This window comes from Oikopleura dioica, chromosome PAR (genome assembly GCF_907165135.1).
Source record: "Oikopleura dioica chromosome PAR, OKI2018_I68_1.0, whole genome shotgun sequence".
In the NCBI taxonomy this organism is placed as follows: domain Eukaryota; kingdom Metazoa; phylum Chordata; class Appendicularia; order Copelata; family Oikopleuridae; genus Oikopleura; species Oikopleura dioica.
In genome coordinates, this window is record NC_137293.1 from 702,592 (window position 1) to 767,534 (window position 64,943).

At 40.6% G+C, this 64,943-nt stretch overlaps 12 protein-coding genes and 1 long non-coding RNA gene across 13 annotated transcripts in view; 4 read left to right on the forward strand and 9 right to left on the reverse strand.

The window, feature by feature from the left end:
- LOC145704182 (uncharacterized) overlaps nucleotides 1–1,327 on the forward strand; it is a 3,453-nt gene extending 2,126 nt beyond the window's left edge. The window contains exon 4 of the mRNA XM_081781621.1: nucleotides 1–1,327. This exon is cut by the window's left edge and continues 361 nt beyond it. Within this exon, the coding sequence (XP_081637747.1) occupies nucleotides 1–1,104 (1,104 nt within the window). The 3' untranslated portion in view covers nucleotides 1,105–1,327.
- Nucleotides 1,328–7,206: 5,879 nt separating this feature from the next.
- LOC145704899 (galactosylceramide sulfotransferase-like) lies at nucleotides 7,207–8,329 on the reverse strand. The gene is made up of 4 exons (XM_081782366.1): nucleotides 8,187–8,329; nucleotides 7,887–8,145; nucleotides 7,509–7,824; nucleotides 7,207–7,469 (listed from the first exon to the last, which is right to left on the reverse strand). The coding sequence occupies exons 1-4, from the start codon at nucleotides 8,234–8,236 to the stop codon at nucleotides 7,207–7,209; spliced, it is 888 nt and encodes a 295-aa protein (XP_081638492.1). The 5' UTR covers nucleotides 8,237–8,329.
- Nucleotides 8,330–8,528: 199 nt separating this feature from the next.
- Nucleotides 8,529–12,314, reverse strand: LOC145703089 (uncharacterized). Its single transcript, XM_081780401.1, has 8 exons — nucleotides 11,906–12,314; nucleotides 10,722–10,956; nucleotides 10,391–10,655; nucleotides 9,736–10,174; nucleotides 9,454–9,636; nucleotides 9,146–9,259; nucleotides 8,812–8,978; nucleotides 8,529–8,735 (listed from the first exon to the last, which is right to left on the reverse strand). Exons 1-8 carry the CDS (start codon nucleotides 12,074–12,076, stop codon nucleotides 8,642–8,644), a joined length of 1,668 nt encoding a protein of 555 aa, XP_081636527.1. The 5' UTR covers nucleotides 12,077–12,314; the 3' UTR covers nucleotides 8,529–8,641.
- A 9,004-nt stretch (nucleotides 12,315–21,318) lies between these two features.
- On the reverse strand, nucleotides 21,319–25,235 carry LOC145703086 (coiled-coil domain-containing protein 39-like). Its single transcript, XM_081780397.1, has 10 exons — nucleotides 25,120–25,235; nucleotides 24,736–24,822; nucleotides 24,254–24,691; nucleotides 23,821–24,208; nucleotides 22,907–23,630; nucleotides 22,541–22,823; nucleotides 22,273–22,496; nucleotides 21,969–22,185; nucleotides 21,544–21,919; nucleotides 21,319–21,504 (listed from the first exon to the last, which is right to left on the reverse strand). Exons 2-10 carry the CDS (start codon nucleotides 24,817–24,819, stop codon nucleotides 21,365–21,367), a joined length of 2,874 nt encoding a protein of 957 aa, XP_081636523.1. The 5' UTR covers nucleotides 24,820–24,822; nucleotides 25,120–25,235; the 3' UTR covers nucleotides 21,319–21,364.
- Nucleotides 25,236–26,167: 932 nt separating this feature from the next.
- LOC145705988 (uncharacterized) lies at nucleotides 26,168–41,471 on the reverse strand. Its single transcript, XM_081783495.1, has 10 exons — nucleotides 41,252–41,471; nucleotides 40,700–41,016; nucleotides 39,869–40,419; nucleotides 38,875–39,793; nucleotides 38,600–38,825; nucleotides 27,513–27,671; nucleotides 26,871–27,467; nucleotides 26,717–26,826; nucleotides 26,487–26,653; nucleotides 26,168–26,413 (listed from the first exon to the last, which is right to left on the reverse strand). Exons 1-10 carry the CDS (start codon nucleotides 41,448–41,450, stop codon nucleotides 26,377–26,379), a joined length of 3,282 nt encoding a protein of 1,093 aa, XP_081639621.1. The 5' UTR covers nucleotides 41,451–41,471; the 3' UTR covers nucleotides 26,168–26,376.
- LOC145702516 (uncharacterized) lies at nucleotides 27,965–29,732 on the reverse strand. The gene is made up of 2 exons (XR_014134318.1): nucleotides 28,434–29,732; nucleotides 27,965–28,163 (listed from the first exon to the last, which is right to left on the reverse strand). It is a non-coding gene; the product is annotated as an uncharacterized LOC145702516 (long non-coding RNA).
- Nucleotides 29,744–33,111, reverse strand: LOC145704901 (uncharacterized). The gene is made up of 7 exons (XM_081782369.1): nucleotides 32,848–33,111; nucleotides 32,314–32,570; nucleotides 32,154–32,272; nucleotides 31,887–32,100; nucleotides 31,608–31,841; nucleotides 30,739–31,333; nucleotides 29,744–30,537 (listed from the first exon to the last, which is right to left on the reverse strand). The coding sequence occupies exons 1-7, from the start codon at nucleotides 33,109–33,111 to the stop codon at nucleotides 30,004–30,006; spliced, it is 2,217 nt and encodes a 738-aa protein (XP_081638495.1). The 3' UTR covers nucleotides 29,744–30,003.
- LOC145705989 (uncharacterized) lies at nucleotides 34,604–38,351 on the reverse strand. Its single transcript, XM_081783496.1, has 6 exons — nucleotides 37,707–38,351; nucleotides 37,175–37,431; nucleotides 36,747–37,133; nucleotides 36,468–36,701; nucleotides 35,599–36,193; nucleotides 34,604–35,397 (listed from the first exon to the last, which is right to left on the reverse strand). The coding sequence occupies exons 1-6, from the start codon at nucleotides 37,968–37,970 to the stop codon at nucleotides 34,864–34,866; spliced, it is 2,271 nt and encodes a 756-aa protein (XP_081639622.1). The 5' UTR covers nucleotides 37,971–38,351; the 3' UTR covers nucleotides 34,604–34,863.
- A 311-nt stretch (nucleotides 41,472–41,782) lies between the features above and the next one.
- LOC145705958 (sialate:O-sulfotransferase 2-like) lies at nucleotides 41,783–42,411 on the forward strand. Its single transcript, XM_081783464.1, has 3 exons — nucleotides 41,783–42,027; nucleotides 42,073–42,333; nucleotides 42,405–42,411. The coding sequence occupies exons 1-3, from the start codon at nucleotides 41,885–41,887 to the stop codon at nucleotides 42,409–42,411; spliced, it is 411 nt and encodes a 136-aa protein (XP_081639590.1). The 5' UTR covers nucleotides 41,783–41,884.
- A 26-nt stretch (nucleotides 42,412–42,437) lies between these two features.
- On the forward strand, nucleotides 42,438–43,603 carry LOC145705991 (sialate:O-sulfotransferase 1-like). The gene is made up of 4 exons (XM_081783499.1): nucleotides 42,438–42,659; nucleotides 42,838–43,035; nucleotides 43,176–43,324; nucleotides 43,369–43,603. Exons 1-4 carry the CDS (start codon nucleotides 42,438–42,440, stop codon nucleotides 43,439–43,441), a joined length of 642 nt encoding a protein of 213 aa, XP_081639625.1. The 3' UTR covers nucleotides 43,442–43,603.
- LOC145705990 (uncharacterized) lies at nucleotides 43,318–45,197 on the reverse strand. Its single transcript, XM_081783498.1, has 5 exons — nucleotides 45,005–45,197; nucleotides 44,500–44,765; nucleotides 44,084–44,400; nucleotides 43,873–44,040; nucleotides 43,318–43,691 (listed from the first exon to the last, which is right to left on the reverse strand). Exons 1-5 carry the CDS (start codon nucleotides 45,112–45,114, stop codon nucleotides 43,599–43,601), a joined length of 954 nt encoding a protein of 317 aa, XP_081639624.1. The 5' UTR covers nucleotides 45,115–45,197; the 3' UTR covers nucleotides 43,318–43,598.
- A 3,868-nt stretch (nucleotides 45,198–49,065) lies between these two features.
- On the forward strand, nucleotides 49,066–50,142 carry LOC145705966 (uncharacterized). Its single transcript, XM_081783470.1, has 2 exons — nucleotides 49,066–49,829; nucleotides 49,871–50,142. Exons 1-2 carry the CDS (start codon nucleotides 49,757–49,759, stop codon nucleotides 50,140–50,142), a joined length of 345 nt encoding a protein of 114 aa, XP_081639596.1. The 5' UTR covers nucleotides 49,066–49,756.
- Nucleotides 50,143–51,013: 871 nt separating this feature from the next.
- LOC145705967 (uncharacterized) lies at nucleotides 51,014–59,818 on the reverse strand. Its single transcript, XM_081783472.1, has 11 exons — nucleotides 59,791–59,818; nucleotides 56,218–56,497; nucleotides 55,749–55,941; nucleotides 54,388–54,672; nucleotides 54,184–54,296; nucleotides 53,894–54,141; nucleotides 53,730–53,755; nucleotides 53,624–53,695; nucleotides 52,878–53,025; nucleotides 52,756–52,832; nucleotides 51,014–51,290 (listed from the first exon to the last, which is right to left on the reverse strand). Exons 1-11 carry the CDS (start codon nucleotides 59,816–59,818, stop codon nucleotides 51,192–51,194), a joined length of 1,569 nt encoding a protein of 522 aa, XP_081639598.1. The 3' UTR covers nucleotides 51,014–51,191.
- Nucleotides 59,819–64,943: the final 5,125 nt, after the last annotated feature.

Genomic DNA, 64,943 nt, shown 5'->3' on the forward strand with positions numbered 1-64,943 from the left:
TCTGATGGACCGGCTACTATTCGACAATCCACTGATCCGGAGAAGCAGAAGCTTCTTCCAGAGAACACCGACGACTTCGTCATTCTTCCACCAGCATCGACCGTCGAAGAGACAACGACAACAACATCAACAACAACAACGACGACAACAACCACAACGACAACATCGACAACAACAACAGAGGAAGAAACAATAACAGATTTCTCAACAACAACGGACTTCACAACAACAACAGAGGGAACATCCACAACAACAGGAACGACCACCACAACTGCTACATCCTCAACTCTAGAACTCGAGCAAACAACGACGTATGGTTCCACTACCTCGATTGGAACGACTACGACAACGATGGAATCAACAACCACGTTGGCATCAACAACCGAAGCAGTGGAAATCACAACAACAGTCAGCACGACAACTGCTTACACAACAACCACGATGACCACAACTGATTTCACCACTCTCGACACCACCACCAAGTATGCCACTGTCGAGCCAGTCAAGGACATCACAACAACCGTGCTTACAACGACAACTACTCTCGCCACAACGACTTCCGCTCAGATCGCGGCGTATTCTCAATGGACAGAATGGTCCGAATGCACGGGCAAATGCCCAAGCGGTGTGCAAACGCGAGCGCGACTCTGCGAAGGAGCACTTTGCAAGTTGCCAATTGAATCGGAACGGCGATCGTGTGACATTCTCGTTTGCGCCCATCAGGATGCTCTGATGAAGGATGCATTGAGCGAGCAGGATTACGAGTACGCAATGAATGCGATCAAGGAAGAGAACCTCAAGCTGCTCCAGATTATTTTGTACAATCACAACTTCGAACTCATGGTCGTCGATTTCATGGCGCCCGGTGAAAAGACCATTCCTCGATTGCTCGATAATTTCTTCAAAATCGAGTCGATCAGAACCACAAGAAAGATGTTGGAAGCTGAGTTAATGGAGCCCCGACAAGTGCGCCTCAAATCCGCTAGCTTCGAGCCAGAAATCGTCGTCGAAGAAAACCAAGCTGAGAGAATCAGAAAAATCGAAGCCGACTACATCATCGGCAAATTGCTGAAGAGCCATTTAGCAAGCAAAGTCAAAAAGTAAAAACGCGCGACCTGTAAATGAAGTAAAGAAGAATTCCTCAATTATTATTTCTTGCCTCAATCTAACACTAAAACCGAATGCAATGCCAACCTTCGCGACAACGAACTTGTGGCGGATCAATAGAATCAGCTATTATTGCAGTGACTGTAAATAAGAAAAACGCACAAATCCTTGATTAACAAAAACTGTACAAAACTTTACTGTAAATAAACATAAATTTAACTCATGAAAATATGTTCTTATTATTTGGATTTCAAATACTTTTGACGCTGAAAATCAAAACGGCGTTGAAGTCTCCGACTGCTATGATGAAAATGCGAAGTGCAAAGAGTAATTGTAATTTTTTGTGACTTCAGATGCTCCTTAGCGGTCGAAAATCTAGTTCGATTCCGATGAACTTTGTCACAAAATGATCAGCATGATCATCTTGCAACTCAGAATTTTTTTCTTTTTAAATTTTAAGTTTAAATAAGGCGATCATAGGGTCGATTTTCTACCATAACACGTAAATATACTGTATTTCAAGAGTGGAGAAAGTAATTTTCAAAAATGACATTTCAAAACGCCAAAAAACGGAACCGGCAACTCAGAATAGTCTCATAAACTTGTTCTGTGCTATTTTTTTCTTCAGAAAAGCACTCTATTATGAGCTAAGAAAGATGATTTTCGAAGACGATGCAGAGAAAAAATCTGCTCGAGCTAATCAACCAAGAGTTATGGTAATCTAGACAAAGACGAATAAAAAAAATCCAATTTCAAGTACAGTGATTGTTCATTATAAGAGCGACTACAAGTATCATGAAGTTTATTTTTCATTTAACAACTGAAAATCTTTTAAAAATTTATGGAAACGAGACTCAAAAGGTGATTTACTTTTAGTGCTTGGATTGTCACTGCAAAGGCGTTCTGAAGCAAAAGGAAGGAAAGGTTTACTTATTTCCTGAAGAGATTTTAAAAACTCGAAGCATTCACACTCGAAAACGTCATTTGAAAAGAAGAAAGTCATGGGTTACGAAGATAACAGCGCAAACAAGTCTTGCTACACATGGTTTTTCAACAAGTCGTCAACAATCAACATACCTGACACTTGGCTCTTTTTTCTGGATAACGGTCATGCTCATAGGTAAAGCCTAATTGAGAGGGGTTATTCTTGAACCATTTCAGCAATCTTGTTTACTAGAATTGGGGCTTATTTTAGGCTCTTTAATTCAGGGCAGGGTTCTAAATGCCTTAGGCATATTTGCCTAAAAGGTAAGCCTAGGCAAGGCTAGGCATACTGCCTAGAATGCCTTGCGAAAAATATTTTTTGGAAAAAAACATGAAAAAGAAAGTTGGAGCACATAAGAGATGAAACTTTCAACTTTGATTTATTTTGATTTTTAGCAAATTATAAATCCTTGGAAAATTTACGTCGTGGAAGTTCAACTTTTTTGACGACAACTTGCCACAGAAACTATAAAGAATGTGTTCAAATCGCCTCAATGGACTACTGCGGGCATTTGATAAAGCAATGTTTTGAAGCAGGAGTGTTCATCCTCCCTGAGCCCATTTCAAAAATCGAAAGCGAGCGAATCGAAGCCATTGAATTTTCTGAAGAAGAAAATATTGTCAACATGCGTCGATGTCAAAAGAAACAGTTTTACGATCAGAAAATCTGCCGCCATATTTGTTCGAAAAGCCTTGTTATGGAAACAACAAGGAGTCAAGGAAAAGACCCTCCCTGCGAGTCTATCTGTTTTGGACTGACGAGATCTTCCGAATCTGGAGGAGAAATTTGTCCTTTGCAGAAGTACTGCGAAAATGGCTGCCCTTGTCTTTTTTATCAATGCGAAAAATTGGCCGAAAATCATCAAAAATTGATCCCGGTGTTTGAAATCGGCAAATCAATAACAATAAGACAAGATGAACAAGACCTGACTAAAAGCAATCAAACGGAGGATAATCAGTCTATTGATTGGATAACAGGGCGTTGGGAAGAGAGAAAAAGAACAATTCAAAAATTTCCATTTATTCTTGTTGATTGGACGGGGATATTTGAAGAAGTTGGATTTAATGCTCCTGACTCATTTTTACCTTATGAAAGTTTTGATTCAATCTCTTTGATTATAAAATTTTTTTGACGTCAAATAAATTATTTGAAATAATTGAGAAATCATGGGCAAAGTCAACTGGTGCAGCTTTTCTTGATGGACAGCACTATCTTGTTGATGCGAAAGGAAATCTGATGCGAATTGATGAAAATCGTGATAATCGAAATTTGATTCCGAATCGACATAGAAACATGTAAGGAATCGGGTCATACGCGGTCAATCTTCGGGGAAAAGAAAAAACCTACTCATAAACTACCCTAAACCTACTCCAAACCCGGGGGCTTCGCCTCCCGGGACCCCCCCCCCCTGATAGAAAATAACACAGTTCCTTATCCTAAGCCCTAACCCGAAGCTCCCTTGGAACCCCCCGAAACCCCCCCTAACAATAACATTTAGCCCGGTTACGTAACTTATCCCGAAGATTGACCGCATATGTCGAAGGAATCGACATTTATAGAAAGATATGTAACATATTTTTCTATCATATGTTTTTATTTGACATTTTTCAGCGGATTCTTTGTTTTTCACTTTGGCTCGTCGATTGGAACCCACCAAATTGAGATTCGACGCAAAGAGGATGATAGAAAATTTTTTTCTGTTGTTGTCATTTGGAAAGGCCAAAATCATCGTAAAGTTCGAGAGTAAAAAGGAAGTGAGTTAATTTTCTTGACCTCTAAAAGTTCACCTACTGGGAGATCGGATAAATGCTATTATTACGCCCCCGATTACAATTTAAATCGATTCGAAGAAGCACAAGGCTTCATTGCGAGTAATCATTTCAATGCCAAACTATCTTCAATCGGCTTCAAAAATGTCTTTTATCTGATGAGCGTCAGGCTTGGTGAAAAATGGATCAAACTCTCGACAACAGTGGCCTTGAACACGATCAGAAAAAGCGAAGAAATGGACAAAGGATGGCGTAAAAATGAGATCGCGTTGCATGCGAAATTGAAAGATTTGGATCCTGTTCATGTTATTCCATTGAAAACGGTTGAAACAATGATATAAAATCGATCATATAAGAAAAAGTTTCAAACGGAAAAAAGATAGATGTCGGCCGAATGATGCTAGTTCTTGTCTCGAGAAGTATCGAGCTATCAAACACGCTGTACTCAGTCTTATTTGAAGCCGAAGGTCAGTATCTAATGCTCGGAAGCGAGTGGATCGGATCCATTGTTAAATACAAAGAGCCTTCGATTTGTTTCTCGAAATTGTTCGCTTCGTCGGACCTTCAATACACGGATCAAAAGGGGATCAATAATGATGAATGCGAGTACTTTGGAAATGCTATCATAAATAACGACAAGATTTTCATACAAAGCTATGTTTTCGAGAGTGCTTTCGAAATCGAGTTTAATTACGGAATGGTTTAAAAAATAAAGCTTGTCAACTGTAAATTACTTTTGACCTAAAAAAGACCTCATCGAGCTCGAATTTGTTCAACAAACGGCGAATAAAAAGATGCACGTGACCAGCAACCCTTATTTTTCTTACCATGATGATATTTTTCCTGCTTTCGCAAAGAATGCTGTTTCTCAGCGACTATTTCCCAGAGCCGAATCGGTTTTCAAAAACATTATCCCGGACAATTTCTTTTCTTCGTTTGAGGAGCAAAAGCATATCTCCACACAGGAGCTTAAATTAGACCAAAAAGAAATGATGCAACTTGAAATTGACTTTCAGGTAGTAATTTTTTAATTGTAGAATTTAATTTACTCTAAAGAAAAATTCGATTGGCCACGGAAATGTAAAAATTTTTGAATGCCGACTTTTCGAAGGACAGAATTTTCTCTCCTTCTGGATTCATAATGACGGATCTCTTTGGTTAACGTCGGATTTTCTCGAAAAGAAGAAACTATTGGATTCTAAAAAATCAGAATTGAAAGCGCTCAAGCTTGACTTTGATTCGAAACACTTGTCAAGAGCAAGTTTAATGATCCTTGAGGAATTGTTTGAATTATTTATTTTCTCAAGACCAATTTCTTTTCATAGAGTGGTCTCTCTTTGCCCAAGTCGCCGTTTGCCCAAGATCTCCGTTTGCCCAACTTGTGGAAACGGCGACTTGGGCAAACGGCGATGTGAATTAATTTAGATTGATTGTCAATCAATGATTGACCATAAAAATGTATTATAATTGATTAAGCCAGCATTGACGTTGGAAAAGTCGAGATTGACGTCGAAGAACCCGGGACTGACATTGCAGAAATCATGATTGAAGTCGGTGAAGCCAGGATTGAGTCAATCCGATCTACGGTGTAGAAACTAGAATTGACGATGAAGAAGCCATGATTGATATAATATAACTAATATTGAAGATGACATTAATAATGTTAGTGAAGCCAGGATTGGCATTGAAGAAGCTAGGATTGACGTTTGAGAAGCAAAATAATGTTTTATGATCAATCAATATAAATTTATTCTCATCGCCGTTTGCCCAAGATCTCCGTTTCCCCAAGTTTGGCAAACGGCGACTTGGGCAAACGGAGATCACTCCTTTTCATATTCAAACCTCTTGAAGAATCAAAAAGAAAATTCTCATGGCAAAATGGCTTTGACTGGACTGGAAAATGTTAAGAACAAAAAAATCAGAATATTTAAATTCGAGAAAATCGCAAGAATCAAAAATTTCGTTTACTCAGATCATACGTTTCAAATTAACGTTATTCTACCGAAAAAGAATGACAAAATTGACAATTACGCTCTTTTTAAAAGTGGATTGATGAATGATTTAACAATAGAAATAGATGGAGGAAAAGATTTCCCGGCCAATGTGGGCTGGGGGCCATCGTGGGGTCCAAATATGTTTGGACCTAATACGATCAATGCGTACGTTTACAGATCACGATACGCACTCGTCAATGCTAAACTACATATTTTCGGGGGCAATGCTTACCCAAAAAGGGTGATTAATTCCATTTCACGACATTGTAAGATAATTGTCTTGTATTTCAGATAAGTCGGCTTGATGGATGCAAGTTATCTCCTCTTGATGTTAAATTGACTGAAATGTATGATTTTGGCGACCATTTTGTTTTGTCGATAAAAACCGGCGATCGAGGTTTATTTTGCAGTTAAAGAGTTTATTGAAATAATTTGAAGCAATGATTTGCTGCTCATTAAGAAAAGCTAAAACTTGTGAGAAATTTGATGGTTCCTCTTCAAGAAAAATGTCTTTTGAGATGAAGAAAAATCATTGTTCGGGCGAGTTAGGCTATTACAATGGGCTACCAACCGCCGTTGGAGGATCTTCCAATGGAGAAACGGAGACATTGACAGATAAAGGGTGGATTTCGTTGGCAAAACATCCAAAGTAAAGTAACTCAAGCAAGCAGATTGATAAAAAAAATCAAGGAATCTTCACAAACTCGATGTTATCGGGCTTCCCTCGGGAAATCTCCTGACTATCGGAGGTCAAAGTCTTCTCAATTCGTTTAGGCAGTTGGTTTTCTCCTTAATTGAGCAATGATAAGTTTTATTTAAATTCATTTTCTTTCCATTTAAAAACCAAAATTGTTTCAAAACAAAGATAACAGATGAAATTTGGCAATTGATGAATAATGACTGGTCTTCAGTCGGAAAATTGAAAAAGGTAGAAATTTGAAAAGACATTTATAAGAGAAATTATCATCAAGGCAGTCGCGGCGTCATCAACGATTCTAGTTGACAACTCAATTTATATTTTTCCTGGGGTGATGGACGGCAGTAATATTCAAATTCAAAAAATAAACCTAGGTGAATGCTGAAAATATATTCGGGAAAATTCGATTTTGGTTCAAATCAGCTTATTTCGAATTCTTTTCTTTCATCAACCCGAAGAACTAAAATAATAAATTTTGAGCATTCTAGATTCTAACAACAAAATTGAATCGATAGAAGTAATTGCAAGCCAACGAGCAAGAACTGAAAAACCGATTCTGTTTGCGACTCCTATTAATTTCTGCAAACCAATTTCATCTTAATTAAACAGGGCTGCAAAATGTGATTCAATTAATGTCGCCTAGTTTTATTATTTCTAGCTATCGGCAGCATTTTTATTCCAAATAAAATTCGTAAAATCGTGTTCAGAGAAACCAAGTAATTTACATTTTTGCGATTGTGTATCTTTCTCGGTCGAGCATTTTTCTTGTGCGTCTTGTCGTTTGACTCGTAGCGTTTCGATTTCGTTCTTCATTCTATTTTCTCCAAAGTATTCTATAGCAACTTCAAAATTTTGGAGTGCTCGCGAATAAAGAGTCGAATCAGCAAGATTCCAGGATTTGATCTTTTTCTCGAGTTCTAAGTTTAAAATCATAGCTGAAGAAAATAGATTTTTACCTCGAGAAATTGTTAAATTATTCTTCGAGCCAACATTTTTCGAAAACACAAGAACATCTTCCCAATCCCAGCAAAATTTCTCCTTCACCAAAATCAAGCTCTCGTCAAATCTGTCAGAGATCATGATGAAGTCAAAGTACTCGATCGTCTTCTCCACTTTTTCGCGAATTTCAGATTCATTCGAAATGTCATTCGAAAAACCAAGGTCGAAGAAGTTGGAGTTTTTCGCCATCCATTGCCCCCAAGATTTTCTAGCGAAGTATTTTCGCGGTGACTTGAAGAATTCTTCAAGGCCTGAAATGCTTTCTTCGAGGTCCTTTTGCAGGCTTTCGATTTTGAAATAAAGCTTGATTCGCTAGAAAATTAGTCAAGCCGGGCCTTGAATGGGGCAATTTTATGAAAGAAGAAAAAGTTGCTGACAAATTGCTCTACTGGGTTTCTTAGAATCGTTATTCTCGTCGCATTTGGCAAAACTTCGTTTATATCTTCGGAGAATCGAACATGGCTGGCGATAAGTTGTACTGGAGTCGGAGTTTTTTGAAGCATATTTTTATTGAAGAAATGTGGGTACCCGAGGAGATGGTGCTGGCGACCACTTTTTGGAACGCCGATTGTGAGGTTGTGTCGGAGTCCATAGCTTTAAATGGCTTGTTTATGAAAAAAACAAGCAGGTTATACCGAAAAAGAAGATTTTGAACGGTAGATGACGCTGTTTTGTGAGTTTTCATGAAAAAAATCGACCTCGGTTGATTCTTGCAGATTTTATCTTCCTCTTTTATTGGTTTTTTTTTGATAGAATTCTCTAAAATATTGTCTGTATAAATTTTAAAAACAATCAAGGCCACTACAAGAATTTGGGCAAAAATTAATTTAATTCTAGATATCATTTCTTTTTTCAACCTCTATGGAAATTTCAACGCGCTCTAGCGGAAAATAGCCCCAAGGCTTGTTCAGCGTATCTTTTTTCAACCCTAACTGGATTATCGATTGCCGAAATGAGAACTTTTATTTTGCTGGTATAGTTTTATTCCACTGAACAGTTTGCATTGGTTTGAGCTTGAAGTCACAGTTACATTTGTACAAAATATGATTATGGCAAGAATGAAAATTTTGAAAATATAAAAATTTCGATTTTATCCATTTGTTGAATAAGAATCGCTGAGGTTTTCGCCGGTAGAATCGGGTTTCTTTCGCTCTGGGCCAAGAAGTCTCTTTGCTTTTTGTCGCCTAAAGATTTTGTATAGCGAATTTTCTCAAAAGTTCTCTTCCTTGATATCAAGAAGATTTTTTGCCGAGAATTTACCTGTTACAGAACCAAACTCTAACGACTTCTTTTTCGAGCTGAAGTTGCTCAGCGACGTTGGTGATTTCTGCTGCTGATGGTTTTGGTTGCTTGACGAATTCCATTTCAAGGGCATTTTTGGTGGAGAGCTCGATTGATGTTCGCTTCTTTCTTTTTCGGCCTTGGAACTAAAAGGAATTTGGATAATGGGGAAGTCAAACGAAAAATTTTTCGGCTATTAGAGTTGTTATTTTTTTGTCTCTTAAATGAAGGCTGATTAATCTATATTTCCACTTAAAGTTTTGATTTTATAGTTTTTCAATTCTCAGCTCTAGAATTCCAAGACAATCATTACCTGTTGATTTAGTTTATCCCCTCCAATCGAAGGCATTCCACCAGTCGCCGAATCCGCCTCATCGAGCCACCTGCTCAGCAATGGCTTCAACTTGCACATATTCTTGAACGACAGCTAAAACGAAAAGTTGAAAAGAGTTAGAGAAAATGTTCTGGGAAAGAAATCAAGAGGGTGAAATTAGCATTTATAATGTTCTCTCTCAAAACCACGTGAGACACTGCGGACTTCACCCTGCGGTGATGATCACACCCTTGGCAAAAGCTAATTTCCATAAGCTTTTGTAGAAAGAGAAAAAGCGATAACTTTACCTGGAGAGCTTCAAATCGGCAGATTGTCGTTTGGGAGAAGACGTTTCCGTAGAGCGTGCCCAAAGCGAGTCCGACATCGGCTTGGGTGTAGCCGAGCTTGATTCTTTTTTGCTTGAAGTCACGTGCGAACCGTTCTAGATCGTCAGTACTGGGCTGTTGGTCGTCGCCGAGACTGAAGAGATTCTAAAAAATGGGTTAAAAATGATCGTAGATGATCTTTTCTCTGAATTGAATACTTTGAATTCATAAAAAAATCCGCCTTGATTAAGTATTATCAAGTACCTGTGCAGCAAAAGAGTCATGGAGTCCGGCGCCGAGGCCACTTCCGGTGTAGGGATTGGCGTAGTGCGAATAAGGATGGGCGGCAGCGGCGGACATTTGACTCGCATACCACGAGTCGCCGCCTAGACCGGAGGCGGAAGCTGCTGCTGCTGGCCACGGAGAGGCCGAAGAGGGCCACGCGCCAGACGGGTTTGAGTTGCCCAATGAGACTCCGGCTGAAGCAGCCGCCGCTTTCATCGAAGGATCGAGGCCGAGACCGGAGTGGCTGAGCGAAGAGACTGGCACTTGAGGGTAGAGGGACGAGAGAGATGAAGTTTGAGGCAGCGCCGAGGAGCTGGGCTCGGTCTTGGCAGACAAAAAGGCGGTCGAGTAGCCAGTTGGCGACCCCTCGTTGGCCGTGGAATGTGACGAGGTCGGAGAGTGCTGCGGAAGAGCGCTGCTAAAAGGGGAAATTTTAAAGTATTTCCATGTGAATCAGTGCTTTTCACACAAAATGATAATTTCGGAATTTGGTGTCATGGAAAAATTTTTCCTCAGAAAAGGTCTCATATTTCTACTCAGTCATAAATGATTTTCATTCCGTCATTTTTCCACTGGGAAAAATTACGATGGCATAGAAGAATCATTTTATTGCTTTATCATATTTTTCCCTTACCTCATGCTCAAAATCGGCGTTCGGGGAGAAGCACAATCCGGCGCGGCTTGATTTTGCGACCAATTCGAGAAGAGGCCATGATTCTGGGAGGGAATCGTGGATGACGCTTCATTATTATTATTTGCAACCGGGGTCTCGTTTGGTACCAAACCATCCTCAAGACGATCCGAATTTATTCCGGCGGCATCTGCGCCTGGCACATTTGTCGATCTTGGCGTGTGGCCGGGCAGCACCTCGGCAGGCGTGGCTTCGGGGGAGACGATTCCTAAATAAGGGGGTAAAGATGACAGAATAATACGAGGCTTTATTGCAACGAGTTTCTAGTTCTTACTTGGCTGAGTTTGAATCGAACTGGGAATCATGGAGGTATTCGTCGGAGTACTACAATTTGGCGGTGCCGTTTCCATCGTTGGTGGAGGAGTCGTCGAGTTTGGCAAATGATGCGAAGCGGATAAAGATGAAACCACCGGAGCAGCCGTAGCCGCGCTTCCAAGCGAAAGCCCCATATGGGGGGATGAAGAAGATCCAAAAGAAGGCGTGAATAAATTTGGCGAAGAAACGCCATTCTGAAATCACAAGTCAATGGGATTGTTTGGCCTATTGATCGGGTACAGGTTGAGGGAAATTGATTGCGAACCGCTTTGTAAAAAAATGCCTGTTCTGATGTACAGTGTATTGTTCAGGACACTTGGGCACGGCAGGTGAAATTCCAGAGAGAGGAATTTCGAGGAGCTCCTTGTTCGCGAAAATATCAGTAGACTGCATTCCTTAAATTTCTAGAGCTACAGGGAGCCAAAAAATAGCTCTAAAGCTACGTGTCTACTTTCAAGACCAAAATTAAGGGTTTCAACACCATAAAATACTTTTTGGGATAATTTTGCAGCAGAAATTATTTCAAAATCCTGATGTAAATTTTCATAATTTTCGATAAGAAAAATAGACCCACGTTAAAAAGCGGTATTTTTTTCTGCCTCTTTCCGCACTTGTCCTAAATTGTGGTCTAAATGTCCTCGTTGGTGGTGCAAAAAGCGGAAGGAGCTTGCGGCCGGCACTTTCGCTCTCTTTCGGTGTTGGAAAACGTTTTTGTTTACACTTCCGCCCCGTTAGTTGCTCACTCTGTTGATAAACAGAAACAACTACAAATCCTATCAGACCTGTCAAAACTCCAACGAGGATCATCTGAAACAAGGTTTTTTTTCTCAATCTTTGATGCCGACATTGCCAAGTTTCTTTTGAAAAATAACGGAAAAAATTTCAAAAAATTAAAAATCAAATGAAAAATTAATTAAATAAATGTCGCAAGAATGACGCGAAATACAGTCAAATATCAATCACTGATCGTCCAGCCTTCTATATTTCATTTCATCATGGACCATGATTCATGGTGATCAAAAATTTCCTTTCGAAAGAGATTGAAAATCAATTTCTACGCGCACTCAATTCTGGTCCCCCAGAAATTTCAATCAAATTCATTCTCTAAAATTTCCAATGCTCCAAATTTTGATCTATCTGTACCTGATAATGATAGTTCCACTGATCAGCCAGGCTTCCATTAGTCGCTGCTGCAGGACCGCTGAGGCCATAAGGGTATCCAGCTCCGTAACCGAAGCTCGTAGTATTCGCACCGTAGCCGTAAAAATCCGGTGTTTTTATCAGCCCATCGTTGGGCTCCGTCTTGAGCGACATCTGTTTGTTTCCGCCTGTAGAATTTGTATTCTCTCTCCCTGTTTGTCTCTGTATGTAGCAGAAGCGTCTCTCGTTTGATGTTAATTTACAATTTGCACTAGACTTGGAGGCAAATTTATGGAAATGTTTTCTGTTCTTCCGATATGCTAATCGAAGGAAATTTGAATTTGATTCAAAAATTGAAATTCAAGAGTTGTTAATTTATTCCTCGATTATGAAAAATCAAAAATTGGAGCGAGGACTTTTAACAGAGAGATCCGCTAGCGTTCTACAACTCCATCAGTCCTTGGTCTCCAGCGAGGGCGCACGCGAGCCCGGCCAATGAGAGCCCGCGACGGGGCGGATCGGTAGGTGGCGCGCTTGGGCAGAAAGGGGAAATGGAAGAACTGGTACTGAAAAATGAAGGGAACTTGGTTTAGTGTCAAGATACTGATCAATATCAGATTGAGGGGGAAATATTTAGCAAGTTATCATCTTGGCTTAAGTTAACAAGTGTTTTTGGAGGTTTTTTTCTGTTAATTTTTGATTTTTTATCGAAAAAATTTTATTTGAGATCAAAAATTACAAATTGAAGATTCTTAATTGCATAAAATTCAATCAAAAACAGTCTTCTTTTACTGAAAATACAGTTAAAACCTGGATAACCGTCCTGAAAGCGAGAAAAAATGTCTCCTTTCTCAAATTTTTGATCATTTTTTCTAGCTTTTTTGGCAAAATTATCAATCAAAAGAGCTCCGAAGCATGTTGAAGTGAAAATTTATAATCCTCGGCTGCTCCCTGTGAATAATAATCCTTCGCCAAGTTCACAAAAAACGTCGCTCGTGAATACTAATTAGTCGCTTGCTTTTTTTTTCCTTCACGTCATACGATTCATTTCCATAATTTCTCGTCTCTCTATTTCTTCCCTTATTACGCGAGGCTTTCCTCGAGAGCATTTGATTGAGCATTTGCTGTCTAATATATTGATGAATTCTATCTCTGTGGTCAGGGGTTGATTGTAAAATTTGATTTTGTTTTGAGCGCTTTTACCGCGCGAGACGGCAGTTATGAATATCATTACAAGAACTTGGAGGGGAATTTATATAAGAAAGCCAATTTATGGGTTCCGAAAGGTGGTTAAAAGTCGTCCTGGAAATTAAAAACGCGGCTTTGAGTCTAAATAAAAAAGTTATTAGCCGCGTTTAACGCGGCTTTTTCGATCTTTTTGCTCGAAGCCGCGAGCGGCTTTTCGACTCGAATGTGTTTTTCTTTCTGTGCAGTCAAAAATGATATTTTTATGAGACAATTTTCCTCAGAGATAAAGTTAAGGGGATTGGAAATATATATGGCTTCTTAAAAATTGATCCTTTGGGACCCCTGATCCCTTCCGATGGTGATAAAGAATCGACACTTTTTGGACGGGCCCCTGCTGGGTAATAATAAGCTCCACTGGGGTTCCGAAAACGCAAATCCTGGAATCCACGTGCAACTTTGAGTCTAAATCGATACTGCTCCAAACTTTACTGACTCCCTGCTCAACTCCCTGTCGATTTGCTCCGAGATCTTGATGGCAGGAGAAGCAATGGGATAATGTTTCCGAAAGGTGTCTAAGGAAACGGGTTGAACTTGAAAATTCAAACAATGCGTTCACTTTTGAATCTCCTTTTCATATCATTTGCATCTTGAGCAGGCGCAACGTGCCTCGCCGCTGAACGATTACGTCGTGTAGCGCATTTTTGATTTTTTAAAACTCATCTTCGAAGCTTTAAATTTTTCCTGAGATTTTCTTTTCTTAATGAAACTTTCGCCTGAAGAATCTTAATCTACCTAAGAGATGCAGATGAACTTTTTCGTAAGCTAGAAAGTTAAGATTATGCTTTGCTTGTCAATTCAAAGATTTTATAAAGAGATACCCTTATTCGAAAGCAATAACCCAAAAAAGATATCAGTAGCAGTTTAAACTTGAATATGACGAGTAAAAATAAGGGTGTCACTTTAATAAATCTCGTAAAAATCCTCTTAGACTTTCAGACCCGATTTACCGTAGTGATACCCTTATTTCACTACACCAAATTCAAGTTTAAACCGATATTGATTTCTTTATTATATTATATCTTCCAAATAAGAGTATCTCTCAAGAAAATTTATGCTTCAAAAAGTGATCTTAATCTCTTTACCAAATCTGACAGAATTGTCTTTATTAGGGAAAACAATCTGCCAGAAGTAAGAACCTTCTTTTCTAGCGATAAGCGGATCTCAATTAAGGTGATACCCGTTGTTTTTTGTTTAATTGTTTATTTGGAAAAGTTCTCTTCGTTCGTTCCAGGGGTCGCCTCGTCCGTGAAATCTGGAGCAAAACCAATATGCTTCAAAATGATGCTCATTATTCATGGCGTGCTGCCTAAAGTAGCGGAGGTATTAAGCGTCTTACGTCCTAAGCGCTTTCACCAGTGTCTCTTTTTCTGAGATTGAGCTATTTAGTTCTAGAGCCCTAAGATGAAGCAGTGATACTGTCATCTCAAAAGAAACCCGGCAGAAGAAGAAAACCCCCCACTCGGACAGAGAGAGCACTTTGTTAGATTGGCGAAAAGTGTCAAAAGCTTGGGTGGAGTACAACTTTCTAGCACCAAAACGCGTATGTCGCAGAAGTGCACGAGCTTGTTACACATGGCCACCGCCAAATTATTATTCAAGGAGTCGAGAAAATGATCCTTTAGATCCTCTGGGAGATGATCAGGATAATTGGCAATAAAAATCAGAATCAATTTTGTTTTTCTCGGCATTTTCTTGGATTTTGTAATGACGGTTATGATAATTTTGATGATCGTAATAAATACAAAAGCTCGTAGACGGCGAAAAATACGTCAAGATCAAGATGTTCATCGAATAATTTCAACTGATTATGAAAAAGGGCACTCTGAACACTGGCTCTAGAAAAAATCCCAAATGATGAAAGAAGCTCTAAAGAAGATATTTAGACGCAAACAACACGGTGCCGTGGTCACGTGCGCAACTTTTCAAGAGTTTTTGAAAAAACTCGAGGGCGGCGTCTCTCAGAGCCGGCCCAAGTGGCACTTTTCAGACGCAAATCTGAAACAGGAAATCACATGTTCCGTGCAATTTCCGCTTGGGAACCAGTCGAAGGGAAAGACTTTTTTCTTGAGTGAGAGGGATGTTTTGATCACTTGTAGGGTTTCCAGCTTTGATTTCTTGGAAAAAGAAGGCTCCGAACTGATTCATTGAGACGAGAAGCCGCTTGCGGCTTCGAATCAAAAAGAATTTTAGCCGCGCAAAGCGCGGCTTTTCCGTTTTTTTTTTTTGCGCGGCTAAAATTCTTTTTGACTCGAAGCCGCAAGCGGCTTCTCGATTCTTAGCAATTCTTCGGACTAAAAATTGATTGAATTTGACTTTGAACGAAAAACAACAATCAAAAACGATGTACAGTAGTACTGAGAATAGTTGTTGGCGTCGAATTTGGTGTAATCTCGGTGTTCTAGCAGGTGCGGCGCGTCCGGGCCCGGGCAAGAGCAGTGGAGGTGCGAATCTGATCATGTCACTGAAGTGACAAACACCAAGCGCGACTTTCCCTGTTGACAAAAATATAAACAACGTCAACAGATAAACGTAAATACCCGTTAACTCCGATCGCTATCGCCTGTACCAAGTATTCCCCTTTTTCTACTTCTGAAAAAACAGAAAAGGAAAAAGCGCTCATTAGCGCGTAAAATTCAAATCGATTTCCCTTCATTAGCACCAAGTCGATGTAATCAGATTAGCTCGCAGCAGAAGCTTCCGACATTTCAAATCCGAAATCCACCCGGAATCGAATACACACATTCAAGATTTGTGTATATGTTACACACACTTCCGAAAACAGATTGATAAAAACTTTCTTTCTCGAATCGTCATATCAAAGAATTTTTGGTGCCACCATAATGCTACATTTTCTAATTAAATTTGGGTATTTTTTTCTATTTGAATAATGACTACCAAAACTCACAAAATAACGCTGTTTCCTAAATGTTCTGAAGAAGAAAGGTTCTTTATTTTTTCAAAAATCTTTAGCAAAAAATTGAGAACAATCACTATCTCAACCCTTTTAGCATATCAATGATTCTACCGACCGCACTTTCGCCTCGATAGCGTAGTCTCAGGTCACCAAATTAGCATTAACTTTTCCTCCTGGGATCACGGAATTTCCCCTCCTTGTCGTTCTCCACCTATCTTCGCCACCTTATCTCTTCCTAGAGAGAGGGAAAGAAATGATCCAATTAAGAAAATCATCCAAAAAAAGAGAGTCGGGATCAATGAGTTGTTGATTGTTTGAATTAGTAGATTTGCATTTTTATCTAAGAATTTGGAATAGCGTGAAATAGGCTCGGCTTTGAACCGCCGAAATGGTAAATCATGTTTTGAATAATAATGGACCTGTCAGAAGAAACGAGCGGAAAAGTCCAGTACCACGCGTTCTTCTTTCCTTTTTGGGAGCGTTAAATTTCCCCGGTCACTCTTTTTAGTGGTGCGTGGTCCATTTGGATGACGTTTGGCGGTGGCTGCTGGTGCCGATTCTAAATTCGATCAGGCATCCGCCACCACCACCAAGGAACCGCCTGTCAGTGTCCGGTCACCGGAGCAATTAGTCGCACTGACAAGGCACCACTTCTGCGCGCGGGCGAAAGAACAAATCTAGTTTTCAACCAAAATCTCAATTCTAGAGCCCGGTACTGGCATACCCTTCCATTTCCCAACAAAAAAGCGTGGAAGCCGACATTAGCATTCTTGATTTTATCACTCGAGTGTCAGAAAGAGTGAGCTCAACCGGGCGGGTGAGGTTTTGTGCTGTCGGTTTTTCTCCTAATCCCGTGCTGCTGATCAAAGAGACGCCGCCGCCCCCGCAGAAGCACCAAACACGATTATTTTTTCTTTGTCAAGTGGACTTGTGCAAGACTCAATCAGCTGGAGAACGGGAGGGGGCTGAGGAGGATGATTAGGTCAACACTTGGAACTTCTATCAGATCACGTGACCTCAAGGTTGAACAGTTATTGTTGGTAATAAACATTAACACCGGGCTAGTGATTAAATTGTTACTGTAACAGCTCATAATAGATAAATTTTTTCACTTTTCTGGAAAATCTGAAATTATATATATCAAAAAATTTTTGAAATTTTATGGTTTATCCAAAATCTCAAATTTTTCCGGAAATCCTGAAAATTTCTTCAATTATTTTTTATCGGAAGTAAACAATTATATCCGTTCAGATTAGTGCTCTTCTCCCGTGGCGCTGGCTGGATCACGTGGCTGAATCCGGGGGCTGAGAAAGTTTACCTTGCTAATCAATTGCATAATGAGCCAAATACGGTCGAAAGTTGCCAGTTTTCACAAATTGGGCAGCGCGGCGGGGTGGCTACTTCCGACTCTCACGCCTTTTTTTCCTTCTTCCAGATTCAATAAATAAACTTAGCCCAAAAAGGGATGCTTCGAATGATACACATTTTGGGACGAAAATCTTGGAGACATTCCATTTGACTATCTTGGATAACCTTGGAGATTGGATGGGCCCTCGATCTTTACGATTTTTCGAGGTCGCGGAATTTGAAAAAGCGAAGTGGGTTTTAGCAGCGCGCTTCCTGCGCCGCTCAAATTCCAAAAAATGCACTTCCGCTACGCCCTGGCTCATGTCATGACATTAAACAACTCATTCCCCGGCGCCTTCTGTCTCAGGATTGTTTTATCGTTTATTAAAGGAATTTTCACAAAAATATTCGCGGTTAATAAATCTTTCAAATTGCTCCTTTCTCAGTTTTCTACGCACAGAGTTTCCCGCCTTCAATGTTTTTCGTTAATATCCTTAAATTTCGAAGAACTTACATAAAACCATTTTCGTTCAACGAAACCAGTTCCCCATGAACTCCGATTTCGAGCTCCTCATTTATGGCTGCTTCTGTGTGAATTTTCCAAGCAAGTCCTTAATAAAATCCTTATCATGATAAATGTGGGAGCAGTACCATGTTTTTCTGAGTTGCAAAGCTTAATGGGCTCTTCTTCAGTTTCCAACGATTCCCTGTAGCTTTTGATCGTCCAGCCTGGCAAAAACTCTACTCTAGGGTATTTGCCATATTGTTCAAACCAAATTTCTTTTAGATTTTCTAAATAAATTGAACCTACATGCGAAACTAAGCGTTAATCTAACCTGGAAAGTTTCCTTTTAGATCAGGTCTAAATCCCCATTCAAACTCAACGTCGTTCATAATGATATAATCCTCAACGTAACCCTTTGAAACATTCAATATTTCACACCGAATATCTTCTTGTCTCTCCACCCATTGTATTTTCGCGACTTCTGGGTCGCCGAAAATCGAGTCGTTTGCACAAATATAACTGTATGTTTTGCCAATTGGATCCGCGAGCACTGTTTGAGGTTTTACGGTGGAAGAAAGATCGGGAAGATAAAGGCAGCTATCTAATAAATAAGCCAAGGTATGTTGCCCGACCTTCATCAGAACGTACTGACGATCGTCGTCAAAGACCTTCTTCCTCTCAGCCTAAATTGTTGAGAAAAATTATGCTCAAGAAGTGGGACCTAACCTCAAGAAAGCTAAGAATCGCAGCACTGCCATTCACTCCATTTTGATCAAAAGAAGCGTCGAGAAAAAATGTCGGCGGTTGGTCATCATCCTGATCAGAAGTCTTCATACCTGACCCCTGTGCTGTTGAGCGAGCACCTGAATCTCCTAAGTAAGGGGTTGGGCCCTCAGGATAAGGATGCGAAATAATGTCCTTCCAAGTAATATTGGGTGTTAAAATTTTGAATATATTCCTCGGAAAGGTCAGTTTTTTCTTCATTCTTTTTGAGAGCAAATCGCATTGTTCTCTAGCATCCTCTTTAGTCATCGTCTTATTTGAAACATATGCAATTCTTGTTGAATTCTTGATGAAAATTTCCACCCTTGTCCATTTATTTCCATTCGTTCGTTCGAAGATATCAAAAATTCCAAAAAGATCATCCATCCAAATCTCGCCATCATCAGTGGTTCCTTCTATTCCACTTTGTTCTGCTTTCATCCAGAAGAAAATGGTCACGCCGATAATGGCGCAGGCAGCAATGGCGAAAAAGGTTGATAAAAAAAGAAATATGCGTTTCATTTTTTTTCTCAAATGAAAGATTCATTTCATTTTTCTTCACATAGGCAACGAAGTGTGTTTTATTTGACTGGTCAACACCTTGATAATAAAACAATAAATAATAAAATATAATTATATGATTATTTAATTTTACCGACAAGTAGCCATTGCTAAAGGTTTTGAAGATTTTTTAGGGTTCCATTATTTTGGACAACATAGCTCGAAGCTCAGCAATCTGAGTTGAAAACCTGAGTCAGGTTCTGAGTCAGACAAAGCGGGTTCGGAGCATTACCATTCAGAACCTGGCTCAGGTTTTTAACAAAGGTTGCCGAGCCCAGACATTCTTTTTCTAGCGCTGCGGTAAATGGGATTCCGGGGAGCTACGAGAATCGCTACCGGACAATAAAACACACTTGAAAGTTGACCAAATTACTTACTCCCTAAAGTGACGCGCTTCTTTTGATCCTGGACGCGCCGATTTGTCTGGATTTATTAAAGTGACACTTGGAAAAGAAATGTTCGCCTTGAAACTGACGAAGTTGGATCAGTTAGGTTTATGGCACTTGGGGAGGTATTCGATTGTGTACAGATATTTTTGGCTTTTCGCGAATTTCGCGGTTTACGCCCAGCGCTGTCCTCGATGCAAATGAGAGTGAGCCAGCTGGGCGAGAATCAAGCACCGCCGTACACACTCTAGCCACCCTCAGCGCGCGTATACCCGGCGATGTTCTACTACCAAAAATTTCGCACCTGCTGGACAATAGAGAGCGAACAAGGAGAGAGCTGATTGCTTTTTCGAGAAGTTTGGAAAAAAATCGTTGTTTTTGTGTACTCACGTGGAAAGAAATGAAACAAAATATGAAGGAAATAAAATTTAAGGACCCCCCGTCAGCTTTTTCCTTCGAAAAATTAAAATTTTCAAAAACACCATATTTTTGGTTCTTTATGCGTCTTCAGGTTAAACTTCCTTCAAAGACTTGATAAGAGGCATTTTTGACCTAGAAAATCAATATTTTTGCCAAAATTTTTAAATGCAATTTCGGGGTAAAGGAGTCGAGATATACCCCCGAAAATGATGCCTGAAAATCGTTTTTGACCTATAGAAAGCATTTCCGGGGTCATAATTATGAAAAGCCGATTTTTCATTTTTCAAAAATTGTTGATGTGGGGGGGTTCCTTAAATGATAAGAAAAAAAACGAATTCGAAAGAAAAAAAATGCCTAAAAGGGCAAAACAAATCTCATTTCGGAAGTGTCCTTTGACAACTGTCATCAAGTGTCACCGCGAAAAACCCGATAATGTCCGGCTGATCTTGTCCCACCCCGAAAATTTTTTGCTAGAAAAAATCTTCTCAAAAGTAAAAATTTGCAAGAAATCAAATTGGCGCGCAGTCAAAGTATCGTAGCTCGAACGAAAGAGGGTGGTGGAAACAACAGTGTATGCAAATGTTCTACTTATGATTTTAATTGGCTTCCTGAGCACGGGAATGAATTGGGATACTCAAGGAAACCACTTGAGCAGATTGAGCTCGAGATCCTCCGCCGAACGGATTCCACTTTTCCGAAAACAAATGTTACAAGCGCGCACTTTTCTGCAATTCACAAATTGACAGCTGCAGTTGAACCTTTTTTTTCTAGCGACATTGATTTTGATAAACAGTCAGTTTAGCCGAGAAACTCTTCGAAAAACTCATCGGAATCGCCATGATCAGAATTTTCTTGAAACATTTGTCTCGAATTGCTCATGCATTTGCGATAGCACTCTTCGCCTGAAAATTGAAAGGTGCAATTTTCCCTACTTTTCGAAACTTACTGGTTCTGGAAAAAACTTGAGCGACGAGAAGCGAAAAAAGGATGAAGTTCATCAGGAATTGAAAAGTCTTATAAGGAAACTGTATGGTTCAGCGACTGTAGAGCTGTTTAAGTAGGCAAGAAATTACTGTAATATTCATTAAACATGACATTGACGACTGCCATTTTTGCCGATACACTTGTTTTACTTGCTATGACAGCTGAACTTAGTTCTGATGCAAAATGACCACGCGAAAAAGTAGACTTTGTGCAAAATCTTTGACTTTCAAAATGATTTCGCTTTCATTTTTTATAAAAATAATCTTATTTATTAAAATAGTAGTAGTGACACTCGTCATTTGATGAGTATAAAATACAGACATGTGTGTTTTTTTCTACAGTTTGTCAAGAGTCTTGTTCTTGCTTTTGGTCGAGCTGGTGTTTGATCGAGTTGAGCGAACAGATCTAGCGGTTCCGGCGCGGCTGGATTCAGCAGAGTTTGGCGGAGCGCTTACTTGAGACAGGCCGAGTTGAACTAATGAAATTGAATCGAAAGAAAGAGTTTGTTCTTTACCTGTGGAAGTGGCGATTGCTGCAGAGCCCTGAGAACTCCTCGATCCTCTGGAAACGATCGAACTTCGACTGGTCGACAATCTAGCAGAACTGGCGGGAGAAGAGATACTCGAAGGCGTCGGAATTCTCAGTCCACCAGCAGCCAAAGAGTCCTCAAGCTCGAGGCCTAATTCTGGATGTCGATCGCGAATCTTTCCGATGCTCTTGAGCGTTTCTTTCGACAGCTCTCGGAGGGCCTTGATTCGGGCATCAGCTTGGACGAAGTCGGAGGAGTATTGAAGTCCGTCGGCGTTCTTTTTGATGTCTTTTTCTAGCTTTGAGAGTCGCTCGGAGACGCGTTTTACTCGTTCATCGCTTTTTTCGACCTCTTTTTGGAGCTAAAATATCGTTATCAAAATGGGTAAAAATGAAGACACCAAGACTCACTGTAAGCCTCTTGCTATTCTGTTCATCAATGATCGCCTGCGTTCTGAGCAGCATCTCATTATGCGCGATAAGGGTCTGCTCCTTGAGATGGAGATCGTCTTCAAGTTCATTAACAATTCTGTTCTTGTGTCGCAGCGTTTCCGACACTGTGCGTCGATTGCGCTCCAAATTTTGCATCTCTTCGTGTTCTGCTGAGTTTTCATCTGCATGTCGTAGGCTAGAAATTAATGATAAGAACGCCAGTTGATAATTGGGAGACATAAAAGAGAACCTAGACAGTCTAGGCTAGATTCTGGGGGCTTACTTGTGTCTGAGTCTTTCATTTCCGCCATTGATGATGACGAGCGTGTTTTCAAGCCCCTCGAGTTCAGTTTCAGCCTTTTTAATCTGCGCGTGAAGAATGTCTCCTCGTCGTTTGAGCGCTTCTTTTTCTTGAGCAGCTTGGATCACGTGGAATGCCTGCGACTTGTTTTCCTCGCCCTCTGGAGCTTTCAGCTGCATGTTAATGATTTCAAAGCGATTTCGAAGCTAGAAAAATCGTCAAAAAGAGATATTTTAAAGTATTATCGTACCATAGTAACTTTCGTTCTGCATTCATGAATCTTTTTCTGAATCGTCAGTCGCATCGCCTCATACGATTGAACATTGATCCTCGCCAGCGTTTCGTGCTGCTCAATTTCGATGCGTCGCTCCTTCAGGGACGATTCCAGCCGGGTCCGGTGCATTTCAAGATCGATAATGCCGCGCACGTGAGCGTCAGCCATTTCTTCGACCTTTTTGACTTTGAGCTTGAGGATAGCGTTTTCGACCATGAGATCTTGTTTTTCGCGGATCAGGTTTTCGTGTGCGCGTTTGCTAGTAAAAAAAGTCATTTACTTTATAAACAAGAAAACAAGTTAAAAAACAGGAGCCATCGCAAGTGGCATATTTTTTCTTACCTAGAATCATCATAAAGCTCAAACTCCTCAATTTTGCTGGAAACGTAGTTGTACTCCTTGGTGCATTTCTCCAGCAAAAGAGTAACCCTGCGACTGTTTTCGCTGAGTTTCCTCATTTGCGCGTCGATCATATTCTTTCGTTCTTGCTTCTTTTCGACCAGCGCCAGGAGTTTGTCGCGTTTTTCGATGATCGCTTGTTTCTCTTCGCTGTTTACTTCTCCAAGGACGCGGGCGATTCGACGCTCGAGGTTGGCGATTGTAAAGTCTTGATTGTAAATGATCTCTTGTGTTTTGATACTTTCATGGTCGAGCTTCACCAGCGCGTTTTTCAGATTTCTAAGCCCGGCTTTCGCCCCATGATGCTCCAAATCAAGCTGTTTCTGTTCCCCGATCGCGTCTTGTAGCTCTTGGTGTTTCCTGAACGCGACTTTTCGGCATCTCGAGCTCATCGCTTCTTTTTCCTTCAACTTGGCCTCGTTTTCCAAGGTTATCTTCTCCGCTTCCTTGGCGGCTTCGGCGGCGGAGAGGAGACCCTTGCGAGCGCTCTCGGTCTTTTCTTCAATGTCGCGCATTTCGCCCTGCATCGTTGATAGCTTGCCTTCCATTTGCTTGAATTGGCTCTTGAGCGAGTCGACCATCACGATTCGGGAGTCGTTTTCTTTGCGGGATCGGTCGCTCTTGTACTGCAGCGTTTTTACGTCGTCTTCGAGCTGGCGAGTTCGCTCTAGAATTGGGATTAATTACATGTTACACAGTCTTATAAAATGCCAAAAGCTGGGGCGGGAACCTTTGCTAAAACCTGAGTAAGGGTACTAAAGTATTTTCTGCGACAGATCATAGTCTCAAAAACAGGAATAAGGACCCTGACTCAGGCTCTTAAATAGGCATTCAAGCCCGAGCATTTCTTGTCTTACCTTTGATATATAATTTCTGCTCGCGAAGCTTGGAGTTCTGTCGTTCCTTGATGTCGATCTTCTTCTCCAGCTCCTTGTTATTCTCCGACTCAGTCTGCATAAACGCCCGTTTCTCCTTGATCATCAGCTCTCGAGCGGTGATTTCTTCCCGAATCGCTTCGACTCTGTCCTCCTCGGATTTGATATCCGCATCTCTCTGCTTCATCGAGTTCAAGCTCGACTCCCACTGAGAGATCAGGTCTTGTCGGGCGGTGTGAGCGGTGCGGAACTCCTCGGCGATCTTTTCTAGCTCGAGTTGGGCGGTCAACGTCTCGGTGGTTTCCACTTCGAGTTTTCGGCGGGCGGCGTTGCGCTCTTCGGTCATTGTTTCGATGGATAATTGAAGCTCCTAAAGACAGTTATTGAGAAATCAAAGATTGACGATCGGAATTACCTTTATTTTCGAATCATCCTGCTTTCGATACTTCTGAAAGAGCAGCGCATCTTCGTCCCGTCTAGCTGACTCCTCCAACCAAGCTTCAAGAGCGTGCTGGTCCCATTGCATCTGATTCTTGAGCTGCTCAACCTTGCTGTTCGTCTGGTAGATCTTGTTCTCAAAGACATTTCGCTGTTCCCGAAGCGACTCGAGTTGCTTTTCAAGCGATCGGATGAGCTGCGAAAGGCGCGAGTTCTCGTGCTCGCTGACGACGGTAAAGTGCTTCTCAGTGTCGAGCTCTTTTTTGCGCGTATTTCGCATTTGAAGCGTATTCTGAAGCTCCTCCCGAACCGTCTTGAGGTGAGATTCTAAGTTCTTGATTTTGACTTTGAGATTCTCACTCTCTCCGCTTTTTTGGTCGTAATTGCGGCGAAGCTCTTGGAGTTTGGCGGTGAGCTAAAAGTTCAAAATCAAGAGTCGTCTACGCTATCAATTCATACCTTCTTGTTCTCCGAATTTGCGACCGGGATTTCCAACCCATCATCCCAGCCAATATCTTCAGCGATTCTTGCAGATGAAGACATTTCCTAAAAAGAGATTAATTTTTCAGAAAATTTGCCTTCTCAAAACCGGTTAAAAATAGAACTGAAGCTAGAATTTTAATTTTCAACAACAAAAATGTCGTTCTAGAAAAAAAATATTCAAAAAATCTAAGAATCTAAGCATAAGATCGGGAATCTGTTTAAAAAGTAGAGAATTCGATGAAAAGTCGCTCGGTAGCTTTGCCAGAGTAACAAAAAATTCTTGAGATTGGTCCTTGAGTCAGGTTTCTAACAGATCTATACAGATTGCCGAGACTGGTCCGGAATAAATCAACTTCTTACCTGGAATGGTTCCGTTCAAACTGATTTTCTCTTCACCGAAAACTGAAAACAAGGAAGCGTTCTAGAGAATCTTCTACTCGAAGTTTGCGCAAGGGATGATAACAATTCAAAATGTCTAAGGAGACTAGTTCTATCGATTTTTGTCCCGCAATGCGCCAACCAAAAATTTCCATCGAGCGTCTCCATGACAACTGGAAGAAAAAAAATAACTATTTTCGAAAATCAGCGAAAGTCTACGGTAAAATCAAACGGAAAATAACAAGTCTGAAGAAGAAACCGAAACCGAGGATAACATATCTCGATGGAAAGACGACCTGAGCGTGGATTGACTGCGCGGCTCGATGATTGCGCATCATTAACTTGAGAACTCCGATTTCCTACGGAGTTGACCGGAGTCCACTCACTTTTTTGATGATCTAATGGATGAGTTGGTTTGAGAAGGAGTGTATTTAGCTAAACTTTCTTAAAAAACTTATACAGAGGCTCTATATCCTGTGTTAAGGGATCCTAAATCAGGGTCACGGACAGTAATAGAACAAGCAACTCGGACAAGTTATTCCGAAATTTCACTCGGAAACAGGGCCTGATTCAGAGTTTAAGACGGGGCATTTTGCGGTAGAAAAACTGGCTTTTGGCCTAAGTTAGGCCGCCTAAACCTTTTGAAACGGAATCCGTTTAACGGAATATTTTTATTAGACACACCTTGAAGATAGTAAGTTCATTTTCCACCGATTTTACCGTTCCGTAATTCACGCAGAGTAAAAATACCCCAACGAAAGTTTACAGTCGCTTGAAAATCGGCTGAAAAACAGTGATTCAGAAGCCGGCTGTGTTTTGGGTTTCTTCTCAATAGGCTGGAAAAGTGGGCAGATATACGATCTAATGATTGTTGCGCAGAAATAGAAAATCGCCTGTAATTGCCCGATGAACTTTAAATGTGGAAACAACTAGCTATTTTTAAAACTCATGTTTCCGAGATATTTCTATTTCTATCATTCTCTTCGATATTCCAAAACAAAATATGACCAAATTTCTTTCAATAAAATAATATTAGTTTATTGTTTAGCTCAGTGACTGTAAATTGTAAATGTATCCGTAGCAGTGGCAGCATGAAACAAAAGAAACATGTAGCAAAAATTCGAATTTGGGCTAAATGATTGAGCTAGAAACTGATTGAAGTGAAAGGCACATGAGGTGAGTGGACAGGAAGTGAGTGAGTGCCAGGAGAAAATGAGTGAGGAGCGAAGTTTTCGTTGCTCAGGATTCGGAGTTGTTCGACTCGGACGGATAGGCTCTTTTGAAGGGTTTTCGAAATTGAAATCATAGAAGATTTGAACGAAAATTAAAATTCAAATTGAAAACCATGCCTGGGGGTAGAGTCGGATGGAAGCGGCCCGTACAACGCGATGTACTTGTTCAGCTCAGCTTTGTATCCTTCGGCCTCTTTTTCGTATTTCTTCGACTTTTCCAGGGCTATCGCAAGCTCGCTCTCGAGGAGCGCGATCTGCTTCATTTTGTAGGGCATCAGGCTCGCCTTAAGAATTATTAGACTTATGCTGCATAATCATAAGTTATGCATCAAAAACGGTTAACTTACCGGAATAGAATCACAGGCACTAGCTGATTTGATGGAGATGTTAGACAACGTTATCTCCGACGGCGCCTGGGAAGATCCTGCCAACGATTGGCAAGAGCCTATTGTGCTTCCTAAAAATCATATTTGAAAGAGTCCCTATTTCAAGAATTCCTACCAGAAGTTGATCTCGCATCAAGTGAAAACCGCGGGGAAGCGTCTTGCACAGGTTCCTCACTCACTGGCGGCACTTCTTCTTTCTCTTCGTTCACTTGGTCGGTCTGCTGTCGATCTACTCGAGACTGAGCCAACTTTCTTGCCTCAAAGTGGCCTCGTCTTCGTCGGTGCCAGATGCGAGAAGTTTGCTGAGTGACAGGAGCAACTGGTTCAGGAGCTTGATCTTCGATGGGAGCTTCTTTCACTGTACTTTCTTCTGCAGCAGCTTCTTCAACTACAGCCTCTTCTTGGTCGACTTCACTCACAGGAGCGTCCTCGACGGGAGCATCTCTCTCTTCATCATCATTATCTGGCTCGCCTCTGTTCATTTCAGAAGCCATTAGCTGCGAAGATTCTTGCATTTCAGAGGAACCAGCTGTAGAATTGAGTAATTTGTCGACTTCCTGATCGCAAGCCGCTTCTTCCTCTGCATCGAATCGATAGCTTGCTCGGACATCATGGACAGGAGCTGCAGCTGCAGCAGGAGCATCAGGTGAAGAGCTGTTCACAACGGGATCTTGTGTAGCTTGTTCTGGATCGCTGGCGGCTTGTTCGTTCTCTATAAAGTTATATTTTAAACTAAATAAAGCAGTTAACTTTTAACCTTTCTTTTCGCACTCAGAAACAGCTGCATCAATGACTTCTCGAATGATGTTTTCGCAAAGTTCTCTCGCGAGTTCATTGAGCTCCCGGTCTTCTTTCTCCTTTTCTTCTTTGACGGCATTCTCGACAATCTTCTCGACATTTTTCTCATCCTCGTTTGCTAAATATACCAGGGTGTCAAATCGCGGGGGATCGAGAAGGGATCGCGCGCCACCGCCCACGCTCGATCCCAAGTCTGAAGGGATCGCTCGCGCGCTTTTTGAACGGAAAGGGATCGCGGTGAAAATAGCAGAGCAAACGCGCGGGCTAGCGCCAGGCTTCATGCGTGGAATTTTCTCCGATCAAGCTCGCGCCGCTTTTCAAAAACTCAGAACTCTTCGTTATTGTCTCAAATTTTATGAATTTTTCAGATCTAGTGTAGTTTTTCTCCTCTTTTTCTGATTAAAATTAAACTCATGTTCAAATTAAGTTTAATAAGTTTGTCTGATTATATTATTTAAAAAAAGAAAGAAATTACATCATTGTCTGTCGACAAAAGGGACAGCGGAAATGAGGAGGAAGGCTTCTTTTGTGACACGCCAAGCACATTGGTGGACACTTTTCGCATTGAGCAGCAGCAAATACTTTTTGACAGTCATCTCGACCAATGGGACTAAATAATATGTTAAAATGTGAATATTGATACTCTTCCCCTTAAATTTACCACCTAGGGTCGGACCCCTTACTTAGGTTTCCTTAGTTACTAAGGGTAAGGGTTTTGAAATTGATGAATCTGATGATCTCTGAAAACTCAGAAAGGAACTATGGAAAGGATTTTTTTCCGCCGAAACCCGAAAAAGGGTAAGTAAAGCATCCTTACCTTACTAAGGAAAGGACCCTTAGAAAGCAAAAAATTAAGGAAGGAAGTCCGACCCTAGCTTACCACTCCATTGGATCAGCGGGAATAAGAAGAACGGGAGGATCAATTTGGAGAGGATCATCTCCATATATTTGTAAGACAAATATATTCAATAAACGAAGTCGAAAATGATTTCGAGATGCCGCGGCACGCTTTCGAGTCGTGAAGACGTGTTTTTTAAGCATCTTTTTATCATTTTTTGCTTTTTAGAGAGTTTTGAATTTGATAAACCTACCGATATAAGAAACATTGGCAGGAAGCGTTGATATGCGATTATTCACCAAATGGTTGATCAAAAACAGCAACGGCTCTTTTCACGCGTTTCATTGTGAAAAGTAACTTCTCTTTGAATATTTTTTTTATTATGAAACTCTTGCTTTAGACTTTAAGATTGAATTAACTTCAATCAAGCGAGACTTAGATCTATTCATATTATCCACGAATGTTGCTCGAATCTTCGATCTACCCGGGTCGTTCTCATCAATTTCAAGAGATCTTTTATTTGTTTGATAATTTCTGTGCATGGAATAACGAGAGTGCTAGGGTTTCGCAAAAAAGCGAATTGGCACTGCGAATTTAGACCCCTGTTCAAACATTTTCCTGAGAAAAGTTATTTTTTCTGATGAAATAACGCACTTGGTTACATAATTGACTCGATCAGATGGTCGTATTTCCGCATGGTAATGAGAAAAGTGCCAGTCTAATGTTTGTGGCTTCACAGATTTCAAACAAATCGTGCACGCCATGGGGAACTTCCAAGCCTTTCTTGTCATACTTCTAAACTGATTTTTTTCGTTTTTTTCCAAACGTAAGAATAATAATTCTAGAGAATTTTCAAAAATAACATATTCTTGGTTCTGAATGCTTAACGGCTCAAAGACTCTCAAAAAATGAAGCCTCAAAATCGTTTTTGATACGTAGATTTTTGATTGGCTGATAGACAGTTTCGAGCGTTTTGATTGGCTGATAGACATTTCGAGAGTTTTGATTGGCTAATAGACATTTTCGAGCGTTTCGATTGGCTAAGGGGCATTTTCAAGCGTTTTGATTGGCTGATTGACATTTTCGAGCGTTTTGATTGGCTGATAGACATTTTCGAGCGTTTTGATTGGCTAATAGACATTTTTGAGCGTTTTGATTGGCTAATAGACATTTTCGAGCGTTTTGATTGGCTAAGGGGCATTTTCGAGCGTTTTGATTGGCTGATAGACATTTTCGAGCGTTTTGATTGGTTAAGAGCCATTTTAGATCGGTTTGATTGGCTAAGGGCCATTTAAGGGCGTTTTAATCGACTTAAAGCCTGATTTATCCGATTTTGGTCAATTTTTGCGCGACTAAGGTTAATTTTTCTTGAAAATGGTTAATATTTGCATGACCTCGGTCAATTAATGCTTAGAATGGGTTAATTATTGCATGATCAAGGTTAATTTTCTCATGAATTCGGTTTATATTTACATGACCTCGGTCAATTTATACTTAAAAAAGGGATATTTTAGCATGATCAAGGTTAATTTTTTCATGAATTTGGTTAATTTTTGCATGCAAAAGGTTTATAAATGCATGATTTCGACGGGAAATTTTCAGCAAAAAACATTTATTCAAATAGATTCTGTACATTTGGATAAGAAGACACTTGTAGAATGAGTTCAACAGTACTGGTGTTCAAGCAGTTTCGTTTTGAAGACATGATATCGTTCGCTTTCGAGAAGAGACGTTCGATGCTGCCGCTTGAGCCAGGAGTTGAGCGTATGAGTTGTGCGATTCTGGCGAATGTCGGGTAAGTTCCAGCGTGATGCGTGAAATACATCAAGCTCCGTTCGGCCGTACTGGCGGAGGTCTTGAACATGGGATCGAGCTGGTTCAACCATTGCTTGTATCTTTTGACGCTTTCTTTGCGCTCCATCTTGCTCTCCTTCTTGAACCATGCAGAGAACTCATCAGTTGATGATTTTTCGCATTCATCCTCGTCGCTCGAATATTGCTCCATTTCTTCCTCGAAAGTCGACTTTGCTTGAGAAGATGGAGGTGTCGGCGGAGCGCGCTCCTGTGAGTTTGGAGGAGTCAACGTCTTTGGCTGTGATGAAGGAGCTGCTGATGGTGTCTTCTGTTGCTGGTTTTCAACAGGAACCTAAAATAAAGTTAATTATTAATGCTGTTTTATGTAAAAATTGATCGCGTCTGAGTAAAAATGGACCTTTCCTATGAAAAATTCATCCGATTTCGGGTAAAAATTTACCGCTTAATGCAAAAATTAATCGAAACTTGGTAGAAATTAACCTTTTTTGGGAAAAAATTAACCAGCTCCGGGTAAAAATTAACCTTTACTTACAAGAATGAAGATTTCCTCAATTGGTTTGGTTTGCTCAGCTAGGTCAAAGAAGGTCTTGCGCATTGTCTCCTTCCAGACAGGAACTGCAGTATCGAAGCAATTGATGAGGGTGTCGTATGTAGACTTGGTGATGAACGAATCCTTCTCAAAGGCGTCGTCAAGTCGGTTACGGATCAAGGTGAATTCGAAGTGACGGCTAAAGAAGTCAAGGGAGAGCCCGATCAAAGCAGCTGGATTTGCTCTCGATTTGATGTAGGATCCTCTCGATGGCTTCCGTCCAGTGATGTTAGCACCGAAAATGTAGTCTGCTACGGTCAGAATCAGCTCCTGGTGGATTTCCTTGAAGTCAGCCGGATCAATTTGAAGCAAGAATTTCAGCAAGTCGAACAGTTTTGTTAGAGTGTCACCAACCGAGAAGTGATCCGAATCGGTGGACGCCAGAGCAGGCTCGAAGACTTGGGAGACTGAGTGGAGGTAATGAACGAGCTTCCAGTCGATTTCGTGTAAGATCGACTTTGAGTCAGTCAGGTACTTCTGGTGGCGACGAAGAAGAGGTTCGTTTGCCATGAGCTGCTTGTAGGTCGTGATGAAAGATCTGAAAGATAAAGTTAATAATTACATATTTTCGATTAGTTTAAACATGACCTCGGTTAATTTTATCGTGAAACGGTAAATTTTTACATGAAAAGGGTCAATTTTTACATTGAAAGGGTTAATTTTTACATAAAGGGGTTAATTTTTACATTAAAACGGTCAATATTTACATGAAAAGGGTCAAATTTTTCACGAAAAGGGTCAATTTTTACATGGAATGGGTCAATTTTTACATGGAAAAGGTCAATTGTTACAAGCAATGATGAAGAACAAACCTGAATCTGATGTAATAGATCCTGTCGATCGTAACGAATTTGTCGTAATTCGGGTAGAATTGCCTGATGTGCTTGAGCTCGTCTTCAGTTGGAGTGTAGCTTTTCACCAGATCATTGAAGGATTTCTCGGAGCAGTCGTCTCGTTCAGCTCGATGATTGCATGCTGAGACCGCTTTCTCGATCTCGACACAGCTATCGCCGACGATTGCATCGCTCTGGACAAGGGTAATATATCTAAAGTGAAGACGTTATTTGATGAAATAAGAATGATGTATTTACCTTTTTAACTGATTCGAAATCGTGTGGCTTGCACAGACAACGGCGAAGTAGTCGGAGAAGGCCTGAGCCATTGGCGCATCTCCAACAACTGGAAGTCGTTTTGCGTGAAAAAACTCGAGGATATTCCAATCCGAGAGGACGTTTTCTAGTTGTCGACGTACATTCGCATCAGTTGCTTTGAAGATGACCCCGTAATGAAGAAGAAAAATCGTGTCTTTCGCAGGTTCGAATCGTAAAAGCCGATGAAGACCCCAAGGTATTTGCTACTTCTTTCTTTCGTTAGCCGAGGGCAGTCGAATCCATCAAGGACCAAGCAACATCTGTTTTCCTGGATGAGACCAGGCAGCTTGGACTTGACGATACCATTCGAAACGGTACTTTTGCGCCTTGAAAATTTATATATCCAAATATAATGGTTAATTTTTACCTGAGAATCTTCACAATTTTGTGACTGCTTATTCCATTCGCTATTGCCTGATGAGCCCTTGCGCAAAATTTCTTCATTGTTTCGGTTTCAAAAGCACAAATTGAAAGACCATCGTTCGCAACAACTTCTGCGGCGATTTCCTCAAGCTCTTCGGCGTCGGTTGTAATTGAACGATGGTGTTCTTGGATGTGCCGTTTCACGTAGTAGTCAGTCGCATGGCTCGCTTTCGCCAAATTGCCTCGAATGCCAAAGAAAACCTATAAAAGAGTTAATTTTACTTGACTGGTCGTTTTTTAACATTAAAACGGCTAATTTTTTTCTCACGACCGATCAATTTTTACATGAAAGGGTCAATTTTTACATGAAAAAGGTCAAATTTTACATGAAAAAGGTCAAATTTTACATAAAAAGGGTCAATTTTTCCATGAAATGCGTCAAATTTTACATGAAAAAGGTCAATTTTTACATGGAAAAGGGTCAATTTTTACATGAAAAAGGTTAATTTTAACTCAAATCTGGTCAATTTTTTCTTACCTTATGTTTGTATTCAGCATTAGTGCAGAAGGGGCTCCGGCAAATGAGATATGGCGTCGGCGTCTGGTCTGACTTCGTGATTTTCTCTAGTTTGAAATCTGCTGTGTAATTGTGATGGATCTCTGAAGTGCAAACGAGCTTCTCATCTTCTTCTAGAATCTCTACAATTTTCTTGAACTCATCTTTGGTTTTTTTCTTTTTCTCAAATGGAGTAGATGGCGGAGAAAGCAAAGGACCTTCATCAAATGGCCGTTTTTGACTCATATTTACGAAAAAATTTCATTTTTGACGGACTTTATATTGACAGTACATCTGGAAAGATGGCGTCCTTCTGCAGATGGACTGATTTCCGATCATTAGTAAAGTATCTGAGTAATACCCCGCTGCGAGAATCAGATATGAAGGGTTTATTTCCAAGCAGCTGAAGATAAAATCACAGAAAAGACGTGAAAAGACTCGAGGTACCAAACAGCTGTGATGAAGTCAGAATCATGGTGAATTTTTACATGAATAATATTATTTTTTTAATTGAATAAACCAAAGTCGGATTAATTATGGCATAATTTTTCTTAGTATTTTCGTTAAAAAAGTAAGGATTATTATATGTTGATCTTTTTTTGCATTAAAAATTGATTGTTATTGAATTTTTACAAGGTCGCTCGTTTTCGGAATTTTAAGATCCCTTGCGCGAAGGGATATCCCACGCGCGAAGGGATCGGCGCGATCCCTTTGTTTATGTGAGCGCTCCCTTCTCGTTGCCTCTCGCTGCGAGGCGATCCCTTACACCGTGGGATCGAAACGGCGCTGTGGCGCGCGATCCCTTCAAAATCCCCCGCGATTTGACACCCTGGATCTATTCATATTATCCACGAATGTTGCTCGAATCTTCGATCTACCCGGGTCGTTCTCATCAATTTCAAGAGATCTTTTATTTGTTTGATAATTTCTGTGCATGGAATAACGAGAGTGCTAGGGTTTCGCAAAAAGCGAATTGGCACTGCGAATTTAGACCCCTGTTCAAACATTTTCCTGAGAAAAGTTATTTTTCTGATGAAATAACGCACTTGGTTACATAATTGACTCGATCAGATGGTCGTATTTCCGCATGGTAATGAGAAAAGTGCCAGTCTAATGTTTGTGGCTTCACAGATTTCAAACAAATCGTGCACGCCATGGGGAACTTCCAAGCCTTTCTTGTCATACTTCTAAACTGATTTTTTCGTTTTCCAAACGTAAGAATAATAATTCTAGAGAATTTTCAAAAATAACATATTCTTGGTTCTGAATGCTTAACGGCTCAAAGACTCTCAAAAATGAAGCCTCAAAATCGTTTTTGATACGTAGATTTTGATTGGCTGATAGACAGTTTCGAGCGTTTTGATTGGCTGATAGACATTTCGAGAGTTTTGATTGGCTAATAGACATTTTCGAGCGTTTCGATTGGCTAAGGGGCATTTTCAAGCGTTTTGATTGGCTGATTGACATTTTCGAGCGTTTTGATTGGCTGATAGACATTTTCGAGCGTTTTGATTGGCTAATAGACATTTTTGAGCGTTTTGATTGGCTAATAGACATTTTCGAGCGTTTTGATTGGCTAAGGGGCATTTTCGAGCGTTTTGATTGGCTGATAGACATTTTCGAGCGTTTTGATTGGTTAAGAGCCATTTTAGATCGGTTTGATTGGCTAAGGGCCATTTAAGGGCGTTTTAATCGACTTAAAGCCTGATTTATCCGATTTTGGTCAATTTTTGCGCGACTAAGGTTAATTTTTCTTGAAAATGGTTAATATTTGCATGACCTCGGTCAATTAATGCTTAGAATGGGTTAATTATTGCATGATCAAGGTTAATTTTCTCATGAATTCGGTTTATATTTACATGACCTCGGTCAATTTATACTTAAAAAAGGGATATTTTAGCATGATCAAGGTTAATTTTTTCATGAATTTGGTTAATTTTTGCATGCAAAAGGTTTATAAATGCATGATTTCGACGGGAAATTTTCAGCAAAAAACATTTATTCAAATAGATTCTGTACATTTGGATAAGAAGACACTTGTAGAATGAGTTCAACAGTACTGGTGTTCAAGCAGTTTCGTTTTGAAGACATGATATCGTTCGCTTTCGAGAAGAGACGTTCGATGCTGCCGCTTGAGCCAGGAGTTGAGCGTATGAGTTGTGCGATTCTGGCGAATGTCGGGTAAGTTCCAGCGTGATGCGTGAAATACATCAAGCTCCGTTCGGCCGTACTGGCGGAGGTCTTGAACATGGGATCGAGCTGGTTCAACCATTGCTTGTATCTTTTGACGCTTTCTTTGCGCTCCATCTTGCTCTCCTTCTTGAACCATGCAGAGAACTCATCAGTTGATGATTTTTCGCATTCATCCTCGTCGCTCGAATATTGCTCCATTTCTTCCTCGAAAGTCGACTTTGCTTGAGAAGATGGAGGTGTCGGCGGAGCGCGCTCCTGTGAGTTTGGAGGAGTCAACGTCTTTGGCTGTGATGAAGGAGCTGCTGATGGTGTCTTCTGTTGCTGGTTTTCAACAGGAACCTAAAATAAAGTTAATTATTAATGCTGTTTTATGTAAAAATTGATCGCGTCTGAGTAAAAATGGACCTTTCCTATGAAAAATTCATCCGATTTCGGGTAAAAATTTACCGCTTAATGCAAAAATTAATCGAAACTTGGTAGAAATTAACCTTTTTTGGGAAAAAATTAACCAGCTCCGGGTAAAAATTAACCTTTACTTACAAGAATGAAGATTTCCTCAATTGGTTTGGTTTGCTCAGCTAGGTCAAAGAAGGTCTTGCGCATTGTCTCCTTCCAGACAGGAACTGCAGTATCGAAGCAATTGATGAGGGTGTCGTATGTAGACTTGGTGATGAACGAATCCTTCTCAAAGGCGTCGTCAAGTCGGTTACGGATCAAGGTGAATTCGAAGTGACGGCTAAAGAAGTCAAGGGAGAGCCCGATCAAAGCAGCTGGATTTGCTCTCGATTTGATGTAGGATCCTCTCGATGGCTTCCGTCCAGTGATGTTAGCACCGAAAATGTAGTCTGCTACGGTCAGAATCAGCTCCTGGTGGATTTCCTTGAAGTCAGCCGGATCAATTTGAAGCAAGAATTTCAGCAAGTCGAACAGTTTTGTTAGAGTGTCACCAACCGAGAAGTGATCCGAATCGGTGGACGCCAGAGCAGGCTCGAAGACTTGGGAGACTGAGTGGAGGTAATGAACGAGCTTCCAGTCGATTTCGTGTAAGATCGACTTTGAGTCAGTCAGGTACTTCTGGTGGCGACGAAGAAGAGGTTCGTTTGCCATGAGCTGCTTGTAGGTCGTGATGAAAGATCTGAAAGATAAAGTTAATAATTACATATTTTCGATTAGTTTAAACATGACCTCGGTTAATTTTATCGTGAAACGGTAAATTTTTACATGAAAAGGGTCAATTTTTACATTGAAAGGGTTAATTTTTACATAAAGGGGTTAATTTTTACATTAAAACGGTCAATATTTACATGAAAAGGGTCAAATTTTTCACGAAAAGGGTCAATTTTTACATGGAATGGGTCAATTTTTACATGGAAAAGGTCAATTGTTACAAGCAATGATGAAGAACAAACCTGAATCTGATGTAATAGATCCTGTCGATCGTAACGAATTTGTCGTAATTCGGGTAGAATTGCCTGATGTGCTTGAGCTCGTCTTCAGTTGGAGTGTAGCTTTTCACCAGATCATTGAAGGATTTCTCGGAGCAGTCGTCTCGTTCAGCTCGATGATTGCATGCTGAGACCGCTTTCTCGATCTCGACACAGCTATCGCCGACGATTGCATCGCTCTGGACAAGGGTAATATATCTAAAGTGAAGACGTTATTTGATGAAATAAGAATGATGTATTTACCTTTTTAACTGATTCGAAATCGTGTGGCTTGCACAGACAACGGCGAAGTAGTCGGAGAAGGCCTGAGCCATTGGCGCATCTCCAACAACTGGAAGTCGTTTTGCGTGAAAAAACTCGAGGATATTCCAATCCGAGAGGACGTTTTCTAGTTGTCGACGTACATTCGCATCAGTTGCTTTGAAGATGACCCCGTAATGAAGAAGAAAAAATCGTGTCTTTCGCAGGTTCGAATCGTAAAAGCCGATGAAGACCCCAAGGTATTTGCTACTTCTTTCTTTCGTTAGCCGAGGGCAGTCGAATCCATCAAGGACCAAGCAACATCTGTTTTCCTGGATGAGACCAGGCAGCTTGGACTTGACGATACCATTCGAAACGGTACTTTTGCGCCTTGAAAATTTATATATCCAAATATAATGGTTAATTTTTACCTGAGAATCTTCACAATTTTGTGACTGCTTATTCCATTCGCTATTGCCTTATGAGCCCTTGCGCAAAATTTCTTCATTGTTTCGGTTTCGAAAGCACCAATTGAAAGACCATCGTTCGCAACAGCTTCCGCGGCGATTTCCTCAAGCTCTTCGGCGTCGGTTGTAATTGAACGATGGTGTTCTTGGATGTGCCGTTTCACGTAGTAGTCAGTCGCATGGCTCGCTTTCGCCAAATTGCCTCGAATGCCAAAGAAAACCTATAAAAGAGTTAATCTTACTTGACTGGTCGTTTTTAACATTAAAACGGCTAATTTTTTCTCACGACCGATCAATTTTTACATGAAAGGGTCAATTTTTACATGAAAAAGGTCAAATTTTACATGAAAAAGGTCAAATTTTACATAAAAAGGGTCAATTTTTCCATGAAATGCGTCAAATTTTACATGAAAAAGGTCAATTTTTACATGGAAAAGGGTCAATTTTTACATGAAAAAGGTTAATTTTAACTCAAATCTGGTCAATTTTTTCTTACCTTATGTTTGTATTCAGCATTAGTGCAGAAGGGGCTCCGGCAAATGAGATATGGCGTCGGCGTCTGGTCTGACTTCGTGATTTTCTCTAGTTTGAAATCTGCTGTGTAATTGTGATGGATCTCTGAAGTGCAAACGAGCTTCTCATCTTCTTCTAGAATCTCTACAATTTTCTTGAACTCATCTTTGGTTTTTTTCTTTTTCTCAAATGGAGTAGATGGCGGAGAAAGCAAAGGACCTTCATCAAATGGCCGTTTTTGACTCATATTTACGAAAAAATTTCATTTTTGACGGACTTTATATTGACAGTACATCTGGAAAGATGGCGTCCTTCTGCAGATGGACTGATTTCCGATCATTAGTAAAGTATCTGAGTAATACCCCGCTGCGAGAATCAGATATGAAGGGTTTATTTCCAAGCAGCTGAAGATAAAATCACAGAAAAGACGTGAAAAGACTCGAGGTACCAAACAGCTGTGATGAAGTCAGAATCATGGTGAATTTTTACATGAATAATATTATTTTTTTAATTGAATAACCCAAAGTCGGATTAATTATGGCATAATTTTTCTTAGTATTTTCGTTAAAAAAGTAAGGATTATTATATGTTGATCTTTTTTTGCATTAAAAATTGATTGTTATTGAATTTTTACAAGGTCGCTCGTTTTCGGAATTTTAAGATCCCTTGCGCGAAGGGATATCCCACGCGCGAAGGGATCGGCGCGATCCCTTTGTTTATGTGAGCGCTCCCTTCTCGTTGCCTCTCGCTGCGAGGCGATCCCTTACACCGTGGGATCGAAACGGCGCTGTGGCGCGCGATCCCTTCAAAATCCCCCGCGATTTGACACCCTGAAATATACTAGTTTAAAAATCAGATTTTCTGTCTTGAAACTACCTGTATCTCCCTTCTCATCTGGCCGAGGAAAGCTGGGAGCAAGAGAGACAGAAGAAGTCTTTCGACCTCGGGCAGCAGCTTCCTTCTCAATTTTCGCTTTCAGAGATGCTTTCGCTCGTTCCTCGACTTGTTTCCATTCGTTTTGCGTCATATTTACTTTGCCATCAGCGATCATGATGTCCACGAGCTCCTGACACTGCCGATTATGGAAAAGATCTTCCGGCTTCTGAAAATATAATATTAAGATTGAGCTGGCTCTAACCAGGGCAAATTACCTTTCCGTCATTGTTGAGAATGTTTCTCAGCTCTGGATTCTTCAGGAAAAGGGCAGCAACAAATTTGGAGCGGCCAGCACTGCAGGCATGATGTGCCGGAGTCCAACCATCGTGATTTTTCTTCTTCAAGCTTTCATCGTCGAAGAAGTCTAATGCAAGAACATCGCCGGCTTTGCTGAAGAAATGGACGGGCAGGTTTCCCGACGATGTTGCAGGGTGACGGTTGATGTCGTAGCCATTGTCGATCAGGAATCTTATTCGCTCGAGTTCAATGTTCGAGAATTTATCGAACTTTCTTGGCTGATGTATGCTACCATAGCCTTCCCGGCGCGATTTTGTGCGGAAGAAATAGGCAGTGAGCCAGTTTTCCTCGTGCTCTCCTTGTTCGTTCTTTCTTCTGACGATCGGAGTGTTCAGCAAATCGCCTTCCACTTTCTTCATCGCAAAGACGATTTTGTCGAAGAACTCGTCGAAATCGCCTTCTCGCATCATAAGCGCATTGTTCATAATGAAGTAGTTCTTTCCATTAGTGCCGATTGTCGCAGAAAGATCAACTTCGCCGGTCTCCAGTAAGTTCTCTGCAAACTTTCGCTTTTCTGAAACGAACTTCGGATCGTCCCCTGGGTTGACAAAATCGCGCGCAAACTTTCCAAACACATCCGTCATCAAACGCTTCTCAATTGGGTACTCGCCGCTTTCAAATTTGACCAGAAACGCAGGAAGGAAGTCCACTAGTCGAGGGCATTGCAATACAAAGCTGATGTTGTTCAAGGATGTATTCCAATCTGCGGTGACGATCGAAGAGATTATCCGTCGTGCATTTTCTCGCTGTTCTGGGTCGGTTAGTCCCATGTATCCGTTGAGAAGATTCTCCGTCTTGCAGATTTCTTTGCGCTGGATTTGAACGTTGATCTCAGAACTTAAAATAAAGAATGAGTAAATAGACAACTGACACTTGAATTTGACTTCGTATTCGCTACGAGTCGTCACTTACCGATGAGCATCAAGAATTTCCACCAACGCATCGATCGTTTCGTTGGCCTCTTTGATCAAACTCTCGAGCTTCTCCCAGATTTTCCAAATATCCTCCTTCCTCAATCGGAACTCCTTCTTCAACAGAAACTGCACTGTCTCAAGAAACTCTTTCGCCTTTCTATTATTCTTGTCCCTGGTCGTGTATTTGAAGAAGACATAGCCGAGGAGGTCGTCGCGAATCGCTCCTTTTTCCTTCGCACCGTTGTCAAGAAGGATCTTGCCGATGGAGACATCGAGGCCAGCAAAGGCTCTTGTCGCTGGTAACTCGTAACTATTCCTCCCTCTGAGAGTAAGGTCAAGAGCAGGCTGCATGGAGAGAATCAGCGCACAGTTGAATGCGTTGTAGTGGATCGCGCATTCCAGAAGGGTGAAGGGTTTTTTCTCAGAAGAATTTCTTTTCTTTACTGCTGGAAGAATGTAGTTGCAATCAAGCTCGCCTGAATTGAGACGATCGAGGAAGGCTTTGGAGTTGTCTTGCTTGATGTCCAGGAAGATTCCTGTATCTTCGTTCTCTTTCTTTGTCGGGTTTGAATATGGGCTTAGGACGGTTAAGAAATCGGTGGACGGAACCCAAGAACGATCTCCTCTGTTTCTACTGCAAGAACGAGCTCTAGAATTTCGTCTACGCGTTGGAGTTAACATTATAATCTCTGCAAAGAAGCAAGTGAAATTTCGTCAACAATATCAACGAATTTTCGAGATGAAATCATCTAGAATGATTTAAGAAAGAAGAAAATTTTTCTTCTAGAGATAAATATTAATAGATTCTTTACCAAATCAATTTTCAAACCCTTTCCTTCTCTAAAGTCTGCTGATTCTGTTCAGAATTAGCGCGATTCGGATTCTCTTTCAGCGGCGAGCTGTGAGCACGTGACATCGTCCTGTCGTTAAAATTTCTCTCTGGACCAGAAAAAGGGCCCGGCGGGAAGTACTTGTTCAGTCGGATAGCGTGTTGCGTGTTCTGGCAGTCCTCTTTGTAGCGAAGCTGCCGTTTCTCTTCTTCACTTTTCGGCTCTGGCTCGGGCGGCGGCGGCTGCCAATCAACTGGTGCAGATCCGTCTCGTGGATAACGCTTGGCAAGGAAATCTCGAAGAATCGGATTTCCCGCTAAACAAAAGAGTTCTTTTCTCTCTAGATTTCAATTTCGAAAAAGGCCACCAAAAAGCTGAGAATGCTTCTAGAAATCACTTTTCGAAAGAGATTCTAGAAGGAATTTTTTAAAGCAATTTTGGTCTTTTTAGACAATTTTTTCGTCCTTTTTAGTCAATTTTGAAGTATAAAAAATCAAATTTTAGTCATTTTTAGCTTAGTTTTGGCCATTTTTGATACATTTGTTTCTCACCGAAATCTGCTAGAATTCGCAGCTCCTTGATCTTGAACCCTTTCGGCGGATTCCCAGCGTAAGCCTCCACAGCACTTGGGATATCAGCTGGCTTCAGAACTCCTTCCAACCAATTCACGACTTCTTCTTTTGTCGGCTTGAAATTTTCGTAACCGCCCCTGCTCTTTCTCCCACTTCTGCGTCCGAAATTCCGGCTCATCTGAAAATCGAAAATTTTCCCCTTTTTGAATTGAAAATGAAGAATGAAGCTGCGAAACCGCAGTTTAAATAGGTAGATACAGCGGAAAAATCATGATGAAGCTTCTTATGACGCGAATGAGGGTGATTATAAAGCAGTTGTTTTGAAGAAAGAGGATTTTTGATGATCAAGGGTGATTTTTAGAGTCTCTTCAAGTTCTCGGAGATTTCTTTTAGCAAAATATCTGCTTGAAAGCCGCATTTGCATCTGAAAACACAAAAATTGACCTCGCTAAGGTCAAGACAAGAAGCATTCCGGCAGTGAAATGGCCCGCGGCAGGGCTCGTTCCATTGATAAGACTAGGACAACCCATTTTTGAAAATTTGCGCTAGAATCGTGTAATTACCCATCAAACCGCATAAAAAGAGAAAAGAAGTTGGAGAGAAGATGGATAAATGAGTTTTTCAACGATCATGGGAGCTTTTACGAATTATATTTTGATTTTTCTTTTGACGCTTCTTGGAACCTACATTTTTAACACAGAAGAACTTGAAAATCCAAAGTTTCAATATGCAGTCAGTCATGTTCACGATTCAAGGTAAAATTCGAAAGGGATTTATCCTTTTTGAAAGCTGAATTTTAGCTGTAACCGAAAAGTCGCCTTGGGTGACTTCGGCCAATTTCCCGTGGTATTTTTGAGCTCGTTTCCTGGTTCGGGCAACACGTGGGCCCGTCAGGTTCTCGAGGATACGACTGGCTTCTACACTGGCTCAGTTTACTACGAAATGGAAATGACGCGCAATGGACTCAAAGGCGAGATGGAACACACCAGGAGTGGACGAACTATTGCGGTGAAGAATCACGGACAGAAAGAGTACGAAAGTGCAGAAGGAAAGGGGCGAAAGTTAATCAATTCTATTTTGCTCGAAAGCCGCGAGCGGCTTCTTTCGACGTTTTCATCGATTTTTACCCGAGAGAATAACCCTTACCCCTTGAAAAGGCATCATCATGGTCCTGCGAAATCCCTACGACGCGACTCTTGCTGATTATAAACGCCAAATGTCGGGCTCGCATACTGGCAATTTGGAAAAGAAAGATTTCGAAAACGAGATTTGGCGAAAATTCATCGACCAGCACATGCATCGCTGGTTCGGAAGCGCTGTTTGGTTTCCGATGTTTGCTGAAAAGGCGAAAATTCCGATGCTGATCATTTACTACGAGGATATGAAGGTAGAATTGAATAGAAAAATGAACTTTTGAGAGAAAGATCGCTTTAAAGCCGCTTGCGGCTTTTTCTACTCCCTCAAAGTAACCAAAAATGTATTTAATAGCCGCACGCGGCTCTTTTACGCTTTTATTTGACTTAACATTTTCGGGCAATAACATAAGAATAAGAATAATTGTTAAGGAAAATCTTGTGAAAGAAATGCGGAAAGTCGTCGACTGGTACCGCGAGCATTTCAAAATTCCACTTGACGACGCGGAGCATCGTCTCGATTGCCTTCTGAAGCAGGAAGTGAAATTCCACAGAAAGAAAACTGATCTCGGCGATATTTGGCCGGCCGACAAGATTCCTGGACTCGACAAGGGAATCAGAGAGATGCAGGTAATACTGATGAATTTGGGCTTGAAATGATCTATATTCTCGAGGGAAAAGCCGCTTGCGGCTTTTTCGAAGTTATTCAAATGTGAAACGCAGTTTTTATATTTTACCATCTATTATTGCACCCCCTTAAGAATTTTAAGGCTTTTTACGAGCATCACCAGCTGCCAGAAATGCCAGATTCGTATCTAAAAGACCCGGAAAAGTCGAAAAAACTTCCGTCTGAGCATTTACAGATGACTGTAGTTACTTCCCACGCGATCAAAAAGGTCGATGAAACAGTCAAAAAGAGGTACCGTCATCATTTTAAATTACTTTCTAGCGTTTTTTTTTCAGAGAACTCTTCATGAAAAACGGCCAGCAATATGTTTTCACGACTGCCGATCAATTCCGAGTAAAAGCCGACTAGAAAATCGACTCTAGAATCGTTTTTGTTACATAACTAAATATGCCGCTGCCTTCAACCCTTTCTTTTTCATATTTTTTAGAATTTCCAATTTTGCAAGCTTGAAAAGTACAGTGATTTTTAACGCGTTTCGTATTTTCTGTGAATAAATAATATTTATCTATATTTGTTTGAGAACATCCTGGGTAGTAAATTTTATGTCTTCGAAGGAACAGCGATCGGCAAGAGCAGCGGTAGAACATGATCGGATTTCCTGAAAGAAAAACATAGAAAATTTGTGAATTTTGGCTTTCAACTGGGAGGACATTGGCTTATATTCGAAAAAAGCCCCGTGCGGCTTTCCTGTCGTCTTATTTGATTGAAAAGCCGCAAGCGGCTTCTTCAAAAGTTCTATGAGCAAATCAAAGAGGGAAGAGATACGGTATCTCAGATACCTTTAGTTCGTCAAAGAAGTCGAGCTCTTCTCCGATATTGGACAGTCCGGTCAAAATCCAGTTTCCAAAGCCGCATGTATGCAAAGCCGCGTTTTTCGTGCAAAGATTTTGCTGGCAGCGATTCTCGAACTCGTCGCAGGATTGATGGATTTTGTAAAACAACGAGTTCTTTACAAGAAATTTAGCAAAAAAGGGACGTGATTGAGCTTACTTTTGAATGATAATCGCTGCTGGAAACGCAATCGCTGTGTTTTTCGCATTTCCTTTGCTCGAATTCTTCTTGCAACGAGTCCAAATCGACCAGATGCGCTTGGTAGTTCTCGTTCAACACGAAATTCGAGCCAGAAATGTCGTCAATGTACAGATTGTTGTCTTCAAGTTGGAGAAAGAGCTCGGCAAAGGACTGGATCGAGCGCCAGATGTTGCGTTCTACCTCGTCGTCGTGGACTTTGACCTCCGAAACGAGCGCTTCTTGTAGCTCTTCGAGGCGGAAACACTCGTCGTTGGTTCCGAATTCGTCGCTGCAGACTGAAAAGATGAATTATTTCGGCCTTTCTCTCCAATCGAAAGCCGCTTGCAGCTTTCTTGAAGACATTTCTCCCTTCTACATTTTTCCCCTACTCTTACCTGGATCTCCACCGACATCGGATAAAACATAAAGAAGTTCTTCTCCCTTGAAACAAGTATTTAGCACCTCTGGTTGTCCATACAAGATCTGTTTCTCCAATATCTCCAGCTCTCTTTTTAATTTCTCTCGTTTTAGCGGATCTGGGCGTGAAGAAAAGGAAGATTTGACAATGAAGGTTTCTCCGTTGACGAATATTCGATTCACTGTCTTGCCATTATCGTGGGAAAGGTCTTGGATAATCGGCTGAAGATGGATGTTTCCACAGCTAAAAAGCTGTAAGGGTTTGGTTGATTTTGAAGGGATTTTGATAAAAATCAGGACTCGATCGCCTGTGTAGAAACCTGACTCAGGGTCCTCAAACAGATTTAACGAAAAACCGCGACCCTATTTGCGGCTTTTTTGCTCATTCTGCGGCTATTTATCCGAGCTTTTCCAAAACCCTGACTCAGGTTTCTACGCAGGTTTCTGAAACCTGCGTAGGCCTAAGGATGCCCAATTTTTTACCTCAATTTACAAGCAGTAGAGTCACAAGCAACTTCATAATAAAGATACGAATATCCAATAAACACAAAAATCACGAATCCGCAAAATGCTATCAATTTAGGATCTCTCATTTTCCACTTCTTCTTTTCACTCTTTTTGATAGCTTTACTTTTTGTTTACCATCGTTCAAAATTCAAATTGACAATTGTAAAAAACGCCTTGTTTGCCTAGAAAACAATAAATTCTACTCAATTACTATTGCCACAGATTTTTACGGTAAAAATGCATCATAAATTTTTCAATGATCTTTTCTTTTGTAAAGCCGTAAAAAAATCTTCTTTTCAAAAAGTCTGAAAATTCGAGCTTGAGAGACCTTTCCTAAAAACACCTTTTTCTCATTGCTTTTCCGTCTTCTTGGTTTATCCATTCGATAATTTCTCTTTTCCGATCATAAAAGAGCGCAATTTTTATCTTTGAAATTTACTCTATCTTTTTCGTGGCCACCCACGCGAATTTATCTTCGCGCGCCACGATTCTCGAAAGGAGTCAGATTTGGCAGCGGCTGTCAAAGCGATTCGATTCGAATTTGACGGTTTTGTACTGTTAGAACCGGTCGGTTCAAAGGTAAAATCGAAAGGGGCGATCGTTCTTCAGATTCTCTTTAGATTCTTTAAATTCTTCCCGTCTTAAAATTAGTTGAAGCGTCATCGAATTCAAAAATGAACTATCGGAAACGATATTTTAATGATCGACTACTGGTATCGTTTGGCACGCTGGAGACGGATGTTTTTATGTATCGATGAACGGAGGTACAGTATTACTGAACGTCACCATGGGTTCTCTCGGAGATTCAAATCTATCCACGAATTTTGAGAAGGAGCAGTAACTACGGTAGATCTTTCGTACAATCTTGGTTTGAACTACAGGAACTGTAGGAGCTGAAATAGAGCGTGAAAGTCGAGTGCACCTGCTCGTTATCTGCCCCAGTTCTGATTGACTGGTCGATCGTTACAGTCACTTCCTCCGCTTGGTGGCCTTGAACATGATAAAACTCACTTCGATTCCAGAGAGGTCATCAAATCATATTCTCCTCTTCTTCATCAACCAACTTTTCAATAAGAGAATACTAAGAAAACAACCAAAGCTTCCAAGATGAAGATCTTCAGTCTCTTCTTTACCTTTTCCTTCGCAATTGAGGACTTCCTCCTCTTCAGCCTCCTCAATGGCAATTCTGGTTCCCAATCCCAGACATCCCAGATGAACACTCTCCTTCCCCTCCTCCTTCTCAGCGACAACAACAGTACAAGTGACAACACTGATCTCCTCATGCTGACAATGATGTCCGGCGGAACAAACGACATGAATCAGCTCCTCCCGCTTTTGCTCCTCTCCGACGATTCTGGCGATACCGACATGCTCTCTACTTTTCTGCTTCTTTCAACAATGCAAGGCGACTGCAATGTCAACACCAACGACGCCATGACCAATCTCCTTCCGCTGCTTCTCTTCGCTGATGATGGCAGCTCGCTTGGATCAAGCTCTGATTCGCTCATGACAATGCTTCTTTTCTCCACCATGAGCGGCGGCGAGGGATTCAGCTTCGAGACTCTTCTGATGCTCGATTTGTTCTCCGACGGCTCCAGCCGAAAGCGACGATCGACTGATGACGGCCTCGACGATGTTCTGATGATGGTTCTTCTTAGCTCCATGTCCGGCGGCATGAACACCCAGAGCGGCTTCGACAACTCCTTCAACTTGCTCCTCCCCCTTCTTCTCATGAACGACACTTCTAGCGATAGCGACAGCAGCTCCCTTCTTGTGTTGATGATGGCAATGCAGAGCGCCGCCCCCGGAACTGGAATGGGCAGCAACATGCTTCTTCCTTTGATGCTAATGGACGACAGTGGAGACAACGAGAGCCTCATTTTCTACATGATGATGTTCGGAGCTGGCAACAACGGTGGATGCAACGCGGCTACTGTCACCCTCCCGGAACAGATTGTCCAGCCAGCTCACCCAGAACAGCCAGTGGTTATCTATCAACAACCAAACTACCGAACTGCCGGAAATTACGCCTACTTCGGATGAAAAACTTCTATTATTTATGAAGAGTTACTGTTACTCATTTTATTTCTGTCACTTATTACCTGTTTTTTATGCTTTGAAAATCAATAAAAGAATTCAACAAAAATTCTTTCTTTCAATAAGCAACGTGGCAAAGGGAAGCTGATTCTTACTGTAACCTGATGTAATTTTCCATCGTTTACCATTTGATCCCCTCGTACGGCTGACTGCTCGACCCGTCGTTTTTCATGTGCGCTTATTGACGTCTATTTTAGCGTCGACTCATGTCTCTTTTCCATCTCCCTCCTAATTCTACGATCCAGCTCAATTTACGACAAAGACAAAGCATCAGTATTCTCTGGTTCATAATTCAGTGGATTCGTGAGGTCACGAAGAAAATTCGAAAATTGGTGGAGTTAATTGGCTCGCTCGGTGAAGTCACTGGCGATTATTGTATATCTTCACAATCAAAAGGTCTTATTTCAGTCTTTCATCATCCTTTTGGAATGCGTGAGAAAAGCTTAAAAATCTATAATTCATGATTGACAACGATTTATAGTTCAATTTATTATTGCTTTACAAATAACAGTAAAAATAAATCGCATTTGTAGAATATTCTTTGTATCCAGATTAAAGGCTACTGACATATCTTCTATCTCAACCAGGCTCCATTGTGGTAGTCGCGTCCGTAAAAAGGATGTGGGTCATGGTTAATGGGTCGGCGCCAGTCAGCGGCATCTTCTTCCTCAATCTTTTCGCCGTGCTTTTTGCCAAAATAGACAGCTGCGGCATCACCTCTCAAGATATCTTTAGCAAGACTGTCCAAGTTTTCCTGCTGCAAGAAGTTCTGCTGGCTTTCATCGAGATTTCCGTTGAATTCGTGAAGATCGTTGAAAATTTCTCCAAGCCTCTCTTGTTGTTCAGGACGGAGGTTTTCGATAAAAGCTTTCAAAGCTGTCATTTTTAGACTCTGGAGATGGACGTCCGTTGCTTGATTATATGCGTTTTCAGGCGGAAATGAATTTTTATGCGGCTATTTTTTTGCTTCCTGTCTATTTTTATCATTGACTTTATAATCGTTATTATAAAGTTTATTTTTTAAGACAAGAAACTCAAACTTTTGCCACCTCAATTTTGGTTTTCAAAGTAAACTGGCGGTAGATAATTTTCAACTGAAATCAGCTTTGAATAATATTCGACCCCGAAGTGAACTTATGAGTGTGTTATCGAGAATTCACGCTGCCACCCGTTTCCGAGTTTGTAATCCAAACTGGAAGCGAACTCTCATTTCATCTTCCATGAAATCCTCTCTCTATCGCCCTCACTCGACAAGTTACTATAAAACAAGTCGCTTTCTAAAGTTCAAACGACACATCTCCAGTCCCAAGAAACGACAAACACTCTCCCTATTTAAAAAAAAATAATTAAAAAGAAGATGCTCGGAAAAGTGCTTATGCTCCTCTTCATCTTCTCTTCATCCGTCCAAGCCTGGCGTCGCGAGTTTGACGGACACTCGCAAATCAGAAAAGAGCTTCAACGACGGGTCAACAACAGAGCTTCCAGACGCTCAGTTCTTTCATTCGATGCAGAAAAATACCAACGACGAGTCACAAGAAGACGATTGACGAGCAATATTCGGGAGCTCATTCGATACAGACGCCCCTGAATGAATCTCTGACTGTATTTCTCCTTATGTGCTATGATTTTTCTCCTATTTATTTAATAAACCTTATTTAAAAATACTTTCTTGCGTATTAATTTCAAAAAACTTGCATAAAAATCGACACAAAAAACTCAATTTGAATTGATGACGCAAAATCCCTATAAAAAGACACCACAAGAACACGTTTTTTCTTCATAAAAATGCAAATTCAACCTTTTTCTAAAAGCTCACCCCATGGCAATCCGCCGCGCCACTTGACAGCTATGAAATTTTCCATAATTTTTTCGCCTCCTTCAGAAATTCGAATTTATTCAATCATCAAGAAAAAAAGTGGACAATGATTCATTGTCAATGAAGCTTTTTGAAATATTTTTTCTAAGCGCAAGTGTTTCCGGGATCAACTGGCCTGGTGGGAGAAAACTGACCTGGAGAGAGCTTCAAGAGATCATTTATCGACCAGAAACGACTGATTTACAAGCCAGATCGCAGTTTAAAAAATCCTGGGGAGCTCCGGTCGGCGGTAAATTTTTGCCGCACCAGAAATGCCCAGCTCTTCCGGAATTCAAAGACTCGACCGGTTACGAATGCGATGGGGCCTCCTGCGCCATCAAGTGTCGCCCGGGATTTCAGCCAATCGGAGAAGCGAGGACGAACTGCATCAGCTCTAGAAAATCAAAGCCAATTTGGACCAATACTATTCGCGGCTGTGGAAGTTGCGTGCCGCCAGTTTTCAGCGACTTCAATCTTCGGGACTTCTGCTTCGTCGAGAAAGACAAGAACCAGCGCGTTTGTAAGGTGAGATGTACCGACGGAGCTGATGCGCTGAAGGGACTGAAGAAGGGAGAGTTGAGATGTGTTTGTACGAAGAAACTTGGCTGCAGATGGTTCAGTGGGAAGAGGAAGAATAAACCGCTGAGATTGACCAAAGCTTGGTTTCCTTTGTTTGAAAATCAATTTGGCGGAAATCTTATTTTCTTTCTTATGATTTTTTTTGTGAAAATCACAAATTTGAAACCAAAAAAGTCCAGTGCAAAGCCCGTGAAGAAATGCGAATTCTAGAGGAGCCGCTTACTTGTGACCAAAAGCCACCAGGGTGCTTTGATATTTGGAACAATATCGGTCAGTAACACAAGCGAGGAAACTCTCATCTTTTTTTTCAGAGATCTACAGAACCTGGAGCTGTGATACTTGCTACATGATTGAGGCAGATCTCGTCCCGCCAAGTTCCTTCGACTCTTCGGACTTCTTCGAGCTTGGTCTGTCGACTCCAATCAAAGAAGCGATCCAATGGTCTTTCCCGGTGAAGTCCGTGAATCACACTGAAATCAACAACGAGAACATTGTCAAAATCGATTTTACAAACGGAGATTTGGCGTCGATTGAAAAAACTGGCTTCTGGAAAGTGAAATTTCAAATCGAAATCAAGGAATAGTTCAATTTTTTTTTATTTCTGGCTTATCAGTCATTAAATATGAACAAATTTCGAACTTAAAAGGCTGAGAAAAAGCCAAAGCTTGAATATGCCAAAGGATGCTTTTGCTCGGAAGAACCTCAAGTTGATATCGACTTATAAAAAATTGCACTTTTTATACCAAAAATTTTGTAATAAATTGCTTCTTATTGTTTTTTCTCGAAAAATTTGTTTGATTCTTTTTCCCGAAACCCCTGACGATCTTAGTGCTGCTTCTCTCCTCCCCGCTTCGATCCAGGTTAAAATATTTGATCTTGAGTCAGGTTTATTCTTTGAATTATTCTTCAAATAAGTCCTCATACGCTGGTGGCGCTTCGTTTTCAAATTTTTCCTCGTTTATTATTTCGAGATGCGTTGGAGCAGACGGACCCATAGACGAAAATGGTTGCTCTGTGATTACTTCTGAGTGATTCGGTGTTTCATCATCTGTTTCAACTTTACAGGAATCTTCACAGCAGAAAAACGGCGATAGTAAAAATAGACCTTCCTTAAAGATGATAACGCAGTCGTTTAAACAATCAAATGGTGAGTAGCAATCGTCGCACAGCCAAGTGCAGCAAAATAAATTTTTCGCAATGAGAAGAAAAAGTGGTTGTAGAATTGCGTAGACTGTCAAACAAGCGATCCATGGAGGCGTTATAATAAAACACGCTAAATAATCGAGAAATGCCGAACATAGACCTCTCTTGCAGGCCATTTTTAGATAGAAAAGGGTCAAACTTTCACGGTAAAAGGGTAGAGATCGTTGTGTGTTGCATATTATTCTCGCTTTTTTGTGGACATTTTATTTACTTTAACAAAGAAGTGAAACGCCTTGTGAACCATATACACGAAAATTTATTGTTGAAGAATCTTTACACTTAATATTTTTATGCACAGAATAAGATAAAAAAAGAGGATGAAAATCAGATATCAAGAAAGAAATTTGTGTTGTGAGAATAAGACTTGCCAGAATAAAGCAGATTTTACATTAGAGAAGGAGTTATTTTTAAGAGTAGGGATCTTCGCTTTTAGTAATCTTCCTCTTCGGCTCCTCCGTAGTAATCACCGACGATGCACTGTGGCTGGTCTGCCACGGGACGCTTGCCATACTCGGGCTCATCTAGACTCTGGTTAGGGTAGAGAGAGGGTGAAATTAGACGCGCTACTCCCCAATACATTAAAAAATATTGACTCTAACGCTAATTTTTCTTAAAATTTTTTTTTTAAATTAAAAAATTATTGGGTCATATTTTCAATAAGGGGATCCCTTTGTTAGCTATCAATTTTTTATTTTCAAAAATAAGATTTTCGGATGTGAATACCCTTAAAAATGGTAAGTTATCGCTTCACGGCGAGTCTGGAGTAGGAAGGTGGAGCAAACTAAACCAAATCCGAAATTCAGGATTATACAGCAGTTGCCACCCCGGCTCGCAGAGAATTGACACCGAGCGGATGTTTTGGCTGAATCCGCGCGCAGATAATTCAAAACCATTAAGAGTGTCAAGGTTGAGCACACCCTGCGAGCAGGTGCACCCAGCCTCATCCCCTTAACTCGTGAAAATTTGTTTTGAATATCGTTCTAAGGGTATCTTCTACATGAAGTAGGACACTAACTCTCTGAAGCCCTTAGAGTCTACAACGCCTGCTCTGAATTCACGAGTCGCAGCTCTAGCGGCGGACAATGTTGACATGTTGTCACAAACTTGTTGGAAAAATGTAACAAGGGATGCGACAAGAGCGAAATTCAGCACCATCAGAAACGATTAAGGACCTCCCTGACCGAAATTTAAACAAGTGATCTTCTATCAATAAGATATTTATGACAACAAGGAATTTAAAAAATACGCGCTTTGACGAATCAAAATCAACTCTAGAATTAGGTTAGAAGTACAAATAAATTTTTTATAAACGACTTAGGGTTTCCTTTAGTCGATGCTCTAGAATTCGATGTCGTGAGGGACAGTCTCTTCGGGGCTGATAAATAGCAAAACAAGATGCTCAGGAATTTACTGTGCGGGATGCCCTTATCACCAATCTCTGCGCACTCTCCTGGGCTCTTGAATATTTCGGAAAGGTTGGAATAAGATGGAATTCCCGCAAAGGAAACCAATCCCACTTGGACCATAAATTTTTCTGTCCCTCTTTTTCTCGTCATCTTTCCTAGTGATTACTTCACAAGAAGAAGTGAGTACAACTTTTATTCAATCAATCAGGCCTTATCGAAATTCGCGAAAAATCTCACCAGCGAGGACTCGCGTGCATTCTGGGCGCACCGTAATTCAGGCTTATGCAGCAGCCCCACTCACTCAATTTGAGAAAAAGCGCCACTTCTCGCAGAAAAAAGTTCTGCCCGGCAAAAAAGAGAACAATGGCCAAATTCAGAAATTTAATTAAAAATCCGAGTCTTGCTTCAAAATTCCCTATTTCTAATTTCAGAGAGCGAAAATCAAGGGTTCAAAATAAAAAAGAGTCTTTTAACCTTTTTCAACAAAATAGCCAATTATTTGGTTAAAAGCTTAAAATCTACTCTTCATTAAAAAAAGCGAATACCCCGCCTAGAGCGCTACTAAGGAGTCTTTCAACTCCTCTTACCTCGTGACTCGGTCTCTTCTTTCGCTTTCTTCCAGTGTTTGCGGCCTTTTCTAGCGCCGAGAAGCCATTCGATTGATCTAATGAAGCGTCAAAAACTGCCTTGGAAAACGGTAACTCACTACCTTTGACAGCGAACTGAAGCCACTTCTGCAGGAGAGGTTTTAGTTTGCACATGTTCTTGAAGGAAAGTTGGAGGGCTTCGAATCGGCAAATGGTTGTTTGGGAGAAGACATTTCCGTAGAGGGTTCCAAGGGCAAGTCCAACATCAGCCTAGAACAATAAATAAGACAGCGGCCAAAAAAAAAACAGTAAAAAGATAATGATTCGAAGACCATAATAGGAAGGGCAGGTGTAAAATTGTGGATTAAATTTTTAAGTATCACTCGAAAGCTTATTTACTCCTTTATCACTCGATTCATCTAGCTTGAACATTTTACGTTTTTCTGTACAAAAATGCAAGGCCACAATAAAAACCGCCTCTTTCAACTCTGACCACTCGGTTCGGCAGGGCTCGGTCGGGATTTTCCTTTATTGCGCTCAGCCGCAGCGCGATTCCGCATTATACTCCAGAGGTGGTCGCCCCCACCGACCCGATCTTTTTTGTGCTTTCTCAAATCTTATCGTCTGGATATTCGAAGCTCCGATATTCAAAATCCTCCGGTATTGTTTTTTGGAGTCCAAAAGAAAAAGTCCCAACCGAGTTAAAAAAAGAAGGATGTTTTAAAGAGCGCGGAGAGCGGAATTTGCATTTTGACATTTTAGTGAGTAAACAAAATGATTGCTCGCTGAATTTTTGATAAAATCGCCCCATAAACACACGAAAGGTCTTTTTACTTATTATGATCAATTGGTTTTTATGATGGTTTACCTGAGTGTAGCCAAGCTTGATTCGGCGCTGCTTGAAATCGCGGGCAAAGCCCTCGAGGTCGTCACTTGTCTTCTTTTAGCGATCAACAATGAGCTAAGGGTATCACTTTCTTATGGTAAAGACATAAGAAAACTTCAAAAAAGGCTCAAAAAACTTTTGGTATTGAAAGTTAAGGGTGTCGCTATGATAATTTTTCAGAAAAAAGTCGACTTAAATTTGTTGTTAACAATATCTACCCCCTTAATTTTTTAATAAAAGATTGTTGATCACTTTCCGGATTCGTCATATGATCTTCTGGGTGAACTCCATACTGGGCATATTGATCTGCATACTGATACGCATGCTGCTGGTAATACGGTAGGACGGATGGATGGGTACCCGGATGGCCAGGGCCAAAGGGATGAAGGGAAGAAAGAAAACTATGAGGATCGGTAGCGGAGACTGTTGAAGCTCCATGGGCAGAAGCAGCGGCGGCGGAGGAAAAACCTGGGTACGAAAGAGAAGCAGCAGCGGCAGCTCTAGAAAAGGGATAAAAATGAGAAGGAAGAGGAAAGTCGTACCTAGAAGGATCAAGACCGGAGTAAATACTTGAAGAAGAAGGGTAGGGATAATTCCAGGCAGAGATTGACTGGGCAGTAGTCGGTGTATAACTTGATAAGGTGGAGGTCGTTATCTACAAATATTCCAAGTTACTGACCGAACAAACTTGATCGATTGCTTATCTACTGTGAGTGCTCCGATCGTCACTTTTCTCGAAAACTTACCGATGAGCTCATTGGAGGATTATGACCAGTTGGGTCAATAGGGGTCAACACTGGGGAGGCGCTGGGTAGTTGTGGAGTGGAAATGGCAGAGCTAGAAACAGGCAGCGCAGATGGGGATGAGCTGAGCTCAGGCTGAGCAGGAGTGAGCTCGGAGCGGATGGTCGTCTCATCTGCTTCCACTTTGGGCTCCGTTTTGGGCAGATATGCGGCTTGGGAAGCGTTGTCGGGAGGCGTCTGGGAGAGGGAGGAAGTGCTCGAGCCAATGCCAGAGGAATTCGTTTTTTCCTAAAAAATAATGAATAACTCGAAGTTTTGATGATGTAAGAAGGTCCTTCGCTTCAAGATTTTTTACATCAATCAAAATCAGGTGCCCATTTGTATCCCACTCTAGAACTTTCTTTAGAGTTGTTCCTTGGGTTTGGGAGGATGGTAAAATAAATCATTGACTTTCAAAATGAAAAAAAATAGTCAATTTTTTTTATTTTTCTAAATTTTCGACTCGATGATTAATTTTACTAATTTTGGCCAAAAAGTACTAGAAGTTGATTTTTAATAAATCACGATTCGCAAATGTTCGTGTATCCAGCTGATCCTGAGCTAAGCGGGCGTGCATGTGGTGTTGTTGGTAGGGCGCGCTGAGGCTCTTTGCTAAACATCCGATTAGCATCCATTAGGCACTTCCGATTTTCACACCACGACGGGCACTTGGTTAGCGGAAATCTTTAATTTTATCCGCCCGCGAGTACCAGACCAGTCGAGATAGCGAAAATTACAAACTGCGCGAACTTGCAGAACTCGGACTAGGAAGGCCGGAAAGGGGTGATTTGTAACGGGGGATTTTTGCCTGCTGAGATATGTGCACTATGGACATGAGGCAGGTATTTTGCTATTTTTTTACTTGGAGCCATTTTGAACTATCAACATCAGGAGATAGATTCGAAAGTAGACTCCGGAATTTGACAAATCTGGAGAGGGTAATTCTTTAGTAATCTTTGATTTTAAGCTTCATCTCAAAACTCGGGGTAAACTATAAATTCAAGTTCTAATTTTAAGTTTTATGGTCTCTCTTTTTCAAAATAAATTTTCCATTTCCAACTTCCAGAAAAACTTTGCACCGCCGAAAAAACACCAAAGCGCCAACATTTCCTGACGGAAGCGCTGACCAATTTCTTATCACCAAGTACAAGCGCGATTATCTTTCTCTCCTGCCGCGCCTGGGAACCCTTCCCGCGCCAGCAAACAATGTTCCCATATATATACTGTCGAAAATTATTAGTAATTACGAGCTAATGACGCATCTGAAGGTCACACAGACACTTTGACGCGATTTCATGGGCCATTAATTGTAAAAATATATTTACCTGAGTTCCAGTCCAATATGGATACGCCCCAGCTACAGTGTGATACTGAGCAGTCACAGGGCTTTGCTCGACCTGGCTGATGACGGAAGATGCTTGAGCAGCGGTGACAGGGGATGTTGCCGCGACATGGGCTGGGGAAATGTTTCCAGGAGTGTAGTAGTTGCGGTACTGGGCGGTGTTGACGGTGTCGTTGCTTTTTATGGGGATGAAAATTTTGAAAGAATATGACGTTTCAAATCCTTACTGAGATACTGAGCTTTTTGAGGAAAAATAGCCGCGCTCGCCTTTTTTCCACCAATTTAGTTCAAAGACAAGATATCGCTAAAAATTGTAAGCAAAAACTTTCGTGTCGAAAATTCGAGCGGCTTTCAAAATTTCAGAAAAAAAATTTTTAAAAGCCGCAATTTTGGCTTTCCACACCTTCTTTTAAAATTTTGATCATTAGAAAAAATTCAATCCCTTCCTGTACTGAACATTAGCCGCCTTGTACCCGGCTTCTTCCGGATAAAAGCTGACTGATGCGGCCATTTGGCCGATTTGTGTCTTCTCCAGAGTCTTTTTGGCTGCTCTCTTATCCTCTTGCTCGTCAATCTCTTGTTTGATTTCAGTCTTAAGGGTCTCTGCTTCCTTTTCGGGCTCTTTCTTGAGCTCGTCTTTTGCAGCTGATTTGCCAGTCCACCTGCTGATTGAACCTGTTACGTGGTTACAGTCGTAGTGAATATCAGCCCGTGGTGATTGGCTGAGGCGCACTTTCAAATGCAAAAATATTCAAAATCTAGTGAATTTAATACGTTAGGGCGAATTCTGTTGAATACAGAGACGTGAATGATGATGCGTCAAGGCGCCCGGTTGGTGGCAGCACCACCACCAGCACCAGAGCACCCAGCGAGTAGCGAACGGCGCCGGGCCAACGCCAGGTGGCGCGGTTTTTATTTTGCTCGAGAAAGGAGAGAATCAAGCTAGAGAAAGAAGCGGGCAATAAGGAAAGCTTGGCGGGGCGCTAGGGAGGACATAAAATACTAGAATGGTAGGCCGGGTTTCAAGATTAATGAAAAATAGAAGACGATATCTTTTTATTGATACGATATCAATGATGACAATAGACGATGATTCTTCAATTACAAGAAAATCGCAGGAACAATTGAAAAAAAATCGCTCTCTTTTATGTCTAAATTTAAGAATATCAAAATTTTAATCAAAAAATTGATGCTTTGGCCTCATTGAATAGGAGTTCGAAGACTGGACTTTTAATATTTTAATTTTTTGAATAAAGAATTGCCGAAATTTTCATATTTTTGCAGATTTCGCATTAATAAAGTGATACTCTTGTCCATTTATCAAAATTTTTGTTAGTCTCTTTTGTCGATAATTCTCCTTTACATCCTTAACCCTAACGGTAAGGGCCTAACCCTAACCCTAGACTATAAAGTTTGTTCTAATTCTGGGAGAAAAATTCTCCTCAAAATGTAAAAGTCAGCGGGTTTTTGTAGAGATTTTGAGCAGCGCCAAGCTGCGCTTGCTGATAAGCATTTGAGACGTTTGTTGAATTCGACGATTTTTGGCGAAAAGATTTTTTGAATTAGGTGGTGAATGGCTTGAACACGTTGTATTCGTTATGCAAACTAGGTGATGCAAGAAGCGTTGGCTTCCGCATTCAGAGTCGACTCCTTCTGAATTCAGCATATTCAAATATACCGGGCCGGCTAAGAAGCGTCCTGGTGTATTTTCTTTAGATCATTTTCGCTTCAAAACGCCATCAACTGAATTTTCATTCATCTTAGATCACACAAATGCGCGTACGACGTTTCTCGCTGCATTTTCAACTCTTTATGGGAAATCATGGCGAATTGGAAGACATTTTCAACTTTTTAGATGACAAAAGTAATTTGCCTTTTTTATTGATATTTGTACCATATTGTCCTTTTAAAATGAATAGAACTTTTTTTTTTTAATTAAAAACATAATTTTTTGATTAAAATTTAAAAAATAATTTTGACCAATCATAATTTGGATGGTGTCTGGAACCGACATAAAATTTCGACAATTTTGCGTGGGCGGCTACTCGGCTGCTGATTGGCCGGTTTGCCAAATCCAGGTTTCTGATTGGTTGAAAATTTCCACGCAAAATTTGTCGAAATTTTTTTATCGGTTCCGGACACCTCCACTCATATTTTCGCATTCGGCTGGTGGTCGAATCAGATTTAATCAAAAAGATTTTCACGTAAAAATGAGGCCCAATAAGAAAGACTTCTTCAAAACCAGAAAGTTTAGATGTCAATGTTAGAAGACTCGGGAAAAAACTAGGGAGAAAAATTTGAAACCATATTTATGGTGTCTGAAACCGAAATATTAAAAACTCATTTAAAATTATTTTATAAAAAACCTTATTGCATTAGGTAAGTACCAAATAAGGGTAGTACTCTGAGTTGATCCAACCTGTCGGATTGATATTCAATAGATCGGAAATTATTCAACCTTTTGAATAAGAAATCCCACCAGCGTCGCCCTAACCCGCCTCTCGATATTCATAGTTTCGTGAACAAAACTCGTCTAAGATATTCAAATATGTCAGTTATTGTATCGTGTGAGTCTACGCTTTGATCAGATTTGCATATTTTTATTGTCAAAGTGCTTGTTGTCGAGTGGCGCGCATTTCCGCATTGACGGAAATTATCAGCGCCAGATTATGGTTCATGCAAACAACTTAGAAACGGAGAGTAATTTTAATTTGAAAATATAATTTTAGAAAAACGCTTTCATCGAAAGTTGTCGATTGATAAGATATCATGATTAGGGCCGACGAGCAAAAATTCAACCCCAAGGACCATTTGTGGTAAAGCCTTGAAACTTTTGGACAATATGTATTTGGGCCCAACTAACAAAATTGTTATTGAAAATTCAGGTTTCACGGGTTACTAAGGCCAATATACCTTGCAAAAAGGGCCATTTTGGACGCTTCACTTCCCTCTAGCGAGTCATGTGATCTCGCCACCAAAAATGTTTTGGATTCTCTAGGAAGGACTTTTTGTGCTCTTTCATGTGAGCTACATAACGATCACCTGCGGTCAGGGGATCAAGGTTGGCAAGCTTTTCTAGCTTTTCGAGGGTCCGTATCACGTGATCACGTGATCATACCAAAAAAATTTCTATTACAAATTTTTAAGATGGGCTAAAATACATATAGTCCCAAAGTTTCGGGCAGTTACCTGAAGGGGTTTTAGGGGTTGATTTTTTGCTCGTCGACCCTAATCATGATAAGGAACTTAAAAAATAAGGGTATCCCAAAGTAAATTTCAAAAAAAAGTAGAGGCAAACTGAATATTTTTGATAAAAATTTTTGAAATATTTTAACCCTAACCCTTTTGAAAAAAATTTTGATAAAAAATTTTCAACCCTAGCCACTGCCCTTAAATTTTTATTAAACAGTTTTGAAGCCTTGCCTTATCCCTTACCCTAAACTAAATTAAGGGTGTCAAACCGTAAACTTCATAAAAAAGTCGAAAGAAAATGCTAATAATTGATGTCCACCCCCCCTTAAAATCTCCGTGACGTAATATTCAACAATCTTTTGGGCCCGGACTGGCGCGTATCTGAAATTCACAATTGTGAATATTCGAAATTCAGAAGGCAGGGAATAAGAAGAGAACTTCTAACAACTGCTCGTTTGCATAACGAATATAACGTGTTCAAAAAATCATCTTGGCTGCTGATTTCGGACAAGATGGATGACCGCCTTTTGATTCTTTTTAGAATCTGAGATTTTCTTCTTTTATTTAACCATTCCTGCGATATCCGGAAATTGAGGAAAAGGCGGGAAGCTACTCGGCATCTGGAATCCTTTTTGAGAGTTTTACAAGTTGGAGTCGGAATAACGACTTGTCAATCAAGCTCCTGATTGGCTAATCGAAAGATTTTTTCTTGATCAAAAACTCTTCCTGAAGCTGCTACTTGTGGTTGAACAATGACTCCTTGAGGCTCAGAGCTGTAGGATCGCTAGAATAAATATTCTTGCAAGCTGTTTTCCTTGACCTTATTCTCGTACCTTGATCTTTGTAGAAATCAGCTTCCATGCCTTGTATGCTGCTGTGTTCTCAAGTGGCTCGGACTCGAATTGAGGTTGATAGGATGATAGTTTAAACAACAGTTTTCTGGGCAGCATGCAACCGAGAGTCTTAATTTTCAAAGAAAAATTATTTTTAAAATAAAAAAAACTAGGAAATCTTCATAAATAATAATTGAATATTCGAAATAAAAAATGGTTTCGTTCGGTTAACCGCGGTCAACCACGGTTAACATACAATTTTTTGGACAATATTTAAAAACTTAAAATTTCTCTTGCTCTTGTGAATAGATTCTACTGAATAATCTATTTAAAACAAAAAGTGAAGACCTCAACCTCGCTCATGATGCTTTTAGGAATGGATTAAATTCAACATGGAATCGTTATTTCGTCCTCCCATCGACGCTTCACTGAGTTTCACTTTCCCCATAGTTGCTTCTTGAATATTCGGATATTCCTTAATACCGTTGTTTGTTTCCTTTATTTCAGAATAGCTATGTAAGTTGCTTATTGAGGCTTTCCGGCCTGTGTAAAAAACCTGAGTCAGGGTCCAAGAAGAGGTTCAATGAAAAGCCGCAGCGCGGCTTTTTTGATAATGAGGCCGCAAAGCGTCTTCTCTAGAATTTGAGTATCACCCTGATAAGGCTCTTCAAGAATCCTGACTCAGGTTTTTCACACAGGTTTTCGAGCGAAAGTAAACAAGTAATTGATTCAATGATTGTTTCCTCGGTTGTTCTATTCCTGAGATTCTGGGTCCATTCCAGAGCCGATAATCTGCCATTATCTTTGACAAAAATAGGAAAGTCGCTGTTGGCGCGATGTCACGTGAGTGTCACTTCGTAAATTGCGCTTCTCACAATTTCGCAAAATGCAACGAGCTGACTTGTTTTGACAAGCTATCCCTTCTTTGGTACTCCTCTGGGATCAAAAATCCTTCTCAGAAAACAACTCTTCAAATTTCCAACGGTCGGGGTTAGGGGGCGCCGTAAATTGCGGTCATCACCGGTGGTTAATAAAATTATAGAAAACGGGTACAATGGAGCTTCCGCGCAAAGAACGCCCAAAGATCCGATTGAGGATTTCTTCAAAGGAAGCCACGTGATCAATTTATGCAAATTTCTTTGGGAAGGGAACCACTAGTTATAGCGGTTGGAGGGTTAAGAATTATGATCAATAATTTTTTTGAATTTAGCGTACCATGTTGCATCTGCTATGAAACTAAGTCTGAGTCGTCATTTTCTACAAACTGTACTAATTCAAAAAATATATATTATGACTTATAATTTATAAGTAAAAAATTTATAATTCTGATTTTCTTCGTAAAAATTTCTAGAGAAAAAATGATTTTCTAAACTTCTGACTCCATTTTTACTGTCCCCTTTGTTTATTTACAAAACAGAGGGACAAATCACTGCTCTAGAATTCTGGTACCACGGGCGCTGGGAAAGCCTGGCAAAGATAAAAGTTGCATAAGTCGGATTCTGCGGCTCTGGAGCTTTTTGTTTTCTACGGCGCTGAAATGGCTAGTTTCGTAAAATTTTAGGGTTAATTTTTGAAATCGAGGATTTTTATTTCGTTGGAAAGGGTTGAAAAGGGGGGTTTTGGAATTGGAGGAGAACCGGTGTGTTTATGGTTTTGTTGCTCTTGCTTTTTTGAAAAGTAGATTTTGAAGGGGCGTAAATACACGAGACTTAGGAAAATCCGAAGCCCGGTGCTCGAGTGGCACCTCAAAGAGCTCAAAAACGCATTTTCGGAAAAGGCGACTGCGCAGCTCTGTTGCTGCTGAATCGGAAATAAGGCGGTGCCACGCTTGATCAATTAAGCACATGACTCATGTGACATGAGGGCCCCTCTCTCCTCTTCCTCAAACGAGCACATGAATTCGCTTTCCAGGGATTGTCCCTTCTTCCCTTCTTCTGTATTCTAGAGGCGCTTGGCCAAAATTTAGATAACCTTTTCGGAAAGATCTATTTGAATTTAGGGAATTTTCGCCTTTGAGAAATTCGAAGCGGTCGATTAGGCTGCACAATGGCTGAGTGAAATGCTAATAAGGATAAACAAGAAAGCAAGTCCGAACAAACAAACTTCCGTTCCAGTAAAAAGCTTCTAGCGGATTATGGAGTTTTGCTGACCTTTAGAAGAAAGAATTGATAATGAGCTAGTCTATATCTCTTAGCTGTTCTCTTCCTATCCTTTTCCGAATAAATATTTGTGTTGACGTCACATTCAGAAGTTTTACATCGCAGTTTATGCCGGTTTGTATCTGAAAGAGAGTTGGCTTAAATTTCAAATTGAGCTACATGCATCAGCAATATTAGAAATGAACAAGACAGTGAATTATGAGAAGTTTTCTTCACAACCGGGAAAATATCGGGGGTGTTATGATTGCACTGAGATCACTGAGAAAATGGCCTCAAGTCCTTCAAGGAGACAGACATATGTTACTGCTTAAACTGTCAAGGCTTCTCAAATAATTTTTTTAAATGTATTTTAACTTATAAACAAATTGACAAGAAATCCAAAGTGTTCTTTATATCAAAGATTCGAAGACAAGTTATGAAACTGTAATCTGCGATGCGAAGCTGAAATGTCCAGCGAAGAAGTGTGATGAGAAAAATTTGAGTGTACGGGAATTTTTCATCGGAAAATGTTGTGAGGCGGCGCGAAAAACCGTTGCAAAAGGTAAAAATGACTAGGGAAAATACCTTTTGATCAGTCTTTCTAAATGGTCTTTTAGATAATCTTGAAAATATGACCCTTGTTCTGAATAATTTTCAAGAGGCAAAAGCTGATGTGAAGAGGCTCAAAGAAGAACTCGAAAAGGCAGAAAAGAACGTCCGAAGCATGGAAATTTCGCTTCAAGTTGCTGTGGCAGAGTCACTGGATGATATTGGTGTTTCTGGTAGATATTTCCCACCTGTACAAGACATATTTTTGATTTTTTAGTCCCTGCTATTCGGTGTTGCAAAATCTGCATGGAACGTTTCGACCAAAATAATCGCCGAGAATAAGTCCTTTTTTGTGGTCACAAATTTTGCTTCAAGTGCCTGACTGGCCTCTCTAGACGTATTTGCCCTGTTTGCCGAAAAGCTTTTACTCCTCAACAGATCATCAAGCTCTTCGAACATTAGACTGCTCACTGCTTATATCTTCTTACAAGTTTTGACGCAAGAAGAGAGTCTTGACCTCCACAAAATGCATTTTATTGCCAAAATATAAAACAAGAAATCAAAATTGCATAAGGGCGAGTTGTAGCCCAGGTTCAAATTTCCCTAAAATATGCAAAATCGCGATTACTCCTATTAGGTGGGTGAGTGGGGAGTTCACTGTGCGCCCAGATTAATGCTCAATTCAAAACAAAGAGTGGCACTGGGCGCACGGCTAGCCAAGCTTGAACAAAATGCGACGAGCTCGTACCGTTCGAAAAACAACGCGGAAAAACTAGCCGAACACGCTACTAACGGACTTGAAATACAGGATAATTATTCCAAGGTTGTTTTTTCTTGAATTCAAGATTTTTCCTGTGAATTTAGCTTTTTTTAACCCATCAAGCATAATTCAAAACCGAGAATCTTGAATTTCGAACATCTTTTAATTGAAAATTTAACAGTGATACCCTTATTTAATGAAAAAATGGAATAATTAGGTCATTTTAAATATGAGCTCCGCAACCTGTGAAGAAGCCTGAGTCAGGGTCCTGTCTGAGCTTTAGTAATACTTCTTCAGTTCTATAAGGAGCCTGACTCAGGTTTCTACACAGGTAAAAAACTTAGAAAAGACGAAAATTAATCAAAATTAGAGCCAAATTTAACCTTTGAGCTTCAAATGGACCTTCAATCCGGCAAAACCTCATCGACCCTCAAAATACTGTCCCACTGCGTGAAGGAGCACGTCTTGTGGGAAAGCCATTTCCTGGTGGCACTTTGCTCCACTTTTGAGCATTTTTTTCATTTTGAGAATCTTTTTTGTAAAAGCTTGTTTTTGGCACGGAGGCGCGGCTTGTTGTCCATTGAGCCTCCTGAATATCGAGTTTTTCGACAAGTGCTATGCTTTTTTTTTGAAAATGGGAGCTTGATTTTTAGATTCGCTGCTCTAGTTTTATTCAAAAATAAAGGATTTTTATTTTTTTTATTTTTATTATAAAAAATAGAAAAATATTTAATGAAATCAAGGAAGAGAACCATGCTCAGGGATGATTATCGTCGGGCATTCTGAAGTCCGAATCGAGTGCCAAAGCCAGATAAATTTCGTAAGCCTTCATGGCCGTTCTCATCAATAACTTTTTCTTGGCCGCAAAGAACCCTAATAACCCGCGTTTTTCACTAAACGATTCAATAAACATTCGTGACTTTTGTGACATATTCAGTGTCATAAGGAAGTGCATTTCCCTCTTAATTCAAAAATGTTTGTTTTTTTTCTGGCAACAAATTTACCCGAAAGAGATTTTTTGAAAACCTCGAGTAACAAAAAAAAAACAATATCCTTCTCATCAGCTTAAAATGCGAGTTACTACGCATCCGAAAGTGCTGAGCAGAAGAAAGATAAAAAAATGGCTGAAAGGTTTTGTCAAAAAATTGAAGAGAGAGACGACCAGAGGCGACCTAGATAGACTGATTTTGTCTGTGGAGAGAATGGAGTTTGAGAACAAAGACTCTGCCGGCTGGGACGAAGTTATATTTGAAAATGAAGGGGGAAAAATAAACTCTGTTGATGACTGGGGAGGAAAAATTTCTGAAAAATGGAGCGTCACATCATTGCAAAAGAAGATACTCGATTTCAATAATGATTTTGAAAGAAGAAAAATTAAGAGATCCGAGTTGAAAGAAGAAAATGGAAGGTGGTTCGTTGATTCTAATCTTTGCGCGCAAATGATTTCAACTGGAGGAGAAGCTATCGTTTTGAAAGATCAATTCGGGGATCTTGAAGTTGCTGTTCGTGTTCAAGTTTTTGATACAGCTCTTTTAACGAAGAAGGAAAAAGTGCTTTGCTTTGATATTCATTTGTCACAAGGTATTTTTTTCTCATTTTGAACGATTTTTGATGAATTTAGATTACGATGTTGCAGAAAACGCCGATAATGATAGATCGAATTCGATTCCTGTGCACAAAAACGTCATCAAAAATTATGCAAATAT

Coding starts and splice junctions, on each gene's coding strand:
- LOC145703086 (XM_081780397.1), bottom strand. CDS start 24,819: ATGTCTTCATCTGCAAGAATCGCTGAAGATATTGGCTGGGATGATGGG. Junction 23,631..23,820: donor GCAGAAATTATATATCAAAG/GTAAGACAAGAA, acceptor TCCCAATTCTAG/AGCGAACTCGCCAGCTCGAA. Junction 21,505..21,543: donor AGCAATCGCCACTTCCACAG/GTAAAGAACAAA, acceptor CAATTTCATTAG/TTCAACTCGGCCTGTCTCAA.
- LOC145704899 (XM_081782366.1), bottom strand. CDS start 8,236: ATGAAAACTCACAAAACAGCGTCATCTACCGTTCAAAATCTTCTTTTT. Junction 7,825..7,886: donor ATAAAATTGCCCCATTCAAG/GCCCGGCTTGAC, acceptor AGCCTGCAAAAG/GACCTCGAAGAAAGCATTTC. Junction 7,470..7,508: donor TAATTTAACAATTTCTCGAG/GTAAAAATCTAT, acceptor TTTTAAACTTAG/AACTCGAGAAAAAGATCAAA.
- LOC145703089 (XM_081780401.1), bottom strand. CDS start 12,076: ATGTCGCTCAAGACGGAGCCCAACGATGGGCTGATAAAAACACCGGAT. Junction 9,637..9,735: donor ATGACTCTTTTGCTGCACAG/GTACTTGATAAT, acceptor CCCATTTTTTAG/AATCTCTTCAGTCTCGGCGA. Junction 8,736..8,811: donor AGAGTTTGGTTCTGTAACAG/GTAAATTCTCGG, acceptor CAAAATCTTTAG/GCGACAAAAAGCAAAGAGAC.
- LOC145705988 (XM_081783495.1), bottom strand. CDS start 41,450: ATGAGCCGGAATTTCGGACGCAGAAGTGGGAGAAAGAGCAGGGGCGGT. Junction 26,654..26,716: donor GTGCCTGTGATTCTATTCCG/GTAAGTTAACCG, acceptor ATAATTCTTAAG/GCGAGCCTGATGCCCTACAA. Junction 26,414..26,486: donor CCATCCGACTCTACCCCCAG/GCATGGTTTTCA, acceptor ACCCTTCAAAAG/AGCCTATCCGTCCGAGTCGA.
- LOC145705989 (XM_081783496.1), bottom strand. CDS start 37,970: ATGAGTCAAAAACGGCCATTTGATGAAGGTCCTTTGCTTTCTCCGCCA. Junction 36,702..36,746: donor ATTTCGAATCAGTTAAAAAG/GTAAATACATCA, acceptor TCTTCACTTTAG/ATATATTACCCTTGTCCAGA. Junction 35,398..35,598: donor TTGAGGAAATCTTCATTCTT/GTAAGTAAAGGT, acceptor ACTTTATTTTAG/GTTCCTGTTGAAAACCAGCA.
- LOC145705958 (XM_081783464.1), top strand. CDS start 41,885: ATGAGTTTTTCAACGATCATGGGAGCTTTTACGAATTATATTTTGATT. Junction 42,028..42,072: donor AGTCATGTTCACGATTCAAG/GTAAAATTCGAA, acceptor GCTGAATTTTAG/CTGTAACCGAAAAGTCGCCT.
- LOC145705966 (XM_081783470.1), top strand. CDS start 49,757: ATGCGAATTCTAGAGGAGCCGCTTACTTGTGACCAAAAGCCACCAGGG. Junction 49,830..49,870: donor TGATATTTGGAACAATATCG/GTCAGTAACACA, acceptor CTTTTTTTTCAG/AGATCTACAGAACCTGGAGC.
- LOC145704901 (XM_081782369.1), bottom strand. CDS start 33,111: ATGAGTCAAAAACGGCCATTTGATGAAGGTCCTTTGCTTTCTCCGCCA. Junction 31,842..31,886: donor ATTTCGAATCAGTTAAAAAG/GTAAATACATCA, acceptor TCTTCACTTTAG/ATATATTACCCTTGTCCAGA. Junction 30,538..30,738: donor TTGAGGAAATCTTCATTCTT/GTAAGTAAAGGT, acceptor ACTTTATTTTAG/GTTCCTGTTGAAAACCAGCA.
- LOC145705990 (XM_081783498.1), bottom strand. CDS start 45,114: ATGAGAGATCCTAAATTGATAGCATTTTGCGGATTCGTGATTTTTGTG. Junction 44,766..45,004: donor TCTACTGCTTGTAAATTGAG/GTAAAAAATTGG, acceptor ACAGCTTTTTAG/CTGTGGAAACATCCATCTTC. Junction 44,401..44,499: donor CGATGTCGGTGGAGATCCAG/GTAAGAGTAGGG, acceptor TCATCTTTTCAG/TCTGCAGCGACGAATTCGGA.
- LOC145705967 (XM_081783472.1), bottom strand. CDS start 59,818: ATGGAAGCTGATTTCTACAAAGATCAAG. Junction 53,696..53,729: donor TATGTCTTTACCATAAGAAA/GTGATACCCTTA, acceptor GATCGCTAAAAG/AAGACAAGTGACGACCTCGA. Junction 51,291..52,755: donor AGAAGAGACCGAGTCACGAG/GTAAGAGGAGTT, acceptor TACCCTAACCAG/AGTCTAGATGAGCCCGAGTA.
- LOC145705991 (XM_081783499.1), top strand. CDS start 42,438: ATGGTCCTGCGAAATCCCTACGACGCGACTCTTGCTGATTATAAACGC. Junction 42,660..42,837: donor TTTACTACGAGGATATGAAG/GTAGAATTGAAT, acceptor ATAATTGTTAAG/GAAAATCTTGTGAAAGAAAT. Junction 43,036..43,175: donor AGGGAATCAGAGAGATGCAG/GTAATACTGATG, acceptor AAGAATTTTAAG/GCTTTTTACGAGCATCACCA.